The sequence below is a fragment of the Leucoraja erinacea genome, chromosome 38 (assembly GCF_028641065.1).
Source record: "Leucoraja erinacea ecotype New England chromosome 38, Leri_hhj_1, whole genome shotgun sequence".
NCBI classification, from domain to species: domain Eukaryota; kingdom Metazoa; phylum Chordata; class Chondrichthyes; order Rajiformes; family Rajidae; genus Leucoraja; species Leucoraja erinaceus.
In genome coordinates this window covers 11,961,248-12,033,336 of record NC_073414.1, presented here as the reverse complement: position 1 = coordinate 12,033,336, position 72,089 = coordinate 11,961,248, and the positions used below count along the sequence as shown (strand labels likewise).

The 72,089-nt window shown below is 45.7% G+C and overlaps 2 protein-coding genes across 2 annotated transcripts; both read right to left on the bottom strand.

Moving 5' to 3' along the window:
* Nucleotides 1-36,482: 36,482 nt before the first annotated feature.
* On the bottom strand, nt 36,483-47,187 carry LOC129714068 (venom metalloproteinase inhibitor DM43-like). The gene is made up of 3 exons (XM_055663526.1): nt 47,184-47,187; nt 44,698-45,033; nt 36,483-36,892 (listed from the first exon to the last, which is right to left on the bottom strand). Exons 1-3 carry the CDS (start codon nt 47,185-47,187, stop codon nt 36,483-36,485), a joined length of 750 nt encoding a protein of 249 aa, XP_055519501.1.
* A 791-nt stretch (nt 47,188-47,978) lies between these two features.
* LOC129714293 (uncharacterized) lies at nt 47,979-61,790 on the bottom strand. Its single transcript, XM_055663854.1, has 4 exons — nt 61,488-61,790; nt 56,523-56,813; nt 55,542-55,832; nt 47,979-48,337 (listed from the first exon to the last, which is right to left on the bottom strand). Exons 1-4 carry the CDS (start codon nt 61,600-61,602, stop codon nt 48,039-48,041), a joined length of 996 nt encoding a protein of 331 aa, XP_055519829.1. The 5' UTR covers nt 61,603-61,790; the 3' UTR covers nt 47,979-48,038.
* Between the last annotated feature and the right edge of the window lie 10,299 nt (nt 61,791-72,089).

The window sequence follows — 72,089 nt, the reverse complement described above, 5'->3', positions numbered from 1 at the left end:
GAGTAGCACCAGAGTCCCCGGCTTCTTCCTGTTGGAGGCCGCTCCTCGTTGCGGCCTCAACGACAACGGAAACCCGACGAGAAAAAGGTCGGGTCTCCAGTGCAGGGAGAGATTTCAAAAGTTTCCCCCCCCCCCCCCCCACCCCACCCCCCCCCCCCCCCCCCCCCACACACACACCCCAACAAAAAATAACAAAAACTACATTAAAACACAGACAGAAAATAATAAAAATGCGGACAGACTGCAGAGGCCGCTGCTGGCCAGAGCCGCGCCGCCTACTCTTAAAATTATCCCTCTTAATTGCAGAAGGGATGCCTCATCAGTATTCCATCTGCCTCCACAGCTGGAAAACATGTCAGTAGCTCCCCAACCTAAGCCACTGACATCAGCCTGTAAAATTATAGAAGGTGGATCAACCAATACCTTCCTTGAGCTGCTTACCACATTCATCATCCACCATAATATCTCAGAAATAGCTTCAGTGGGCAATTTCATAGGCCTATCAAAATGGCCTGCATGTGTTATCAATGCTTGTTGTTTAGCTTGTTGTAATTCTTGATAATGCAGAGGCCCATACTGCACAGCTGGAAAAGCAGCCATAAATTTGCCAATCAACTTGGATACTTGTCTAATTGAAGGTAGTTGTTTCTCCAGCAGCTTGACACACTCTTCAGTTAACTGCTGCATTTTATCACTTGCCAGAGTCACTAGCATCTGATCTGAGTTAATGGTGAACCCAAAGTAATCAATCACTTTAACTGGTGTTAATTTTGACTTCTCTGGGTGGATAACGAACCCCAATTGTTCAAGATTTATTTTAACAGCTGACACTGATGATTCAGCTGCCTCCCGAGTGTTTCCTACAATAAAAATAGCATCCAAATAGGCCATTGCCGCATGATCCTGAGTTCGGAGTAAGCCAAGAATTGGTTTTAACCATTTGGTGAACAATCTCTGAGCTGAGGTTAAATCAGTAGGCAAAGCTTTGAATTGCCACTATTGATCCCTCCAGCTAAACTTCAAAATTCTCCTATCATCCCAATGAACAGACACTAAGTAATAATCATCCTTGAGATCTATGCGTGTCATATAACACCATTTGGACACCAGCTGCTTTGCAGTGGAAATGTTTTCTATCTTAAAGTGTCTATTCTGCACAAAAGGGTTGAGACGTGTTAGGTCTAGAATGATTCTACATACCCCATCATGTTTAGCTCTTGGGAAGATAATTGACAAACACTGATGGGCTTGCTGAACCGCTTCCTCAATTACCCATTTTTCACACAATTTCTCAAGTTCAGCCTGTATTAGTATATTCGCTTCGTGTGAAAACACGAGTGTCCGATAGGGGACATGCTCAGTGGGTAGACACAGAGTAGGATATAATTCAATCCGAAACCCAGCACAATAGGGTCTGATGTTATCTCTTGCTAGTCTTTGAGAAACAAGTGTAACCTGCTCCCAACTTGAACATCTTCCCCACTTAATTTACTTCCTGGAAGAGATCCATCTCTTACCTGCACATTAGCTGGCTGCACTTGCTGCCATCCGCCCCTCGTAGGGAAAGTCATCTTAGCCGTAGCTGGAAACCAGGGTCGTGAGGTGGTAATTGAACGGCTCGTCCCCTCACCAGTCCCTGTGAATGCTCCCCGTCGATAAGGGAAAACCCTTTTCCCCATTCGAGCACTTGATGGCATTTTTATGAGACCGACTGTTTTAGCCTCCTCGTCCAGTTCCTTAACCCTCTCAGCAAGGTTCTCCCCGAACAACAAATTTGGCAACTGGAGATCATTCGGCTTGCGTAACGCCGTAAATTTCGGGTGAATAACCGGACTATGGCACTTTTCCTGAGGTCATTGATCGCAAATTGTGCACTACAGAACAGTCCAAGAGCATTCTGGTGTACTTCCGTCAAGTGCCCCTCATCCAATATTCTGGCAAATGCAGTTATTCCTGCTGCAAACAATGTTAGCACTCTCTGCACCTTCAGTTCCTGTGCTCTCGCTACAACCCCCATTCGGCCCCAAATCACATGGTTGACCATCGGCACTTTAAGCAACTCGCAGTTAACTGGGGCTCCATACTTTTTTGCAGTATCGTCCATAGTTAACTTCTCGAGCTGGTGAGAAAGCATGTAATTAATGGTGGTTGCCAGCTCATCCCTCAGTCCTGCTTCTTTGGGGACTGCAAACTTCCAGATTAGGCACCATGACGTCTTGTCCATCACCCTTCGGGAATACATAGCCATCACCCCGGCATCAGCATCTTCCTGACCCGGCTCACCCTCCTCCTCCATCAGTGGGTGATTATGCAGCCCTGCAACAGGCACTGCTGACACACGCTCTCCATCAGCCTGGCGAGGACAGCTCTCCTCCTCTCGGAGCACGTCCTTTGCAAGCAAACTCTCCAACAGGCGCTCGATCAGGGAGAGCCGTGAAGCAACTGTATCTCCTGGAGCTAAAACCTCCTGGCCCGACTCTGGGTCTATGGGCCTGACAGACTTAGATGTAGCCTTACGCCCTGCCGGCGCGGCTCCGCTGCTCTCAGGCAAAGAGTCTGCTCTCGCAAGTCCCCATGCTTGCGACAAAGGCGGTGAGCTAGGCAGGCACCCACTGACCGCATTCTCTCGGTCTTCCATCTCTTTGCAACGGGTCGCCTTGTCTTCAACTTGCTAGTTTTCTGCATTCTTCTCCGGAACACAGAAACCAGCCTCAAGAATAAGTCGATGCACTTACCTCGAGTTTTCAACTTACCCGCTTGGAGAAGCGCTGCTGCTCCAACCGGCCGTTTGCACCAATGCATCTGACATAATGCCGCACGTGCGGCTGAACGGGCCTTCTTCACGTAGTCATTCACGTGACTCCGAAGTAAAACCTTGAACAGTAATCGTTATGTGGAGAAGCAGGATATAGACAAGGTCCTCAATGAGTATTTGTCCACGGTGTTTAGCGTATAGGAGGACACGAAGACGGGATAAAGTGGGATAGTTAATAGAGATGACATGGATATTACGTTCGAGGAAGTGCTGAAAGTTCTAAGGAAATTAACTGCAGGTGTCACGGAACAGGGTTTATCTTTTGACCCGCGTGAGGTTCCGGAAGAATGGAGGGTGGCTTATGTTGTGCTTCTATTAATGAAAGGCTCCAATACACATTCTGGCAAATATATACCAGCGAGCCTAATATCTGTAAAATTACTGCAGAAGATGTTAAGAAACATGCATTTGGATAGATATGGGCTGTTTTGAGATAGTTCGCAAAGAAACATAGATACATATAAACATAGAAAATAGGTGCAGGAGTAGGCCATTCGGCCTTTCGAGCCTGCACCGCCATTCGATATGATCATGGCTGATCATCCAACTCAGTGTCCCACCCCTGCCTTCTCTCCATACCCCCTGATCCCTTTAGCCACAAGGGCCACATCTAACTCCCTCTTAAATATAGCAAATGAACTGGCCTCAACTACCTTCTGTGTCAGAGAATTCCACAGATTCGCCACTCTCTGTGTAAACAATGATTTTCTCATCTCGGTCCTAAAATATTTCCCTCTTATCCTTAAACTGTTACCCCTAGTTCTGGACTTCCCCAACATCGGGAATAATCTTCCTGCATCTAGGAATGTAGGCGAAACATCTTACAATATACTTGGTGCCACCCTTGAAGAATCCAAACAAACCAAGTATCTTGGCATCAAATTGCAGAATGATCTGCGTTGGAATGGTCACTCATGATGCAACGGTGAAAGCAACAGGTGTCCTAAACTTTCTGAGGCGCAACTTATCATTGTTCAACTTCTGTCAAGGAGAAGCTATACTTCACCCTCGTTAGACCGCATTTGGACTATGCAGTTGCAGCATGGGACCCATACACAAATAACCATATAACCATATAACCATATAACAATTACAGCACGGAAACAGGCCATGTCGGCCCTACAAGTCCATGCCGAACAATTGTTTTTTTCCCCTTAGTCCCACCTGCCTGCACTCATACCATAACCCTCCATTCCCTTCTCATCCATATGCCTATCCAATTTATTTTTAAATGATACCAATGAACCTGCCTCCACCACTTCCACTGGGAGCTCATTCCACACCGCCACCACTCTCTGCGTAAAGAAGTTCCCCCTCATATTACCCCTAAACTTCTGTCCCTTCATTCTTAATTTTTTTCTTTTTTTCTTTGTTTTCTTTTTTTTTTTCTTTTAATTCTTAAATAAAAACATTTCTTCCATCGAACGTGTCCAAAGACAGGCAGCTCGATTAGTTACTAACAACTATGAGAGAGAAGCGAATGTCACCATACTTCTGAATTCTCTGGGGTGGAACCCTCTCCAAGACAGACGTGAAGCTCACCGTTTGACCTGTTTTTACAAAATGTTAAATGGTCAGCGCGACATAGACTACAACACCTACACCAAACCCAAACCAATTAGGAGCAGACGAGGACATTCGATCCAATTTTGATCCCAGCTACAAAGACAGATGTATACAGCAATTCGTTCTCCCCCCGCACAATTCGAGCAAGGAATAATCTCCACTAAACTATAGTTACCCAACCAGATGCAACTAAATTTAAAGTAACTCTTTCTTCCCAATAACACTTTCTGGCTTAAGGCCTCCCTTCACCACCTCCAGTTTCAATTCCATTTAGAATATTTTGGAGGACCAAGAAACCAAGAACCAAGAAGAAGCCTGCCCAACCCCTTAAGCATTTTGTAAGGTTCTATAAGAACCCCCCTCAATCTTCTAAACTCCAGCATGTACAAGCCGAGTGTATCCAGTCTTCATATGAAAGTCCTGCCATCACAGGAATCAATCTGGTGAAACTTCTCTGTACTCCCTCTCTGGCAAGAATATCTTTCCTCAGATTAGGAGACCAAAACTTTACGCAATACTCCAGGTGTGGTCTCACCAAGACCCTGTACAACTGCAGTAGAACCTCCCTGCTCTTATTCTCAAATCCTTTTGCTATGAATGCTAACCATTTGCTCTCTTCACTGCCTGCTGCACCTGCATTCCTACTTTCAATGACTGGTGCACCATAACACCCAGGTCTCGTTGCATATCACCTTTTCCTAATCGGCCACCTTTCAGATAGCAGTTTACTTCCTGTGTTTGCCACCAAAGTGGATAACCTTACATTTATCCACATTATACTGCATCTGTCAAGCATTTGCCCACTCACCCAACCTATTCAAGTCACCTTTCAGCCTCCTAGCATCCTCCTCACAGCTAACACTGCCCCCCAGGTTCGTGTCATCCGCAAACTTGGAGATGTTGTATTCAATTCCCTCATCCATTTCATTAATATATATTGTAAATAGCTGGGGTCCCAGCACTGAGCCTTGCGGTACCCCACTAGTCACTGCCTGCCATTGTGAAAAGGGCCCGTTCACTCCTGCTCTTTGCTTCCTGTCTTCTTATGTTGGTTTCTTATGTTGCGGATCGAGTCTTACGATGTGGTTGTATATTTGAAACAGCCAACAATGTCGAAGAAGACAAAGACTTAAGGATAAGGGGGAAATCCTTTAAAACCGAGATGAGAAGAGCTTTTTTCACACAGAGTGGTGAATCTCTGGAACTCTCTGCCACAGAGGGTAGTTGAGGCCAGTTCATTTGGCTATATTTAAGAGGGAGTTAGATGTGGCCCTTGTGGCTAAGGGGATCAGTGGGTATGGAGAGAAGGCAGGTACGGGATACTGAGTTGGATGATCAGCCATGATCATATTGAATGGCGGTGCAGGCTCGAAGGGCCGAATGGCCTAATCATGCACCTAATTTCGATGTTTCTATGTTTCTAAGACGTGGACGTTGTCTATTGCAACCCGCAACGTATTTGACCATGGTTCACTATGGTAGGATGCTCTGGAAGGGTAAATCGCGTGAGATCCAGGGAGATACAGCATAGCCGACTGATAGAGAAACTCTTTCACGGAGAAAGGACAGGGTGATGGTGGAAGGTTTTTTTTTGGACTGGAGGTCAGTGTATAGCGTTATGCCGTAGCGATCGATGCTATGACCATTGGTGTTTGCAGTTTATATCAACGATTTTGTATTGTATTGTATTCAAATTTATTGTCATTGTCTCAATTTGAAAGTCCACGACACAACATAACATAAATGGCACCAAGGTGAGGACGGCACCATAGTTCAGCCAGTCTCCCCTCCGTGTTCATCCGTGGTCGGGGCCTTCCGAGCACCCGCAGTCGCCGCCCCGGATGGCCCGATGTTCAGGCCCTCACGACGGGCTGGTGGAACGCCGACGCCGAACCCCGACGGTGAGCATCCTCCTCCTCAGCGGCCCGGACCTCCTGATCAGCCGCCTCCCGCTGCCGGAGTCTGCAGCTCCTGAGTCCGCAAGCTGAGCCGGGCAGAGTCACGGACCCCGCGCTGTCCATCAGCGCCGCCCGCGTTGGGAGCTCCGCAAACCGCAGGCGCAGGATGTCGGTGCAGCAGGTCCAGCATTCCGGGCTCCAGACGGCGACCCCCGGTATAAGGCATCGCCAGCCCCGCGATGTTTCAGCGCTGTCCCGCCGCTGCTGGAGCTCCGGTCGATCCCGGCAGGAAAGGCCGCGCCAATCCAGGTAGGTAGGCCGCTGTGGGGGGAGGGGGGGGGGGGGGGGGGCGAGGACGTGACTCGAATAATAGTCGCGTCCTCACGAGGAAGCGGCTGAAGGACGGTATCCCCCGCAACGTGCCCTCTTCCCCCACATAAAAACACCAAAAAAACACAAAAAAAGCACACTTTTACATAACTAAATAAACAAAAAAAACAAAAAGATACCGGGCTGTGGGTGGAGGCTGCTGGCACCAGCGCCACCGGAAGTACAACACATGTGTATGTGAATGTGGAACGTATGATTAGTACGCTTGCAGGTGAAAATGAAGTTGGTAATATCGCAGATAGAGAAGATAGTTATCAAAAATTACAACAGAAACTTCAGCTGTTCGGCAGGGTTGAAGAGTTAATAGAGTTAATATAGACAAGTACGAGTTTTTGCATTATTGGAGGTGAAGCAGAGGCAGGACCTACACAGCCTTTGCCCGGATATTGGGGAGTTATGTAGAGTAGACACCCATAATGCAGTGGCATAGTTCCATGAGACCATAAGACAGAGGAGCCGAATTATTCGGCTATCGAGTCTGCTCCGCAATTCGACCATGTTAGCTCTAATTTTCCCTCTTATCTCAATGCTCCTGCCTTTGCGTTACTTGAAGATGGCGCCACTTGATGATAGCGCGGTCAATACGCTTTTCGGTAAATTGCCTACTGAGTGCTGAATTTGAGATGTAATCTTATAGCAAGAGCAGACATTGGCGGGGGGGGGGGGGGGGGGGGGGGGGGGGGGGGGGCATTTAGATTTAGAGTATTCTATCGAAGGTAGCATCTCTGGAGAGAAGGAATGGGTGATGTTTCCGGTCGAGTCCATTTTGGCTTTCAGTTGAGGGAACGAGACGGGTGCTTTGTGATGGATCCGGTTGTTAATAGGGAAGATTAACAAAGGAAAGGACACCCGGTAGCTCACACTTCCTAATTTCCATTCATATTACAACCGGTCACACATGGCACTCTCCATTCATTAATAGTTTCATTTTCTCCTGCCCATCACCAATATAACCGAAGACGTAGGTTTATTCTCTACCGGCCTTACAGCTCCAGTTCCATCTGTCCATCATCACTTCAGCCACTGTCCCCGCGATGTGTTTCTACCCCTGCACTTGGTCCTGATTACCCTCATTCCCGCCACCTCACCTGATCCCAGCTCTCACATAACATCCCCTTTTTCATCAGAAACCCTCCACTTATTTTTACTGGCTGGCTTTCCGCCACATTTTCAGGTCTAATACGGAGCTGCAAAGCGAACATCGACCATAGCGTTTCCGTCACCCGTGTTTCTCCAGCGATAAGTTTAAGAAATAACAACACCGTTATTTGCATTTAAATCGTTGATTGATTTAATAAATTATACTGTTTCATCGCCGAACCCTACTGCATCCAAGCTTCTAATTGGAACACAGTCCAGCAATGGAAAGGCTTGGGTCTGAACAAAGGAGGTTAAATGGTGGAAGAGTGCTTTCAGTTAATGACGCCATGTTGCCTATTGGTGTCATGCCTCACGGAAATAGATAGTTGCAGTCCTTTGACCACGTCGAAGTAGTAGCCTTCCTGAGTAGGTCTTCCATCCTCCGTAAGAGTCTGCAGGACCGCGCTTGCAGATCTGAATACAGTTCTTGTAGCGTTCCTCATTTTACTGAAGGATGGATGTCATTAGTTTCTGACATTTTTCCCTGGAGTATTGCAGTTTAGGGATACAGCGCCCAAACAGGCCCTTCGTCCCACCGAGTCTGCGCTGACCAGCGATCACCCGCACATAAACACCACATATTAGGTGCAATTTACCATTTTACCAAGTCAATTCATCTGAAGAAGGATCCGACCCAAAACATAACTTATTCATGTTCTCCTAAATGCTGCCTGAGCAATGAGGTACTCCAGCACGTTGTCTATTAGTATATTTTGCCTCTATTTTGTTTCGACCAGCACTTGAAGTTCCTTGTATGGATCTTTCCAACGCTGTGCATTATCAAAATTGACCGGTTCCGATGTAAAATCCCAACTGTATCACTAATTCAGATTTGCTCCGTGGCCTGTTGAGTATTACCAGCATTCTCCTTTACCCGAGAATGTCAGCGAATTGTGTGTGTCATGCAATCATACTGCATGGAATCGGGGCCTTGGTCCCAATTCATGCATGTCGTCCAAAATGCCCCATCTAAACGAATCTCAATTTTCCACACTTGCTCCATATCCGTCTGATGTACCTGTCCAAGTGCGGTTTTCGATGCTGTTATACGACCAGCCTCAGCTATCTCTCCAGCTAGTCTTTCCAAATACCCACCACCAACTGAGTGAAACATTGCTCTGCAGGTTCCAATACACTCTCAACTTGAACGGATATACTCTGGTTCTTGTTTTCCCACACTGGGTAAAACCCTCTGGCCATCAATCGTATAAAATCATTCCTCAGCCTCCGGCGCTCCACAGAATAAAGCCGAACCTGCCCAAACTCTGCGTATCTCTCAAACTCTAAAACTTCGTCGACCTTTTGGAGTAGGTAGAGAACGGCAGTGCTTAAAGGTAAGCGGATCTTGTCCTTAACCTGTCACTTTAAAACAGTGCGGGAGAGTTGTGGGTGCATTAGTAATAATCTTTCAAAACTCTTTAGATTCTGGAGTAGTTCCAGAGGATTGGCGGGTAACAAACGTAACCCCACTATTTAAGAAGGGAGAGAGAGAGAGAAAACAGGGAATTACAGACCAGTTAGTCTAACATCGGTAGTGGAGAAACTGCTAGAGTCAGTTATTAAATATGGGATAGCAGCACGTTTGGAAAGTGATGAAATCATTGGACAAAGTCAGCATGGATTTATGAAAGGTAAATCATGTCTGACGAATCTTATCGAATTTTTCGAGGATGTAACTAGTAGAGTGGATAAGAGAGAACCAGTGGATGTGGTTCTGGACTTTCCGAAGGCTTTCGACAAGGTCCCACATAAGAGATCACTACACAAACTTAAAGCTCACGGCATTGTGGGTTCAGTATTGATGTGGCTAGAGAACTGGCTGGCAGACAGGAAGCAAAGAGTAGGAGTTAACGTGTTCTTTTCAGCATGGCAGGCAGTGACTAGTGGGGTACCGCAAGGCGCAGTGATGGGACCCCAGCTATTTATAATATATATTAATTAGGAAAAGAGGAGATGCAAAGTGATCTGGCTGTTATGATGCACCAGTCATTGAAAGTAGGCATGCAGGTGCGCAGGCAGTGAAGAAAGCGAATGGTATGTTAGCATTCATAGCAAAAGGATTTGAGTCTAGGAGCAGGGAGGTTCTACTGCAGTTGTGCAGGGTGTTGGTGAGACCACACCTGGAGTACTGCGTACAGTTTTGTCTCCTAATCTGAGGAAGGTCATTCTTGGCATAGAGGGAGTACAGAGAAGGTTCACCAAACTGATTCCTGGGATATGAAGAAAGATTGGATAGACTCGGCTTATTCTCGCTAGAATTTAGAAGATTGAGGGGGGTTCTTATAGAAACTTACAACATTGTTAAGGGGTTGGACAGGCTAGATGCAGGAAGATTGTTCCCGATGTTGAGGAATTCCAGAACAAGGAGTCACAATTTAAGGATAACCATATAACCATATAACCATATAACCATATAACAATTACAGCACGGAAACAGGCCATCTCGGCCCTACAAGTCCGTGCCGAACAACTTTTTTTCCCTTAGTCCCACCTGCCTGCACTCATACCATAACCTTCCATTGCCTTCTCATCCATTTGCTTATCCAATTTATTTTTAAATGATGCCAAAGAACCTGCCTCCACCACTTCCACTGGAAGCTCATTCCACACCGCTACCACTCTCTGAGTAAAGAAGTCCCCCCTCATGTTACCCATAAACTTCTGTCCCTTAATTCTGAAGTCATGTCCCCTTGTTTGAATCTTCCCTATTCTCAAAGGGAAAAGCTGATCCAATGGGAAATCTTTAAGACTTAGATGAGAAAAACATTTTTACACAGTGGTGAATCTCTGGAATTATCTACCACAGAAGGTAGTTGAGGTCAGTTAATTGGCTATATTTAAGGGGGAGTTAGATGTGGCCCTTATGGCTAAAGGGATCAGGGGGTATTGAGAGGAAACAGGTACAGGATACTGAGTTGGATGATCAGCCATGATCATATTGAATGGCGGTGCAGGCTCGAAGGGCCGAATGACCTACTCCTGCACCTATTTTCTATGTTTCTATGTTTCTAATTCTTTGGTTCAATAGTCTTCGGCGAAGCGGCTGAGGTAAGGCCACTACGTTTACATCAGCTCTGTGTGTGTGTTCCGATATTTAGCTTAAAAAGTGACTTATTGCAGTGATGGCAGGAATGTTTTTGCAGTGTATTTCTTGCGGGATGTGGAAAGTTAGGGACACTGCTGCTGCTGCCATTGACCACAACACTTGTTGCAGCAGCTGGATTACATGCGGACCAGCTGGTTAAACGAAAGCTTCTTGCCCAGAACGTCACAGTCAGGTCCGCACACTGGGAGTACAGAAGGAGCGATGGTTAGCGAGAGCAAGGAAGGGGATTAAACGAATGTAGGATAAGTCAGTGGATGTACTTCTTGAAAACAGGTACACTTTGTTGGGAGATGGCGTGGACAAATTACACTTCCAGTATGCGCTGCGGACAGGCCTGTGACTCGAAATTCTGGCGCGAAGACTCAACTAGAGAGACCGACGTGACGCAGAGCCAAAGTGGTGGGTGACTCCATAGTCAGAGGTACGGACTGGAGATTCTGAGGCAACAGGCAAGACTCGAGGATGGTGTGTTAACTCCCTTGTGATAGGTCCCAGGGTGTCTCAGAACGATTGCAGAGAGGGCGGTAAGAAGAGGACTTCGTTTGTGCATAATTGGGTAGAAGGCTTAAAAGCAGGACCTCCTTGGTACTTATCCCTGGTTTGCTTCCAGTACGTCGTGCTAGTGAGGGTAGGAACGGAGAGATGGGGGAGCTGAATGTGTGGCTGAGGAGTTGGTGCAGGGGTCGGGGATTTAGTTTGCTCGACCATTGAGCTCTCTTCTGTGGCAGAGGTGACCTGTTCAAGAGGAACGGCTGCACCTTAACTGGCAGGGAACGATATTCTGGCAGGCGGGTTTACTAGTGCTACATGGGTGGGTTTAACCTAAATAGTGTTGAGGGGTTGGGGGATTGGGTTCAACAACGTGGAAGCGTATGCGTCGAGTTAACGGGAAAGAGAGTGCAGGAAATGTCACGGAAGTTTCCACAAATAACAGGACAGAGCGTTTAAAAAAATGGAGAAAAGTGTAAGCGGGTAAAATCGGTATCGTTGTCAGAGGAGGGGCGGCCAACACCGAATTGAAGTTATTATATCTGAATGTACGTGGCATAAGGAACACGTGTTGAGCTTTTAGCGCAATTGGAAATTGGCAGGTGTGATGCTGCAGGCATTACAGAAACGTGGCTGCGGGAGGATCGAAACTGTAAGACGAATATTCAGGGCTTTACATCCCTTCGGAAAGATAGAAAGGTGGGCAGAAGCGGTTCGGTAGTTCAGTTGGTTAGGATTGAAATTCAGTCTTTAACGAGGAGTGTCAGAGGATCAGACGATGTTGAGTCATAGTGGATAGAGCTGAGCAATTAGTATATTAGAAAAGGTATAAATACTCTAATGGGAGTTAATTACAGCCCCCCGAACAATAGCCAGTATATAGGTTAATAAGATCATCAGAAGATAAAATTTGCATGTAAAAAATGCAATAATGCGGTGGTCATCCGTGATTTCAATATTCGGGTTGACTGGCAAAATCTAGTTTGTACTGGACCATAACAAAGGGAATTTGTAGATCACCTTTATTTATTAGAGCAGTTAATAGTGGAGTCTGCCAGGAAATAAACAATTCTGGATTTAGTGTTATGTAATGAACATGAGTTGATAAGAGAACTCGAGGTAAAGGAACCATTAATAGATAGCGACCACAATATGATCAGTTTGTATCTGCAATTTGAGAGGGCGTAGGTGCAATCGGACATGTTCGCATTGCAGCTGAGCAAAAGAGCAAAAGAGCAAAAGAGCAAAAGAGACCATATAGTCATCAGGGAGGAGTTTGCCAAAGTTGACTGGAAAAGGACCCAAGCAGGGATGAGGGTGGAACAGCAAGTTGGAACAGGATATTTTCATTCCAGAGAGGAAGAAAGAATCTCGTAGGAGAAAGCCGCCCGTCGTTGACAAGGGAATCAAGGACAGTATAAAACTCAAAGAGAAAGCGTATAACACAACAAAGATGAGTGGGCAGTCAGAGGATTGGGAGGCTTGCAAAGAACAACAGAAGGCAATAAGAATAGAAAGATGAAATACGAAGATAGGCGATCCAATAATATAAAATGGTTTCTTCAGTTTTATAAAGTGAGAACGAGGCGAGAGTGGAAGTTGAAAGCTGGAGAATAATGCAGGAGACGTGATGAGGGCAATGATGCCATTGCAACTGAGTTGAATGTCTTTCTGTCATCAGTCACGGTGGAAGACACCAGCAACGTGCCTGAAATTCAAGAGAGTTGGGGTGGCAGTTGGTGGAATGGCTATTAATTGGGAGAATGTGCTTGGGAAGCTCGAAGGGCTGAAGGTGGATAAGTCACCTGGACCTGGTGGGCTGTACCCCAGTGTTCGGAAACTGTGGCTTTAGAGATTATGTAGCCATTGACAGTGATACCTCAATAAGCAATAGAGGCAGGAGTGGTCTCAGATTATTGGAAATTTGCCAACATTATAAGAATGCACAAGAAGGGAGCAAAGCAGAATAATCGGAACTATAGGCCGGTTCGTCTGACTTTGCTGGTTGGCAAGATGTTAGTATCCATTGCAAAGGATTGTAGATTGAAGATCCATTGCAGAGTCAGTAGATTGTGTTTACTACCAATTTAGAAAGCCTTTGATAATGCGTGCCACAAGTGAGGCTACTAAGGAAGATGAGAGCCCACGGTATCAAAGGGCAGATACTAGCAAGATTGGCTGGATGGCAGAAGACAAAATGGCTCCAAAAGGGTTTTTTCTGGTTAGCCCGTTGTTGTGGAGTTCCGCTGGGGTCGCTGCTGGGGCCGTTACTCTTCACGTGCATTGGAAGAATGGAAGAATGGCTTTGTGGCCAAATGTGCGGATGATACGAAAATGGATTGAAGGACATGTAGTGTAGAGAAAGCGGGGTCTCTGCCGAAGGACTTGTACAGGTTGGGGGAGAAGTGGTAGATGGAATATAGTGTGGAGTCGTGTATTTTGGTTGCAGGAATAAAGGCGTAGACTCATTTCTTAATGGGGAGATAATCCAGAAAACAGATGTGCAAATGGACCTGGGACTGCTGGTGCAAGATGCACAACAAGTTCATCTGAAGTCGAATCGGTAGTAAGGAAGGCTTCCTGACGGCCCGCGCCAGGGGCGGAAATCGCTATCAAATCATGGGGGGAAAACACTTCCATGGTGGCCCCGCGCACGCGCATGCGTGCAAGCACACACACACACAAACACATAAGCGCGAGCGAGTGCGCATGCGCACAAATGCAAGTTTTTGGGTTCTTCAGCCGTGGGCCCTGTGGACGGTAACACCGGGAGTGAAATGTTTAAGAAAGAACTGCAGATGCTGGAAGGTAGTGAAAAATGCTGGAGAAACTCAGCGGGTCAGGCAGCATTTGACAGGAAGCATCAGGTAGCATCTACGGCGCGTAGGAGACGCTTCCTCAGACCAGATCTGAGGAAGGGTCTCGACCCGAAACGTCACCTATTCCTTCCCCAATAGATGATGCCTCACCCGCTGAGTTTTTCAAGTATTTTGTCTACCTTCGGGAGCTGAACTAGTCGGTGACCGAATCCAGACTCAAGCAACGGCAGCTTCCTCTGCCCCGAATCGTGGGGCTTGAAACAGCCCGTTCGCGGGGCCGTTTATCCACCGGCGCGGCTTAAAATCGGCCGGCGGGTGTTTCAACATCGGGAGCCTCGATCGCCTCGACAGAGCAGTTTGATCTTAAGCCGCGCCGGACGATGAAAGGCCCCGCGAACGGGCCGATTCAGTTCATAGAAAGCGTCTCATACCGACTTGAATCTTTCGAAAGCAACAATGAGATAAATAACATTTTAACAAATAAAACGGAATTAAATAAAGGCAAACAGAAGACCTAACCTTGGAGGGGGGAGATGGAGAGATAGAGAGATATGGGAAAACAATGCTAAATAACTTGAGTGACCTGAATGAGGGACTTACCTGCATGCGAGCCAGGAAACCGGTTCGACCGGAGCCTAATGACTTGACCCGTTTAATTCCGATACCCGTTTAAATATTTACATCCGCGAATACACCCAATTATTTCAAATGGTAATTTTACCCGCATCAGTGAGCTTTAAGAAATTATCCGTGAATATCTTCAGTAATACATGAAGGTCAAAATACAATTGGTGACACATCGGATTAATACGATGTTATTGGAGTCATTTAACCAGCGCTTAACAGTGACAACCCCATTGCCTCGCGGAATGCGGAGATTTTAATGGATTTTTTTTACCGAATTTCAAAATCCGGATTACAAAACATGGGGGAGATTGACCCCCCGCCTCTCAAAACATGGAGGGGACGCCCCCCCCCCCCCCCCCCCCCCCCCCCCTCAAGTCCCGTCCCGAAGGATTCCCGACTGGCCACGGCCGTGAACTGGGAACGCGGCCGATGGCCTTTATTGATGTGCCGTGCGGTTCATGCGTCCCGGATCGCCCGATTCTGGGCAGAGTAGGCGCAACGCGGGTCGGTTGGTGGAGCCGCTCCTCGCAGGTCGTTGTCCGGGTCGGCGGTGCTGTCAAAAGAGCCCGCGGCTGGGGCACGGGTCGGCACTACTGAGACGTGAAGTGGGTCGTCGACTGCGCGAGCCCTCGGCGGCGGTAACGATGATGCCTCAGGCCGATGGGGCCGTGGAGAAGCCTCGCGTCGGCGGCGATACCTCGATGGTCAACAGACGATGAGAGCGTGGAGGGTCCACCGGGAGGGGGAGGGGAAGAACAAACTGGGCCGCCGTGAGTGGGATGGCGGAGAACAATTGAAAATTGGGGAGGTGGGGGGGATGGGAGAACAAAGGCCAATGGAACAGCTGTGTGTGTGGGGGGGCTCAAAGACGAGCCGGCGTGCTTTGTAACTTTGTTGCGCCGTAGGTGGCTGCCATTTGTATACTTTGGCTATGCAAGCAAATAACTTTACTGTGACAATAAAGTATTCCATTCCAAACTCAGTGCCAGCATTTATGTCAAGAGAGATTGTGTGCAAAAACGGGGATGTATTGCGCAGGCTCTTATAAGGCGCTGGTACGGATTGGAGGTCATCGCCTCAGAATTCGAGGGCGTTCTTTTAGGAAGGAGATGTGGGGCAATGTATTTATTCAGAGGATGGTGAATCTGTGAAATTATTTACCACAGAAAGCTGTGGAGGCCGTCTGTGGATATTTTAGACTCGTGATTAGTGCAGGTTTCAGATGTAATGGGGAGAATACGGGAGATTGAGGTTCGGTGGGAGAGATAGATCAGGCATGATTGAATGGCGGTTTAGACTTCATGGGCCTAATGGCATAATTTTACTCCTATCATATTACGTTATGACAGTATGCGCCCTGTCATCATACTCATCAATCTTCCCAGCACTCTTTCCAGCGTCATAGCATTCTTCTGATAGCAGGGTGATGAAAGCTGAACACAGCACTCCAAATGTGGCCTCGCTAACACATTGTACATATGTATCATAGCGATCCATCTTCTATACTCAATGAGATAGGCGCAAAATGCTGGAGTAACTCAGCGGTTCGGACAGCATCTCTGGAGAAAATAAATAGATGACGTTTCGGGTCGAGACTCTTCTTCAGACTGAGAGTCAGGGGAAAGGAAAACGAGAGATGTAGACGGTGATATAGGATGATGTAGAACAAATGAATGTCGGAGAGCACGGTGAATCGCAGGGGGAGCAACGAGAGAGGATGTTGCAGACCTCTGCTCCTAGTGAAGAGGAGAACTTCTTCAAAGAAGTCATACCTTGAGGAGATTTTGCAGTGAAGAAGATGAAATGTGTAGGAGGGAACTGCATATGCCGTTGTATACCGAATATACACAAGAAACGCCGTAGTAACTCAGCGGATCAGACCATAAAAAGCTAGAGTAAATCAACCGCTGAGTTGTCTGTGTCTATGTTCAGTTTCAACCAGCACCTGCCGTTCTTTCTTACATATTTTTATACGCAGTATAGGGACTGATGAAGGTCAATGCACCAAATACTGTCCATACAACCCATTATACTTGTGACGTCATTTCCAAGGAAACCTAGACCACTCTGCACTGTAACAATCACTCAATGTATAGGCCCTGACCTGGCTTGACTTCCTAAAATGCAGCAACTCCCGCTATTCTGCATTAAAGTGTAAGTAAGTAAGTACATTTTATTTATATAGCACGTTTTAAGTCAACTCACATTCACACCAAAGTGCTTTACATAAAATAGATAATAAGTTTCCATACAAACCATAGAAAAAGGTTAAAAAAATAAAGAAAATGGACACAACACATTATAGAGTTCAACACAAACATCCCCCACAGCAGAATCAAAAATTTCCACTATGGGGAAAGGCACCAGAAAGTCAAGTCCTCTTCCTCTGTGAAACACCCGAGGTCGGGGCCCATTTGTGGCCTTTCAGCCAGTCCGATAATGTTCAGGCTCTCTTGCCGAGAAGAAGGAACTCCGGCGTCGGGTGAAACATTCCTCAGCGGCTTAGAAAGTCTGGACCGGCTGCCTTCTCCCTGGAGACCGGGGCACTCGTAGTCCTCAGGCCGCGCCGGTTGGAGCTCCGACCCCGGCGAACTCGATCCCAGGCTCCGCGGCACTCCAAATCCAGCGCCGATGTTGGGACGCGGCGGTCACAGCGCTCCGGAGCTTAACGCACGGCGGCCCGGTAAGGCATCACCCGCTCCGTGTTGGTATCCCAGCGCTGCGCCATCGCGGAAGCTGTAGTCCCGGCCTGTCCCGACAGGAAACGACGCTCCATTATCGATGGTAGGCCGCGAGGATGGGGCGAAGAAGCAGCTCGGAGGGATGCTGCCTCTCCGACCAAGTAGGAGACTAAGAAATAAAGTTTCCCCCTTCCCCACCCCCACCCACCACATAAAAGACCGCCACTAACATTTTGGACAGGACTTAAAATTAAAAAAAGGTGAAGAGGCGGACTGCGGGCAGGCTGCCATACACAGACGGCGCCCATTCCTCATCTCATCCGCCATCTCATGTGTATTAGCTACTCTTCGGACCAGGGGATTAGCTACAGAGAGGTTGGACAGACGAGGATTGTTTTGTTCGGAACGCAGGAGCCTGCGGGAAGATGAGTCGATTGTAAGAACGATGGGCATAGATATGCTAATGCATCTGAAACTTTTCCTCGGGATGGGAATATAAAATACAAGAGGCATAGCTTTGTTTCAGAAGGGCAACGTTAAACGGAGTATTGTCATAGTGCTAGGACCGCGCCGTCCCGATTGGCGGTATAGGTAAGTGTGACGGTGACATTTTTGAGACTTTTGGATAGGCATATGAATAGGCAGGGTGTGGAAGGACATTGATTACGAGACGGTCTAGTCATCATGTGCGACACAAAGTTTGTGGGACGATTGGCCTATCCTTGTGCTGTATTATTATGTTCTGTGTTCGATGTCGTGAGGCACGATCTGTCTCGTACATTAACATACTGCCTATCACTAACCAGCCCGTTATCAAAAGGCATTTACAATATGGACAATAGACAATAGACAATAGGACCGCCATTCAATGCGATCACGGCTGACCACCCCCAATCAGTACCGCGTTCCTACCTTCTCCCTATGTCCCCTGACTGCGCTGTATTTAACAACTGAGTTGCATGATCAGCCATGATCATATTGAATGGCGGTGCAGGCTCGGAGGGCCGAATGGCCTACTTCTGCACCTAGTTTCTAAGTTTCTATGTTTCTATGTAACCCTATTTAGCTCTATCTTGAAAGTATCCAGAGAACCGGCCTCAACAGCTCTCCGAGGCAGATAATGCCACACTCACAACTCCATATCACTCAGATTCCTCTCCCTAACTTGCGTACCACATTGTTCCGTTGTTTCCAAACAATTTCAATGCAACTACTCTAAACTAAAAGGACGAGCGGCAGAGTCGCTGCCTCACAGCGCGAGAGACGCTAGTTCCACCATGACGGGGTTTGTACTTTTCCCCCGTGACCTACGTAGATTTATTCCGGGTGCTCCGGTTTCCTCCAACGTCGTAAAGACGTACAGGTTTGTCGATTAATTGGCTTCAGTAAAAATTGTAAATGGTCTCTGAACTATCAATATCACAATTTGAAAGCATCACACTTTCCGAACGCTTTTCCGCCAAGAAGGTAGGCCAGACAATTCCACTAAGTTCGTGCCTAATGTCCTCAATGTCGTACTTGGTGCAATTCAGAACTTTACTTATGAGATCGCGCTTTACTGTTTTTAGAGTTCCGCACGTGTTCCTTCCTTTCGTCGGGTTACTTCTTTATGTCTTTCTTTTCTTCTCTTGCTCTAATACGACTCATGCTATTTACTCATTGCAGACATTTATTCCGCTCTCAGAACAAATAGCATTGTAATTATAATTCGACGGCAGATAACTAAGGATAAAACACGCCTGTGCGTGTATCTGTGTTCGTGTTCGTATTTTGTCGAGACATATATACGCGAGCGTGTGGGGTTGTAATTGCGTCAGCATACATCTTTGCAGCTCTGTTTGCATCTGATCTTGCTTGTACTCCATCAGTCCCGCATCGAAAATAAAACGTACGGCATTACCTACGTGTTGTTTATTGTTAATGTTTATATCAAGGTATTATTGTGATAGAATAGGATGACATGCCCAAAAGTGCAGTTATAGAGTTATGCAGTGGGAGACCGGTTCTTTGGTACATGCCGGCAAATTGCCGAACATAATTACTATATTCATAGTCTGAAGAAGGGTTTCGGCCCGAAACTTCGCCTATTTCCTTCGCTCCATAGATCCTGCTGCACCGCTGAGTTTCTCCAGCATTTTTGTGTACCTGCTATATTCATAGGTCCTTCTTCAGTTGTACAGAGCCCTAGTGAGACCACAACTGGAGTATTGTGTGCAGTTTTCGTCCCCTAATTTGGTGAAGGGCATTCCTGCTATTGAGGGAGTGCCAATCGTGAGGTTACCGGGTTGATTCTTGGGGTGGCGGACTGTCATATGCTGAGAGAATGGAGCGGCTGGACTTGTAGGTCAGTAGGAGGTCAGACTCCTACTGAAGGCTCGCGATGCCGCTTTCAGATCTGGCGACGCTGAGGGATACAGCTCATCCAGGGCCAATCTGAAAATGGGAATTAGGATTGCTAAACTCAATCATAAACGGCGGATTGAGGAGCATTTCCATAACAACTCTACCCCAGGCGCATGTGGCAAGGAATCAAATCCCTTGCCGATTACCAGAAAGTTAACACCCCTCCCCCAGACAACGCCACCCTCCCTGACGAGCTAAACCACTTCTATGCTCGCTTTGACCGGGACAACAAAACCACAGCCATTAAAGTTGCTCCACCCCCGAATGAACAACCTCTCAGCCTCTCCACCTCTTCTGTTCAAGATGCATTGAGCAAGGTAAATGGGCGCAAAGCTGCCGGCCCCGATGGCATCCCTGGCCGGGTGCTTAGGGCAAGTGCTGGACAACTATCCCCAGTCCTCGCCGACATTTTCAATCTCTCACTGGCCCAGGGTGATGTTCCCACTTGCCTCAAGACATCAACCATCGTGCCAGTGCCCAAACAGTCAGCTACAGGGAGTCTCAACGATTTCCGCCCAGTGGCACTCACCCCTGTCATTGTTAAGTGCTTTGAGCGGCTGATCTTGGCTCACCTCAAAGCCTGCCTCCCCCCCACACTGGACCTCCATCAGTTTGTCTACCGGACCAACAGGTCTACAGAGGACGCCAAATCGGCGGCCCTACACTCTGCCCTGACCCACCTGGACTACAACAAATCCTACATCAGGCTGCTGTTCATTGATTTCAGCTCTGCCTTTAACACCATCATCCCCACCAGCTTGATCACCAAACTCAGCGGACTTGGCATCTCCACCTCCCTCTGCAACTGGACACTGGACTTCCTTACTAACAGACCACAGTCTGTTAGGGTCAATAACCTCACCTCCTCCACTATAACACTGAACACCGGCGTGCCACAGGGCTGTGTGCTCAGTCATCTCCGCTATTCCCTCTTCACCCACGACTGCATCCCAAAGTACGGATCCAACGCCATTATTCCGTTTGCTGACGATACCACGGTAGTAGGACTGATCAGTGACAACGATGAGTCAGCCTACAGGGAGGAGATCCAGCACCTGACAGCCTGGTGTGCCAACAATAACCTCGTCCTCAACTACAAGAAGACGAAGGAGATTATTGTTGACGTCAGGCAGACCAGAGGAGGCAGTCATACCCCCATTCATATAAACGGAACTGAGGTGGAGCGCGTCTCCAGCTATAAATTCCTCGGAGTGCATATCTCGGAGAATTTGTCCTAGTCCCTCAACACCTCCAAGCTGATCAAAAAGGCACAGCAGCGCCTTTACTTCCTGAGGAGGCTCACGAAAGCCTACCTGTCCCCCCGGATCCTGACCAACTTTTACCGCTGGACCATAGAGAGCATCCTGACCACCTGCTTCACGGTATGGTACAGCAGCTGCACTGTTGCGGACAGGAAGGCACTACAACGGGTGGTGAAAACCGCGCAGCACATCATCGGTGCTCCGCTCCCTGCCATGGATGCCCTCCACCGAAAACGGTGTCTGAGACGGGCTGGGAAGATCATCAAAGACCTCTCACACCCCAACCATGGACTGTTTGCCCTCCTCCCATCAGGGAGGCGGTACAGGAGCCTCAGGTCACGTACTAGTAGGATGAGGAACAGCTTCTACAATAATACAATCACATTGCTGAACTCGGAGTCCCGCCGATAGATTTATCCGGTCCCTCCGTCCCCATTGTTTAATTATACTGTATTTTTTGATTATTCTGTATCTTCTCTCTTTCTATTTTTTTAAATTTCTTTATGCACAACTACTACGGACTGACGCAAAACTGCATTTCGTTGTACTCATACTTGTATTTGTGCGATGACATTAAAGTTGAATTGAATTGAATTGAATTGTACCCACTGGAGTTTAGAAGGATGATAGCAGATCTCATTGAAACGCATAAGCTTTTTAAGGGTTTGGATACGCACGAGGCAGGAAACATGTTCCCGATGTTGGAGGAGTCGAGAACCAGGGGCCGCAGTTTAAGAATACGGAGTAAGCCATTTAAAACGGAGACGAGGAAACACTTTTTTCTCACAGAGAGTGGGGAGTCTGTGGAATTCTCTGCCACAGAGGGCGGTGGAAGCAGGTTGTCTGGATGCTTTCAAGAGAGAGCTAGATAGGACTCTTAAAATAGCGGGACATGGGGAGAAGGCATGAACGGGGTACTGATTGGGGATGATCTGCCATGATCACAATAAATGGCGGTGCTGGCTCGAAGGGCCGAATGGCATACTCCTGCACATATTGTCTATTGTCTATTGTCTATTGATACGAGTTACTTTTTTGAAACTCACTTTAGACTTTAAGTCTTTAGAAATACCGTGTGGAAACAGGTCTTTCGGTCCTCCGACTCCACGCCGATCACAGACCTGTACACACTAGGTGTAATTTTACAATTTGCCAAAGCCAATTAGCCCACAAATGTGTACGGCTCTGCAGGTCTGTACAGAGAGAACGTAGACACTCCATACAGGCGGCCCACGTGTTCAGGATCAAATCCGGGTCTCCGCGCTGTAAAGCAGCAACTCTACTGTTGCGCCAATATGCTGCCCTGTGGCGCCAATGAACTCAAAGTCTACCAGCCACATTCATAAAACATGAATCTTTTATTCCGTAAATCAGTGTTATTAGCGTAGATGTTACCGAGGTTCTCCAGTTCACATTTGCATATCCAGTAAGAGCTTCGAAATAACTAAATATGTTTTTTTTAAGGATCAGTAGCACGAGAAGGACGTGGTAACAATATCTAAATCCGTAGTCTTCTTTGACGGAAAATATTAATTTCCGATTCCGGCTTAAATGTGGAACAGCATCAAGCTGAAACTTCACCTTGGTCAAAAAGGCCACAGGACCTGACTTGAGGAGGACGCCAATTCACAAAATGCTATCGATCTACAAAACAAAACATGTTGCAGGTTCGTGCCGCGATGGACAGCTACAAATAAAGAATAAACAAAGCAGTCCTAAGTGACAACTTAGATTTACTAGTATGTTGCCTGGGTTTCAGCAACTAAGTTACAGAGAAAGGTTGAACAAGTTAGGGCTTTATTCTTTGGAGCGCAGAAGGTTAAGGGGGGACTTGATAGAGGTTTTTAAAATGATGAGAGGGGTAGACAGAGTTGACGTGGAAAAGCTTTTCCCACTGAGAGTAGGGAAGATTCAAACAAGGGGACATGACATGAGAATTAAGGGACTGAAGTTTAGGGGTAACATGAGGGGGTACTTCTTTACTCAGAGAGTGGTAGCTGTGTGGAATGAGCTTCCAGTGAAGGTGGTGGAGGCAGGTTCGTTTTTTATCATTTAAAAATAAATTGGATAGTTATATGGATGGGAAGGGAATGGAGGGTTATGGTCTGAGCGCAGGTATATGGGACTAGGGGAGATTGTGTGTTCGGCACGGACTAGAAGGGTCGAGATGGCCTGTTTCCGTGCTGTAATTGTTATATGGTTATATATGGTTATATGGTTAGAATTACACATCCTGGAGTTAATGGATTATAAAATCGCAGCAGCGTGATGAAAGCAAGATTTACTTTGTTGTTTAATTCCTACGGCAACAACGCCAATACATAATTAGGTGAACACCACCAATCCTTGTATTCAATCCGCGCCATCGCATTCACAGCAGCACGATAACAGGCCCTTATAGCTAACTCCTCATCCGCGGCTATTACTACCCAGAGTCGCGTCTTTGCCCCATGCACCACGATACATTTTGTGTCTGCGTATCTGCTTAAATATTGAAACGTCATTACTGTTCGCTTCCCCTCCAATTCTTTCGCACCGTGTTCTATTATCCACAAAATAATGTCCTTCCAGATCCCCATTGAATATTTCCGTCCTTGACTTAACTGTACATCGTTCATGACTAGTCTCTCCTACGCTGGGGAACAATCCGTGACAATTCATGTTCCCTACACATTTCATGAATGGAAAGACACGTATAAGGTTGCTAAGCTATTTATGCACAAGCATTTTTACACCGTCACAAGTCTCTTCTTATCAAACTTGCCTCTGGATTCCAGCTAACAAGTTTGCGAATTAATTCCGCAGCCATTCCAGCGTAAGCACATACTCCCTTTCACTCGGCGACTAAAACTGCGCACGATTCCAAAAGTAATTTATATTTTACATTTGTATCACGACTTCTCAAATATTTTACAGCGTGACCTAACCGATGTAGAGGAGCGTGCCGAACTGTTCTTCCGCACCCTGTCTCCTTGTGTCGCCGCGTTCAGGGAGTAATGTACATAACCCACTTGGTCTCTAATTTAAAATGTTTTCCTGTTCCTGCCTTTCACTGGGTAGGTCCTTCCAAAATGCAACACTTCGCAATAGTGCAGATTAATTTCCATCTGACATGCATTGGTTCATTTCGTAATTGTTCTAGTTCCTAGTGTGCTCTCACATAACATTGTCCCCAGTCTCATCAGCACCACCTCTTGCATCATCAGCAAGCTTACACACCACTGCATTATCATCAACATTGTTAAACTAGATGATGAGGCAGCGTAAACCTAACACCGATCGCTGTGGCTCATCGTTAGTTACAGGCCTCCAATCTGAAATAAATTGGCAGGGGTGCTGAGAAAGAGGATTTCTTGGAATGTACGCGGGATAGTTTTCTAAACCAACATGTAGAGAGCAGGCTATTCTAGACTGGGTATTGAATAATGAGGAAGGGTTAGTTTACAGTCTTGTTGTGCGTGGCCCTTTGGGCAAGAGTGGCCATAATATGGTTGAGTTCTTCATTAGGATGTAGAGTTAAATATTTAATTCAGAAACAAAGTTTGTGAACTTAAAGAAAGGTAACTTCGAGGGTATGAGACGTGATTTGGCCAATATAGACTGGCAATTGATTCTTAAAGAGTTGTTCGGTGGATATGCAATGGAAGGCATTTGAAGACTGCATGGATGAACTACAACCGTTGTTCACCGCAGTTTAGCAAAATAATACATCAGGGAAGGTAGAGCATCAGTAGATAACAAGGGGAATCAGGGATATTATCAAAACAAAACATGAAGCATACAAATTAGCCAGAAAAAGCAGCCAATCAGCGGACTGGAATAAATTCAGATTCCAGCAGAAGAGGACAAAGGGCTTAATTAGGAAAGGAAAAATAGATTATGACAGAAAACTTGCATGGAACAAAAAACTGACTGCAACATTCTTTATGGGTATGTGAAGAGAAAAAGATTTGTTAAAACAAATGTAGGTCCCTTGCAGTCAGAAACAGGTGAATTGATCATGGGGAACAAGGACATGGAAAGACATAAATAATCTGAAGGAAATAGCAGGGGATCGGGGATCAAAAGAGATGGAGGAACTGAGTGAAATCCAGGTTAGTCGGGAAATTGTGTTAGGTAAATTGAATGGATTAAAGGCCGATAAATCCCCAGGGGCAGATATGCTGCATCCCAGGGTACGGAAGGAAGTAGCCCCAGAAATAGTGGATGCATTAGTGATAGTTTTTCAAAACTCTTGATATTTTGGAGTAGTTCCTGAGGATTGGAGGGTAGCTAATGTAACCACACTTTTTAAAAGAGGGATAAGAAAGCAAACGGGGAATTACAGACCAGTTAGTCTAACATCGGTAGTGGGGGGAATGCTAGAGTCAGTTATTAAAGATGGGATAGCAGCACATTTGGAAAGTGGTAAATCATTGGACAAAGTCAGCATGGATTTATGAAAGGTAAATCATGTCTGATGAATCCTATATAATTTGTCGTGAATGTAACTAGTAGAGTGGATAAGGGAGAACCAGTGGATGTGTTATATCTGGACTTTCAGAAAGCTTTCGACAAGGTCCCACATAGGTGATTAGTATGAAAACAAAGCACAAGGAATTGGGGGTTCAGTATTGATGCGGATAGAAAACTGGCTGGCAGACAGGAAGCAAAGAGTAGGAGTAAACGAGTCATTTTCAGAAAGGCAGACAGTGACTAGTGTAGTACCGCAAGGCTCAGTGCTGGGACCACAGCTATTTAGAATATATATGAATGATTTGGACGAGGGAATTGAATGCAACATCGCCATGTTTCGGATGACACGTAGCTGGGGGACAGTGTTAGCTGTGAGGAGGATGCTAGGATGCTGCAAGGTGGCTTTGATAGGTTGGGCGAGTGGGAAAATGCATGGCAGAAGCAGTATAACGTGGATAAATGTGAGATACAATTTGGTGGCAAGAACAGGAAAGTAGACGATTATCTGAATGGTGGCCGATTAGGAAAAGGGGCGACGCAACGAGACCTGAGTGTCATGGTACACCAGTCGTTGTAAGTAGGCATGCAGGTGCAGCAGGCAGTGAATAAAGCTTTCATGAATGTTAGCTTACAAAGCAAAACGATTTGAGTATGGGAGCAGGGAGGTTCCACTGCAGTTGTACAGGGCCTTGGTGAGATCACACCTGGAGTATTGCGTACAGTTTTGTTCTCCTAATCTGAATAAAGATATTCTTGCCTTAGAGGGAATACAGAGAAGGTTCACCAGTGTGATTCCTTGGATGACACGACTTTCATATGAAGAAAGACTGGATAGACTCGGCTTGTACTCGCTAGAATTTGGAAGATTGAGGTGAGAGATCTTGTGGAAACTTACAAAATTCTTAAGGGGATGGACAGGCTAGATGCGGAAAGGTTGTTACCGATGTTGGGGAAGTCCAGAATAAGGTGTCACAGTTTAAGGATAAGGGGGAAATATTTTAGGACCGAGATGAGAAACACATTTTTCACACAGTGGTGAATCTGTGGAATTCGATGCCGCAGAAGGTAGCTGAGGCCAGTTAATTGGCTATATTTAAGTGGCCCTTGTGGCTAAAAGGATCAGGCGGTATGGAGAGAAGACATGTTGAGAATACTGAGTTGGATGATCAGCCATGATCATATTGAAATGCGGTGCATTCCTGCACCTGATTTCTATGTTTCTATGTTTCTAAATCATTCTATGATGCATTCAGAGAACGTAATTCCAACGGTTCCACGGCGCATCTGTGTAGGTCGATGCACGGCAGCCGGGAACATGCCAAACTTCCTAAGACTTCCAAGGAATTATTTCATCTAAGGCGAGAGTTCAGCACTATATATGTCATGTTACATTTTTTAAGACATTGATGAGGCCACTTTTAGAATATTGTGTTCAGTTTGTGGCATTGAGTTGAAGGAAAAATATTGTCAATAGAGGATTTACGAGCGTGTATTTATGACTCGAGGTCCGGAGCTATAGGGGGAGGTTGAGCAGAGGGAGAGGTTAATTTTATTCCTTGGAGATCAGGAGGATACATGGTGATATTGTAGAGGTATACAAAACAAAGGGAGGAATATATCCGGTAAATGCACAGAGTCGTTTTCCCAGTGTAGGGCAATCGAGAAGCAGAGGACATGGATTCATGGTAAGAGGAGAACAAAAATAGCAGCCTGAGGGGTAATTTGTCTTCCCAAAGTGTGTTTGGTGTATGGAACGAGCTGCGGGAAGAGATTGTTGAGGCAGCACATTCTAACACAATGGATAAGAAACATTTGGTTAGGAACTTGGGTGGAATATGTTTAGAGGGATATGGGTCAAATGCAACCTGGTGGAACTAATGTAAATGGGACATGTTGGTCGACACGAAATAGGCCGAAGCTAGACCGAAATTCATGTTTCGATTCTGTGTGATTTTATAATCTCCAAACATTGCAGGAGGAAAATATTAAATTGGTAGATTGTAGAGAGAATGGACAAGAGCGGGAGGGTATCGACAATTTCCTGACGGGGTTTGCATTGCGCAACCTACCTCCAATGCAGACGCACACAGCCAATACGGATACGAGTACCATCAGAAGAAATGCGAACCCAACACCAGCTGCCAGAACATTGAATTTCCCTGGATAACACAAAGATAAAATTATAGAATCCAAGTCAATGAGTTGTTTACACAAGAGATAAGTAATGACTTTGCAAAGGAAAAATAATCTGATACCGCGCCGAATTGAAGCAGCTGGAAACCCGTTGATCTCTTTGTGGATTGGGCGTGATGGGTTGTGACACTGGCCAACTAACTTTTGTGACCTCATGCAACTTGCCCTGAAATTAATTTCTATGATGTCTACGATTTCCTGAGCTTCGAGTGCTTCGAAGAAAAAAAATAATTCAGCATGCAGAAATTGCAAATGAAGGCAAAACACTGTGTTTTGAGACCCAAGTAATATTTGCTTGCATGCGTCTGAGAAGTATTAACCTTGTGCCTCGTGAGCAACAAAGATTCTAAGGGGAGTAAGAGGCAACCGTGGCAGACAAGGGAAGTTAGGGATGATATAAACTAAAAGGAAAGGCGTATAACATAGCAAATAATAGCGGGACGCCAGAGGATTGGGTCACTTTGAAAGGACATCAGAAGGACATAACAAAAAGGGCAATACGGGTTGAAAAGTTGGAAGTACGAAGGTAAGTTCGCCAAGAATATAAAGAACGATATTAAGATATGTTTCTCTGTTAAGAGAAAAACGATTAGTAAAGACAATAATGGGTCCCTTGAAGGCAGAAACAGATGCACCTATTATGGGGAACAAGGAAATGGCAGAAAAGTTGGAAGGTACTTTGGTGTGTCCTCCTTAGTGAAGAGCGAACCAATCTCCCAGATGTGCCAGAGGACAGAGGATCTAGGGACACTGAGGAACTGAAAGAAACTTGCATTAGGCGATAAATAGTATCGGGTAGACTGATGAGACTGAAGCACACTGGCACACTACTGCGTGCCAGCGTGCCTGAAAACCACCACTACCATCCCGGTGCCCAAGCAGAAATCATCAACTCCCTCAATGACTACAGGCCCGTTGCTCTTACATCTGTAGTCTCCAAGTGCTTTGAAAGGCTGGTCCTAGGTCACCTTAAATTATCTCTCCCCCCTCATTCGACCCAGTATGCATATAGGGCTAATAGATCTACAGAGGATGCCATAAACACTGTCCTCCATGCTGCACTACAACACCTAGAGGAGAAGGGGTCGTATGTCAGGATGCTTTTTGTTGATTACAGCTCAGCTTTTAATACAATCATACCCAGCAAGCTGATCACAAAAATGCTAGACCTTGGCCTCAGCAGTCAACTGTGTCGGTGGATATTGGACTTTCTCAGTGAACGCCCACAGACGGTGAGACTTGAACCCTACACCTCGACATCCCTGACCCTCAGCAGAGGAGCACCGCAGGGCCGTGTGCTCAGTCCGTTCCTCTACGCCCTATACACACATGACTGCTTGCCCCATCACCCCGCAAATAGGATCATAAAATTTGCGGACGATACAACCGTGGTGGGGCTCATCTCAAATGGGAACGAGGTCGCCTATAGAGAGGAGGTGCACAGATTTGCTGAGTGGTGTGCTCACAACAATCTCTCTCTGAACACTAAAAAGACAAAGGAGATCATCACTGATTTCAGGCGACATAGAGCGGAGCTCAGGCCACTGGAGATAGGGGGCGAGGAGGTGGAGAGGGTGCCTAGTTTTTAATTTCTGGGGATCAACATCAGTGATGATCTTAAATGGTCTGTGAACTCTGCTGTAGTTGTAAAAAAAGGCGCAACAGAGACTTTACTTCCTCAGAACACTGAGGAAGGCCCATCTGTCTGCTAAACTGCTGGAGTCTTTCTACCGCTGTTCGGTAGAAAGCATACTGACTTACTGCATAACTGCCTGGTTTGGGAACTGTTCAGCAGCTGACAGAGCAGCTCTCCAGAGGGTGATAAAAAACTGCCCAGGGTATCGTTGAACTCCCCCTGCCCCCTCTGGAGGACATTTACCACTCCAGATGCCGCAACAGGACCTGTAATATCGTGAAAGACATTACACATCAGTGTCACCACCTTTTCACACTGCTGCCCTCAGGAAAAAGGTACAGGTCGCCAAAGTCACGCACTGCCAGACTCAAGAACAGCTTTTACCCATCAGCAATCTTGCAACTGAACTCTGTCTCGGGAGCGGGTTATGGGGAAGGAGAGGGGTGGGAGACAGTGTTAATTTATGTAAATGTGAATCCATGGGTGGGTTTGTGGAGGGAGGTAGTGTAAAAAGTATGAGTATGTAAAAGTTTGAAGTTCTTTTAAATGGAGAGACACAGTAATCTCGTTGTATGTGAAACATGCAATGACAATAAAGCATTCTGAAAGCTAATAAATCTCCAACGCCTGATGGTCTCCAAGAGTACTCAAGGATGTGGCTCGAGAAATCGTGAACGCATTGGTGATCACTTTCCAATGTTCTATAGATTCAGAATCAGTTCCTGTGGATTGTAGGGTAGCTAATGTTATCCCTTTTTTCAAGAAACGAGCAAGAGAGACAACGGGATAGAAGCCTGGCATCGGTGGCGGGGTAGATGTTGCACTCAATTATTAAAGCTATAATAACGGCGCATTCGTATAGCAGTAAAAGGATTGGTCCAAGTAAGCACGGGTTTATGAAGTCGAAATGCTGCAGGACTAATCTTCTGGATTTTCTGAGGATGTTACAAGTAAAACGGATGAAGGAGAACCAGTGGATGGAGTGTAACTGGACTTTTAGAAAGCCTTTGACAAGGTCCAACACAGTAGATTAGTGGGCAAAATTAAGCACATGGTATTGGGGATAGGGTATTGACAGAGATGGAGAATTGGTTGGCAGACAGGAGACAAAGTGTAGGAATTAACAGAATGACAGGCAGTGGCGAGTGGAGTACCGGAAGGCTCGGTGCTGGGGCCGCAACTATTTACAACATATATTAATGATTTAGATGATGGAATTAAAAGTAACACTGTCAAATTTGCAGATGCCACAATGCTGCGTGGCAGTGTGAACTGCGAAGAAGATGAAGGAGGTTGCAGAATGACTTGGACAAGTTGGGGAAGTGGCAGTTGCATGGGAGATGCAGTATACTGTAGATAAATGTGAGGCTATCCAATTTGGCGGCAAGAACAAGGAGGCAGTTTATTATCTCAATGGTGTCAGATTAGGAAAAAGGGAAGTGCAACGATACCTAGGTGTCCGTGTACACCAGTCACTGGAAGTAACCATGCATGTCCAGCAGGCAGTGAAGAAACGAGACGATTTGATTATAGGGGTAAAGAGGTCCAAAAGCAGTTGTACAGGGCCCTGAAGAGACCACATCTGGAGTATCGTGTGCAGTTTTGTTCTCCTAATTTGAGGAAGGACATCTTTGCTATTGAGGGAATGCAGCGTAGTTTCACGAGGTTAATCCCCGGGGTGGCGGGACTGTCATACGAGGAAAGACTGGACTTGTATTCACTGAAATTTAGAAGGAAGCTAGGTGATCTTATAAAGACATATACAATTATAAAAGGACTGGACACGCTAGATGTAGGAAAAATGTTACCAACGTCCAGGGAGTGTTGAACCAGGGGGTCACAGTGTAAGAATAAACGGGAGGCTATTGAAAACTGAGATGCCGAAAAACCATTTCACCCAGAGTTGTGAATTTGTTGATTTCTCTGCGCAGAAGGCAGTGGAGGCCAATCACTGGATGAATTTAAAGAAGAGTTACTGTGGACAGAACTCTTTGGGCTAGCGGAATCAAGGGGTATGGGGAGAAGGCAGGCACGGGTTACTGATTGTGGATGAACAGCCATGATCACAATGAATGGCGTTGAAGGCTCGAAGGGCCGAATGGCCTCCTCTTGCACATGCTTCTATATTTGTATGAAGATTTCTGTTCCCAGACGAAAATCAGTTCACTGCATGTATGTAACTGTCCCGTTGCATTGGTGCATTTATAGCAATGTTCACTCTGTTGTAGTTTTAATTTACACGAACAAAAGTTAGCACGGATCTTAGCTCTGATGTATTGTTCTCTTAGACACAAGTCTGCACTCTTCAAAATTCCTGAAGAGTCGAAGCGTACAATGAGAGAAACATTAAAATATATTTGGACTGGTTCGCAGATAGGAACGGTTTGGGACTTAGGGCAAATAAGGGAAAGTGGACTAACATAGATGGGCATTTTGATTCGCGTAAACGAATTGGTCCGAATGGTCTGGTTCCGAGCTCCAGGACACCATTGCACTGTGAATCAAATAATACAACATTTATGTTAACAACTGCAGGGCAAATACGGGGACGAACAGACCCTGTGACATGTTGAGACCGAGAAGACACTGGCGTGCAGGTCCACCGATTCCTGAAGATGTTTGAGGTATATCCGATGGTGAAGGCGCCATACAGGATACTTGCCTTTATGGGCCACTACACGAATGCCAGAACTGGAAGATTATGGGACAAATTCCTAAAACATTAAACAGGCCATCGTAATACTTAGTTCTGGTGGATACACAAAGGCAACTAGTTGTTTCCAGCATGGGTGGTATTGAGGAAATTATCTTGGAAAAATCTGGAAGTCCTTCACTATGATGGGTGACTGGATAGTCTGCATTTGCTTTTCTGCGTGGAAGGCAGTAAATGAGGAATCAGGTTAAAAAAAGTTATTGGAGACATAGATTGTGTAGACAATAGCAGCCTTTTACCCACAGTGCATTTCTGTCGGACTAAAGACTGTGACAACATGTTAAGGAACAAGGCCGGTAGGACAGGTGGGGAACCGGGCTCTAACCGGCCGCACACTGAACGTCGTTGGGAATGAAGGTGCATGGGCGAGTAGAGGACAGTCGGTTTGCTGGTCTATCCACAGTGGATCCACAGCTGGTCGATTTGCTGATCAATAAACACGATGGCTGGAGGCCCGCAGCAGCCTGGGCAATCCTGGCACCGCGCATAACAACAAAAGCGCCAAGGGGGACGATTAAAATAGTGCCAAAACATGGCGCCCTTTGCTGGCTGGATCAGTCGAAGTTCCCTATACAATTTTCTAATCCGGGCTGTGCTCGGTTACGGCATTCCTCTAATTAGTTGATTTAGTGGGCAGATGAATGGATAATGGCGATTAATGTATCATCGAAAAGATTTACGAGGATGTTGCCAGGACTAGAGATATAGGGAGAGGTTGAGTGGGCTGGGTATCTATTCCATGGAGCGTATGAGGATGAGGGGAGATCTTATAGAGTAGATTACCCAGAGCAGGGGAATCGAAGAGCAGATGCCATAGGTTCAAGGTGAAGGGGAAAATATCCGACGGTTTACTTTTTCACACAGGGTGTATGGGACAAGCTGCCACAGGCGGTAGTTGAGGCTGGGACTATAGCATCGTTCAAGAAACAACTGGACAGGTACACAGATAGGACATGGAAAGGTACTGGATAGAACGCAACAAAATTAGTTGCGAGACACTAGTAAACTAAACGATACAAAATTAATATAAATGGATAGGACGGTGGAAGCCTCTGATTGGTCGAACGGACCAGAGGAAGCAGCTGTTTGGCTTGTATCCCGGCTAAGGCTTTATTGTGTTTGGATAAGGGGGAGAATGAGGGCCAGGGCAGTTTACTGTTCTGGATGTCAGATGTGGGAGGTCATGGAGTCGGAGTGCCCTCCAGACGTCCACATTTGCGCAAGGTGCGTCGAGATGGGGCTCCTAAGGGACCGTGTCAGGAACCTGGAACAGCAACTCGATGACCTCTGTCTGCTCAGGGAGAGCGAGGAGGTCATAGAAAGGGGTTACAGGGAGGTGGTCACTCCAAGACCACGGGAGACAGAAAACTGGGTCGCAGTTAGGAAGGGCAACGGGCAGAGGCAGGGACTGGTGAGTACCCCGGTGGCTGTACACCTTGAAAATAAGTACTCATGCTTGAGTAAGGGTGGGGGAGACAGCCTACCTGGGGGCAGCGACAGTGGCCGGGCCTCTGGCACAAAATCCAGTCCTGTTGCTCAGAAGGGTAAGGAAAAGAAGGGGAGGGCAATTGTAATAGGGGACTCTATAGTCAGGGGGTCGGATCGGCGATTCTGTGGACGCAGACAGGAGTCCCGGATGGTAGTTTGCCTCCCTGGTGCCAGGGTCAGGGATGTGTCTGAACGTGTCCAAGAAATCCTGAAATGGGAGGGAGGGGAGCCTGAGGTTGTGGTGCATATAGGTACCAACGACATAGGTAAAAAAAGAGAAGAGGTCTTGAAAGAAGAATTTAGGGAGTTAGGTAGAGAGTTAAGGAGAAGGACTGGAAAGGTAACAATCTGAGGATTACTGCCTGTGCCACGCGACAGTGAGAGTAGGAATGGAGCGAGGTGGAGGATAAATGCGTGGATGAAGGACTGGTGCAGTGGGTATGGATTCAAGTTTCTGGATCATTGGGACCTCTTTTGGGGAAGGTACGACCTGTACAGAAAGGACGGGTTGCACTTGATCTCAAGGGGGACCGATATCCTGGCGGGGAGATTTGCAAAGGCTACTGGTGAGAATTTAAACTAGTATGGTTGGGGGGAGGGACTCAAATTGGGAAAGCTAGCAGTCAGTGTGTGAAGCAGGGGGCAGAGAATGGTAGCACTCTGACCCAAAATGTAGGGGAGAGCGAAGAAAAAGAAAATAATCAGAGAATAGGAGAGGGTGGGTTTCTTAAATGTGTATATTTTAATGCTAGGAGCATTGTAAGACAGGTGGATGAACTTAGAGCCTGGATTGACACCTGGAAATATTATGTTGTGGCAATCAGTGAAACATGGCTGCAGGAGGGCTGTGATTGGAAACTAAATATTCCAGGATTTCGTTGTTTCAGGTGTGATAGAATTGGAGGGGCAAGAGGTGGAGGTGCTGCATTGCTTATCAGGGAAGATATTACAGCAGTGCTTTGGCAGGATAGATTAGAGGGCTCGTCTAGGGAGGATATTTGGGTGGAACTGAGAAATGGGAAAGGGGTAGCAACACTTATAGGGGTGTATTATAGACCGCCAAATAGGGAGCGAGAATTGGAAGAGAAAATATGTAAGGAGATAGCAGATATTAGTAGTAAGCACAAGGTAGTGATTGTGGGAGATTTCAAATTTCCACACATAGACTGGGAAACACATTCTGTAAATGGGCTGGATGGGTTGGAGTTTGTAAAATGTGTGCAGGATAGTAATGGTGGATGGTTGTTTCTCAGGTTGGAGGCCAGTGACGAGTGGGGTGCCACGGGGATCTGTGTTGGGTCCACTGTTGTTTGTCATGTACATCAATGATCTGGATGATGGTGTGGTGAATTGGATTAGTAAGTATGCAGATGATAATAAGATAGGTGGGGTTGCGGGTAATGAAGTAGAGTTTCAAAGTCTACAGAGAGATTTATACCAGTTGGAAGAGTGGGCTGAAAGGTGGCAGATGGAGTTTAATGCTGATAAGTGTGAGGTGCTACATCTTGGCAGGACAAATCAAAATAGGACGTACATGGTAAATGGTAGGGAATTGAAGAATGTAGGTGAACAGAGGGATCTGGGAATAACTGTGCACAGTTCCCTGAAAGTGGAATCTCATGTAGATAGGGTGGTAAAGAAAGCTTTTGGTGTGCTGACCTTTATAAATCAGAGCATTGAGTATAGAAGTTGGGATGTAATGTTAAAATTGTACAAGGCATTGGTGAGGCCAATTCTGGAGTATGGTGTACAGTTTTGGTCGCCTAATTATAGGAAGGATGTCAACAAAATAGAGAGAGTACAGAGGAGATTTACTAGAATGTTGCCTGGGTTTCAGCAACTAAGTTACAGAGAAAGGTTGAACAAGTTAGGGCTTTATTCTTTGGAGCGCAGAAGGTTAAGGGGGGACTTGATAGAGGTTTTTAAAATGATGAGAGGGATAGACAGAGTTGACGTGGAAAAGCTTTTCCCACTGAGAGTAGGGAAGATTCAAACAAGGGGACATGACATGAGAATTAAGGGACTGAAGTTTAGGGGTAACATGAGGGGGAACTTCTTTACTCAGAGAGTGGTAGCTGTGTGGAATGAGCTTCCAGTGAAGGTGGTGGAGGCAGGTTCGTTTTTTTATCATTTAAAAATAAATTGGATAGTTATATGGATGGGAAGGGAATGGAGGGTTATGGTCTGAGCGCAGGTATATGGGACTAGGGGAGATTATGTGTTCGGCACGGACTAGAAGGGTCGAGATGGCCTGTTTCCGTGCTGTAATTGTTATATGGTTATATGGTTATATGGATAGCGGGGCAGACTCAAGGCAGCGAATGATATCCCTCCAAAAGGCACTACGGGCTGATGTAATCCAACAGGTCAGGCAGCATCTCTGGATAACATGCATTGGAGATGTTTCGAGTCGAGGTCTTACCCACTGCGTTAAAATGTATATATATATATATGACGATCCCAAACATTCCCTGTGGTTCGATATATATATATGTATTTATTTGCACAAGTTTACGTATATATGTTATACGAAATGTTATATATGTGTGTGTGTGTGTGTGTGCGTGTGTGTGTGTGTGTGTGTGTGTGTGTGTGTGTGTGTGTGTGTGTGTGTGTGTGTGTGTGTGTGTGTGTGTGTGTGTGTGTGTGTGTGTGTGTGTGTGTGTGTGTGTGTGTGTGTGTGTGTGTGTGTGTGTGTGTGTGTGTGTGTGTGTGTGTGTGTGTGTGTGTGTGTGTGTGTGTGTATGCATACATATGTCGTTAATCGAATTCATGAAAACCCCGGGATATAAAACTATATTTCATTTCTTCTCTGCAAAATCAGTTCTAATCGTTACGTGCACCTGGCAAAACAACAAGCGATATTTACTGTCTCCAAACTCTGATCTACTTTCTGACTGTGCTTCACACTTGCCTCGAACAGCAACATGTACTGTGTCACTGAGGGCAGAGGTCAGCGGCTTTGTGTCATCCTTTGCTTCATACAGACAGGTATAATTTCCTTCATCGTCGTCGCCCACGTTCGCGATGGTGAAAATCACAGAATTCCCCCACGCATCTGCAACCTTGGCATCCGAGTAGTTCGATTCCCCGTGTCTATATAAGTAAAATATTAAGCCTGGATGACCGCGGGGACTTGTGCAGTTGAAGATGACTTTTCCGCCTCTCACAGCAAGACTTTGATCCACAAATAACGCTGGCGTCGGCGAATCTGCAATTCAATTAAAACATATAACAGGTTGTACGATGGAAGCCGGTTAACATATCCGAAATCATCTTAATCATTCGTATCAATGGCACTCATGTGAAAACCATCACTCCACTTCTTTCTCCAAAGGCATATCTACACCAGCCTGCATAAATCCATACTCAAGCAACAAGGATTGCAATATCATCCAGTGCAAGTCGACGATTTAAATATCGCTGTCATTTATTGATACATGTGCGCATGTTGGTTGCAGCCTTTGCCCGTAAGCCATCGCACTCTAACTGCTCTCTCACAATAAATCCGAAAACGCGACCTGAACCTGAGAGAGATATGGGCTTTGGGCCCGGTGGATCACCGCCACCTTTATGTTGCACATGTCCAACAAGACGGACATAGATTCCCTGAGACTGTGCAGAGGCGATTCACCAAGTTTGCCGTGTTCAGTGTGAGACCATTGAGGAAAAATCAAGGTTTCTCCTTGAGGACACAGATGTAGCATCACACGGTGCGTTTCTCCAATAGTCACTTTGCCTCAAGGTTCCATTTTCTGCAAGTGCCTGTGCAGCGCGTAGAGGGATACTGGCCAAACGTAGGATAATGAGTCCACTCAGGAACGCATTTAGCTGGTGTGGACATATTGGGCCGCAGCGTATGTTTCTGCTGCATAGCTCCATAGTTCCCAAATAAAATTGAAATGACATAATTGTATCCGCTTCCATTGCTTCTTTTCAAGCTCATTCCGGATTCACACTACCCTTTTCGCGAAAGGAATTGCCCTGCCGGTCAAAATTAATCTCCTCCTCTCACGTTGCGCCGATGGCCTCCAGTTTTCGCTGTGCTCGATTCTGGTAAGAGTGTGAGCGTTCACTTAATCCATGCTATACACGACTTTGTGCACGTCAATGAGGTAACCCTTGAAACCGCGCTCAAAATAAACATGTCACAGCCTACCCAGCCTTTCCGTATCACACATGCCCGCAGGTCCCGAAAACATCCCGGTGAATATTTTTGCTCCCTGTCTAACTTAATGTCAACCTCCGTACTGCGGTAATCGAAATGTTTTTTACTAACAACTTGTACAGTTATTTCACGATGTCGTTACTATACTCTATACCTTTCTCATTGAAGGCCAGCGTTCCAAATACATCTTCATCCTGTCCACCTGACTCAAGTCAAGAAGTGCCCTAATTTAGCTTTGGACGCACCGGCCCTATGCATCGAAGATTGACACAACACGCTGGAGTAACACACTGGAGGGTGAACGCTACATATGATACAAAAGTGGGTGGTTTTGTAGATGGTCAAGATGGTTGTAACACATTGCAGCAGGATCTTGATCGATTGGCCAGGTAGACTGATGAATGTTTGATGGGATATAATATAGAAAATGTGTTGAATTTTGGTATGTCTAACCAGAACAGGCTTTACACAATAAATAGAGACACAGAAGCATAGAAAATAGCTGCAGGAGTAGGTCATTCGGCCCTTCGAGCCTGCACCGCCATTCAATATGATCATCGCTGATCATCCAACTCAGTATCCCGTACCTGCCTTCTCTCCATACCTCCTGATCCCCTTAGCCACAAGGGCCACATCTAATTCCCTCTTAAATATAGCAATGCACTGGCCTCAACAAGTTTCCGTGGCAGACAATTCCAGATATTTACCGCTCTCTGTGTGAACAATGTTTTTCTCATCTCGGTCCTAAAAAAAATTCACCCTTTTCCTTAAACTGTAACCTCTTGTCCTGGACTTCCCCAACATCGGGAACAATCTTTCTGCATCTAGCCAGTCCAAAACCTTAAGGATTTTGTTAGTTTCTATAAGATCCCTCCTCAATCTTCTAAATTCCAGCGTGTGCAAGGCGAGTCTATCCAGTTTATCTTCATATGAGTCCTGACATGCCAGGAATCAGTCTGGTGAACCTGCTCTGTATTCCCTCTATGGCAAGAATGTATTTCCACATATTAGGAGACCAAAACTGTACACAATACTCCAGGTGTGGTCTCAACAAGACCCTGCACAACTGCAGTAGAACCACCCTGCTCCTATACTCAAATCCTTTTGCGATGAATGCTAACATACCATTCGCTTTCTTCACTGCCTGCTGCACCTACATGCCTATGTACCATGACACCCAGGTCTCGTTGCATCTCCCCTTTTCCTAAACGGCCAGATAATAGTCTACGCTCCTGTTCTTGCCTCCAAAGTGGATAAACTCACATTTATCCACATGATACTGCATCTGCCATGCATTTTCCCACTCACCCAATCTATCCAAGTCACCTTGCAGCCTCCTAGCATCCTCCTCACAGCGCACACTGCCCCCCCCAGCTTCCTGTCATCCGCAAACTTGGAGATGTTGCATTCAATTCCCTCGTCCAAATCATTAATATATATTGTAAATTGCTGAGGTCCCAGCACCGAGCCTTGCGGTACCCCACTAGTCACGGCCTGCCATTCTGAAAATGCCCCGTTTACTGCTACTCTTTGCTTCCTGTCTGCCAGCCAGTTCTCGATCCACATAAATATTGAACCCCCAATACCGCGTGCTTTAATAAATGATAGGGCTCTGGGGCTGGTTGTAAAGCATAGGCATCTAGAGGTGCAAGTACGTTGATCCTTGAACTTGGAGTCGCAGGTAGATCGAGTGGTCAAAAAGGCTTTTGGCACATTTGCCTTCATCAGTCAGAAGATTGATCATAGATGTTGAGAGATCATATTGCAGTTGTATAATACGTTAGTGAGGCAGCATTTAGAATATCGTGTGCAGTTGTGACCACCATGTTATAGACAAAATGTTGTGGAACTGCCTACTGTACAGAGAAGATTAACGACGATTTTGCAGGACATAGGGGGAGGTCAAGTAGGCTGGGACATATTCCATGGAGCGCAGAAGGATGGGAAGTGATCTTGTGTAAAATCATGAGAGGAATAGATCGGGTAGATGCAGTGTCCCTGGGCCAGAGGAGGTGGATTGTGGATCAGAGGACATAGTATTAAAGTGAAGGTGGAAAGAAATTAATAGGAATTTGAAGGGTAACCTTTTGGGCCAAACAGTGGTGGGAATGAATGTCATATGGTCATGCGGAGGAGTAGAATTTTCCATTGGCCCATTACGTCTTCTCCGCCATTCAATCGTGGCTGAAATCTACCTTCTCCTCATAAGCTCTGACATCTGTACTAATCAACAATTTATCCAGCTCTGCCTTAAAAATATCGACTATTTGGCCACCACAGCCTCCTGTGGCAAAGAATTTTGCAGAGTCACCATAATCTGACTAAACAAATTTCTCTTTAACTCCTTGCTAAAATAACGTCCTTTAATTCTGAGGCTAGTTCTATACTCTCCCACTAGTTGAAACATCCTCTCCACATCCACGCAATCCAAGCATTTCACTATTCTATGTGTTTCAATGCCACAAGTCATCAATCCCCTCCGACATTCTTCTAAACTCCAGCGAGTACAGGCCCAGTGCCGATAAAAGCTCATCATCGGTTAACTTACTAATTAATGGGATAATTCTTGCAAACCTCTTCTGGACCTTCTCAAGAGCAAGCACTCTCTTCCACAAATGTCGTGCCCAAAATTGTTCACAATATTCCAAATTCGGCCTTACTACTCCATAAGGAGCCTCGACATTACATCCCTGTTTTCGTCTCTCAGCCCACATGAAATAAATGCAAGCATTGACTTTGCTTTCTTTACTACCGATTCGACTTGGTGATTAACTGTTTGGGAATCCTGCACCAGCATTACCAAGTTCCTTTGCACTCCCGATTTCTGGATTCTCACCGCATTTAGAAAATAGTCTACGATTTTATTCCCACAATCAAAATGCATGACTCCACACTTCGCTACATAATATTCAATCTGTCAGTTATCTGTCAACTCTCTCAACCTGTCCAAGACTTTCTGCAGAGTCCCTACTTTCTCTACACTACCTGCCCTTCTACTTTTGTTCGTATAATTCGCAAATTTGCCACAAAGTCATCAATCCCCTCGTCCAAATTATTAATATACAACGTGAAAACTAGCGTCCCCAGAACCGACCCTCGCGGAACTCCACTAGTCACTGGAGGCCAACCAGCAAAATACCCCTTAATGCCATTCTTTATCTTCTGTCATCCAGCCAACCTGTTATCCATGCCAGCATCTGCTCTTTGATACCGTGAGCTCACATCCTACTTAGCAGCTTAACGTGTGGCACTATATCAAAAGTGTTCTGAAAATCTAAGCAAACAACATCTACTGAATTTCCTTTGTCTATCGTGCTATTTACATCTTCAGGTGAGGATGTGTTATTATGGAACATCTCTTCTTGAGCTCAGATGCAGCGGAGACGGAGGAGTTGGGATTCGGGGATAGAGTATTTGCAGGAGGCGTGGTTGGAAGACGTGCAATGTAGATAGTTGTTGGAATTAGTAGCTTTTTAGACGACGTGAGTGTATAGTCGATCATGTGAGATAGAGACGGTGATATCAAGAAAGAGGAGGAATATGCCGGCGATGTCCAACTGAATTTTGGAGCAGGATGGAAATTGGGAGTGAAGTTAATGAAGTCCACGAGTTTAGCATGGGTGCAGGAGGTAGCTGCAATGCAATTGCCAATGTAGCATAGATAGAGTCTATGATTAGGGCCAGTGTACTCCTAAAACTGGGAGTGTTTGACGTACCTTACAAAAAGGCACGCACAGCTGTGGCCCATTCGAGTGCCCATGGCGACGTTTTTTTCTTTATTTGTAGGAAGTGGGAAGACCCGATGGAAAAGCTGTTGAGCTGAGGATCTGCTCCGCTAGACGGAGGAGATTGATCGTAAAGGGTACAACTTCGTGAATCCTATCTTCTTATTCCAACACGGTAACCAGCACACGGCACTGAGAGTAATCTAGAGATGCTTCCCCTTGAGTCATATTTTGTTTTGTTTAGTTTAGAATAGTTTAATTTAGAGATCGGTGTAACAGGCCATTCATGCCACCGAGTCCACGACAACCAGCGATCCCCGCGCTCCCGCACTAACCTACACACTGGGAATAATTTACATTAAATACCAAGGATTACATTAAATACCAAGCATTGCATTAAATACCAAGCCAATTAACCTGCAAACCTCTACATCTTTGAAATGTGGAAGAGTGGGAGGAAACCAAAGATATTGGAGAAATCTCACGCGGTCACGGGGAGAACGTATAAACTCGGTACAGACAGCACCCATATTCGGAATCGAACCAGGGTCTCTGACGCCCAAGTAAGTAAGGTAGCAACTCCACCACAGCGCCACAGTGCTGCTTGTGAACGTGTTCCCTATTTCCCCGCATTCAGACCGCAGGATCTCTTCCCATTTCCAACTAATGTCATTGGGGCAAACGTGAAGTGGGAATTCTGACTGCTCATCTTCGCACCGTGGAATGAACTGCAGCCGCTTCAAGACATTATGGAGCCTGGGACTAGGGAGGCAACGGCATGTCTGAGCCACAGACGCGCACAGAATGTAGTGCCTAGTTTCATAACGAATGACACCATAATTGCTCTGTCTGACTTCACTCGTGTCGGCTGTGCCGGTATGCCTCAGACCCAGGCCTGCTATCGTACAACCTGACTGCAGTCGCTGTTCTCCGCTGTGTAACCACGCACTTGAACCGAGAGCATCGGACATAACATATTGGTTTTCGAGTGGAATGGCATGATCGATCTTCATTCTCTGCCCGCGGCCTGTTCTTCTTCTGTGGTCTACCAACTACTGTCTGCCAATTCACTATACTTCCTATTCGGAACGGTCTCGTGATTCGCCATGATGAAGCTAAGATCGGTACCGCCAATTAACGTAGGCAGTCGAATATGACCTGCAGCGAAACGGAACTCCCAAGTCCACAGCGGCTCTTCCAATAGTATGGGCAGCATATTTCTATAGTACTGACATGATTGTTTGGGACTAACGGACCTTGATTGTTTTAATATTACGCTTTCCGAGGTGGTGCCCGAGTCGGTCAACTAATAATTTCTATAAAAAATAGATGTTTGCGCGAAATTTCCGATCCATGGCACATACATATCAGAATATGATCGTATGGAATATACGGGAGGGGGCCATAGGGGAATCCTTATCCGTCACTTCACCCAGAAGGTGGTCAGTGCGAGAATGAATTGGCTGAGTCACTGGCAGCATTGGAGAAATTTACAGGTGAGCACTTTAGTCGTCCACGTTCGAAGGCTAAGTCTTGAGAATTGGATTAATAGAGCATATACACAATATTATCACCATGGTTCATAGTTCGATGCAATGAGTTTGCAACATTGCAGCTGTATAGGAGGTCTTGGGTATGAAACCATCATTCAACGATAACAACTAGGAATTGGTAATAAATGTTTTTAGTCATTGAGCCTTACAACATGGCTAAACAGCACTTCTGCACTAGTTCCAATTGACGGTATTTGGCCCTAGTCCGCTGAACTGTACCGCTCCACATATCTTTCCAAAATCTCTATGCCTATAAAAGGCTCATGTTTTACGTATGTGTATGTGCGTGTATGCGTGTGTATGTGTCTTTCCACCTTCGTCAAAACGCCACGCGCTGGCGCAGAAGAAACTGCTTCATTTCACATGGAATGCTACATTTCACGTTATAGCGTTTTGAAAATAGCGAAAACCAACTTGTTAAACGGCAAACCTCCCTCAACCCACTTCCAGTTAGCCCACAGAGGGGGAGTGGGCGGCCACTAGCTTCCAGTGACGTATGGGGGAAGGCCGCATTTAAATTAACGATCCGCTTTTTCCGACCCAGCCTTCTACCCGCGACACCCTGGCACAACGAGGCATCGAGACCGCGGTGCAGGAGACATCGAGAACGCAGTGGTGAGCCCACGCAACGATGGGGCCATGGCGGCGGTAAGGTATCGCGATGGCGGGTCGTTGCGGCGGCGGTGAGGCCTCGTGGAGATGGCGGAGGTAGGGGAAAGGAAAGGAAAAGAGAGGTGAAGGTGTGATTGGGGTAGGGGAGGCGGAGAGGGGAAAGATCCCGGGGAGGTGAGGAGAGAGATGGGTGGATTGAGGGAGATGAGGGGGTAGGGAGGATAGTTTTCAAATCTACACTCCCTCTCTCATCTGCCCCTCTCTACCCTCCCTGCCCCTCACTACACCCTCATTATCTACCCTCACTTCTACCCTTTCCCTCTCCCTCGCTCGCCCTCGCACACTGTACCCTCCCTGCCCCCATTCTACCACCCTCTCTCTTCCTCTACCCCCCTCCCTCTCTCCCTCTAACCTCTCCGTCTCTGCCGCTCTCCCTCCCTACCCCCCCGCCCCCTACCTCTACCATCCCTATCCACTCCCCTACCCTCACTCTCCCGCTTTACACCATCCGCCTCTCACTCTACTCCCTCCCCTCCATCTCTACTCACCTCTTTCTCTACCCCACTCCCTCTACTTCCATCCCGCATTCCCCCCCTTCTTCCCTACCCCCTCCCTCTCGACACCACCTCCCTCTCTACCTCCCTCTCTATTCCACCTCCCTCTCTAGGGATTGAAGAGGGAGGGTGAAGATGAGGAGGAGGGAGCGCTGAGAGAAATGCGACGCTCTTGTGCTGTTGGGGGCTATGCGCGAGTGGTCCAGTGTTACGTTGGCGGAACAGGTTGCGTTGGAGGAACGGGTGAGTGGTGGAATAAGACTTTGGGTGGGCAGACCCAACGTCTCTGCACTTGGTCCAGTGTGGAATAAAAGTATTGTCGGTATCCACTTCCACAGTTGTTCGTGACGCCAAGTATTCGCACCAAATGTGCAAAATATGTTTTACAGCCTCAGTAGACTTACTTGCTATCGTGACCCTCACAGGTTCGCTGAGGTGGGAGCGAATTGGCCTTCCGGACAAATTCGTGCTGTATCTGCATCGGTACCGTCCTCCTTGATTTGCTCTTGAAACAGTAAACGTTGCAATGTTATCCTCAATGGTGAGTTGCCGAGAGGTAAGCAGATGGTTTTCTTTGTAGAATTCTACGTCGTGGTAGGATTGGTTTGTTATATTGCAGGTAAGTGTAGCCGTTTCTTTCCGCAAATACACCCCAATCGATTTATCAAGAAAAATCTTTGGTGAGGTTGGTGGATCTATAACGGAAACAATGGGAAGTAGAGAAGAACATGAAGCATAATCTCCGGAGATGGACACAAAATGCGGGATTTACACAGCTGGACAGGCAGCATCTCCGGAGAAATGAAATTGGTGACGATTCGGGTCGAGACCCTGCCTCAGACTCTGAAGAAGCGTCTCAACCCGAAATGTCACCCATTCCTTCTCTCCAGAGATGCTGCGATTTACTCCAGCATTTTGGGTCTATCTTCGGTTTAAACGCGGATTTGCAGAGAAACATTGAAACATAGAAATAGAAACATAGAAAATAAGTGCAAGAGTAGGTCATTCGACCGAGCATCGCCATTCAATATGATCATCCAAAATCAGTCACCCGTTACGGCGTCCTCCCCATATCCCTTGATTCCGTTAGCCCTTTAATACATCCAACTCTCTCTTGAATGCATCCAGAGAATTGGGCTCCACTGCCTTCATTGGCAGAGAATCCCACAGATTCACAACTCTCTGTGTGAAAAGGTGTTTCATCATCTCAGTCCAAAATCCCCTTCCCCTTACTGTTGAACTGTGACAACTGGTTCTGGATACCCTCAACATCGGGAAGAAGTATTCTGAATCTAGGCTGTCCAATAATTTTTATGTTTCTATAAGATACCCTCTTATCCTAAATTCCAGTGAATATAAGTCATTTCCACCATTCTTTCATCATATGTTTATTCTTTCGACAAGGTCCCACATAAGAGATTAGTATACAAACTTAAAGCACACGGCATTGGGAGTTCAGTATTGATGTGAATAGAGAACTGGCTGGCAGACAGGAAGCAAAGAGTAGGAGTAAACGCGTCCTTTTCACAATGGCAGGCAGTGACTAGTGGGGTACCGCAAGGCTCAGTTCTGGAACCCCAGCTATTTACGATATATATTAATGATTTGGACGAGGGAATTGAATGCAACATCAAGTTTGCGGATGACACGAAGCTGGGGGGGAGTGTTAGCTGTGAGGAGGATGCTAGGAGGCTGCAAGGTGACTTGGATATGCTGGGTGAGTGGGCAAATGCATGGCATATACAGTATAATGTGCATAAATGTGAGGTTATCCACTTTGGTGACAAAAACAGGAAAGTAGATTATTATCTGAATGGTGGCCGATTAGGAAAGGGGGAGATGCAACGAGACCTGGGTGTCATGGTAAACCAGTCATTAAAAGTAGGTATGCAGGTGCAGCAGGCAGTGAAGAAGGCGAATGGTTTGTTAGCATCCATAGCAAAAGGATTTGAGTATAGGAGCAGAGAGTACCTGGAGTATGAAGAAAGACTGGATAGACTCGGTTTGTACTCGCTAGAATTTAGAAGATTGAGCAGGGATCTTATAGAAACTTACAAAATTCTTAAGGGGTTGGACAGGCTAGATGCAGGAAGATTGTTCCCGATGTTGGGGAGGTCCAGGACAAGGGGTCGCAGTTTAAGGATAAGGGGGGAAATCTTTTAGGAGCGAGATGAGGAAAACCTTTTCACACAGAGAGTGGTGAATCTCTGGAATTCTCTCCCGCAGAAGGTAGTCGAGGCCAGTTCATTGGCGATATTTAAGAGGGAGTTAGATGTGGCCCTTGTGGCTAATGGGATCATGGGGTATGGAGAGAAGGCAGGTACGGGATACTGAGTTGGATGATCAGCCATGATCATATTGAATGGCGGTGCAGGCTCGAAGGGCCGAATGGCCCCCTTGTGCACCTTTTTTTCTATGTTTCTATGCTTCTATATTAACATCTACAGTTGTAATGTTACTAGAGAGTATTCTGAGGGATCGGATATACGGGCAATGAGACGGACAAGGGCTGACTTGGGATAGTCAGCATGGTTTTGTACGTGGGAGGTCTCACAAATCTGATTGTGTTTTTTGAAGACATGATCAGAAAACTTGATTCGGGCAGAGGTGTAGATTGTACGGACCAGCAAAACATTCGACAAGGTTCCACAGGGCAGGCTGCTCTGGAAGGTTAGATCGCACGGGATCCGAGCAAAGATACTGTAACTGAATGGATAGATAATTGGCTTATTGTAAGGAAGCAGTGGTGATGTTGTAAGGTCTTCTCGGACTGGAGGCCTGGAGGACATGGAGTGGTTTGCCTCAAGGTTTGGTGCTGAGGCCGTTACTGTTTGTCCTCTACATCAGTGATTTGGAACAGACATGGCAATATTAGGTTAGATGTACAAACGCATGGTTGATACCGAGCAAAGATACTGTAACTGAGGAATGTTTGAATTTAAGACAGGAATATAATTGGCTGTGATGAGTTGTAACAAGATCAGTGGTGATGTGGTAAGGTCTTCTCGGACAGGTGGAGGCTGGAGTGACATGTATATAGGCATGGTCAAAAAGTATCGGTTTGCCCATTCAATTGGGTATTTGGTGTTGAGGGGGTAAATTTGGAGCGCAGAAGGTTGAGGGGTAATCTTATAGGGCTGTATAGAATTATGAGAGAAATACATCCGATGGATGTACAGCTTCTTGCACAGGGTAGGTGAATCGAGGACCAGATGACGTAGGTTTATGGTGAAGGAGAAAAGATTTGAGTCTGTCTGTCTGTCTGTCTGTCTGTCTGTCTGTCTGTCTGCCTGTCTGTCTGTCTGTCTGTCTGTCTGTCTGTCTGTCTGTCTGTCTGTCTGTCTGTCTGTCTGTCTGTCTGTCTGTCTGTCTGTCTGTCTGTCTGTCTGTCTGTCTGTCTGTCTGTCTGTCTGTCTGTCTGTCTGTCTGTCTGTTTGTCTGTCTGTCTCCCTCTTAGCCAAATTCGCAGCCCTCCCACCCACAACTCCCCCACCCTCTCTCTCTTTCTCCCTCTCTCTCTCTCTCTCTCTCTCTGTGCCATTTAGCACTATTGCATTTCACTTTCACATAGTTATCAAACAATCTTTGAACTGCATAGATTGCTTGCTATCACTCTCAGGAGTGGTAGCATCTCCTATGGAGTGTTTTTTTTTTACGCTTTCTCCTTTTATTTTGCGTATTGCCAACTATATTTGTATTATTGTCTTCCTGTTTGAAGCTTTATGTTAATAATTTCTGGACCTCGTCACTTACCCACAATGGTCACATTCACAGCCTCACTGAGCCGCGATTCCAACCATCTTTCCTTAATACGGGTTCCATATTTGCACTGGTAGCTTCCTGCTTCAGTAAGGCCGATGGATGTAAATGTTTTCATATGGTACTTGGCGAAGAGGTGACGGGAAGCGATTATCTGATTATCTCTGAAAAAGTAGACTTTTCCACGGTATTTCCTTGCTGTAGTACAGGTTAATTTTAGAGTATCGCCTCGTAAGTATACCGCAGTCGGTTGATTAATAGATATTTCGGGTTGTAGTAACTGATCTGCAATAAATGTAATGAGTAAAACAATTAGAAATCGACGCCAGCAGTGTCATGTGCTTTAATGATCAATAACTCCCGATGACTTCAGTCAACGTCAAATCGTTACTGCAGGCATAGAAAAACAAATACTCGAAACAGAGAGAAGAGATTCAGTGTCTGCATACAGGGTGCACTCTCGTTGGTTCTCCACTCAGCTTTGGACCAGATATGTTGTTCATAGATTGCAGCTCGGCGTTCAGCGTCATCAGCCCGTCCAAAACATCAAGAAATAGGTATCTGCGCATCCCCGTTGAACCTGGATCATCGATTTCCTCAACAACATAACATAATCGGTACGAATTAGCAACAATTCCTCCTCGATAACCTTCAGCACACGGACAGCTCCTGGCTGTGTGTTCACCCCCTGCTCAACTCACTCAATACCCATGAGTGTATCGCTAGTGGTACAACGTTTTAACTCAATTCGCCGATGATTCCACAATGTTCGGATTAATATGGATAATGTTAAGTCAGAGTAAAGGAGGGAGATCGATCGTCTGACCGTATGGTACAAGAATAAAAACGTTGCTCTTAAATTAAAATCAAATAACTGATTGGTCGGTGGTGGCGTTGTTTACCAGCTTCCAGTTACTGGTCCTGCATATCTCTGAAGATATGGCGTGGACACAGCAAATTGATGTAGTCATAAGGGAGCCCAATAACGCCTCTACTTCTTTAGAAGATTATGGAAATTTGGCATGTGCACGAATAACCCTAGAAGGTCTACATGGTTACGGCCGGAAACATATTGGCTGGTTGCAGCACGACCTGGTTTGGCAACTCGAACGTCCAGGAACGTCCAGGATGATATGCCATGATCACATTGAATGGCGGTGGTGGCTCGAAGGACCGACTGCCCTACTCCTTCACCTATTTTCTATTATCTATTTTATTTTGTCTGTTGGACGAAGGAGATTACAAAAAGTGGTGAACGTTGCCCTGTCCATCACGGGTAATGATCTCACCATCATCCAATGCATGTATCAGAGACGCAGCCTCAACAAGGCAGCCAGCATCATTAAGGATCCCCACAACCCAGGCCACACTTTCAATTCACTGCTGCCTTCAAGAAGATGGTATAGGAAACTGAAATCTCTAACGTCCAGGCTCAGGAACAGCTTTTACCAAGCAATGTCAGACTATTGAACACTGCAAACTACAAGTAAACTCTTTGGAGCTTTATTTTTGTTTTTGCAATACATTCCTTCCATGTTCTTACTGAATATTTTGTTGTTAATTAAGGTGTGCATTGAGTTATATATTTGCACAATTGCTGTGCTGCGGAATTAAGAATGTCATTGTTCCGACAATAAAATCATCTGGACGACTACTTTCAGGTCCAAGAGACATCATTAGAGCTAGGAAAGGGCGGAAAATGTTACGCTTTAGTAACAGGAAAGGTTGGGGGAAGGGTAAGCACAACAGGCAACTTCGCTGTTGCGGCATCACTGGATTCTGAACCCTGTTTCCGATCTCCTTTCGACATGCACATTGTACTCTTGCACGCTTTTACTGTACTCATGCAAAATCAGATTAACCCAGACAGCAAGTAAAACAAAGTTCATCTCTGTACCAATTCGGCATACGTGACAATAATAACAGGTCAGTTCAGTCTAGTTTAGTTTATTATCACGTGCATCGGGGTGCAGAGAAATGTCAATTGTATTGCCTGCTAACTAGTCAGCGGAAAGAAATAACATGTGTACAATCGATCCATTTCCAGTGTATCGATACATGATTATTAGAAAATAATGTTTAGTGCAAGGTAAAGCCAGCAAAGTCCGATCAAGGGTAGTTCTAAGGATACCAACAGGTAGTTGGTACTTCATATTGCTCTCGAGTTGAGGTAGGGTGATTCAGTTGCCTGATAACATCTGGGAGGAAACTATCCCTGAAACTGGAGGTGCGCGTTTTCAGACTTCTATATATTTTGTCTGATGATAGAGTTGAGAAGACAGTGGTCAGGGTGCAACTCGTTCTTGATTATGTTGCTGGTCTTGCCGAGGCAGTGTGAGGTACAAATTGTGTCAATAGAAGGAAGGTTGTTTTTGGTGTTGGTCTGGGCTGAGACACAATTCGCTGCAATTTCTCGGGCCCTCGAGCTGTTCCCAAACCAAACTGTGACGTATTCTGATAAATTGTTGTATATGGTGCATCTGTAGAAGAACAAACCGAAACGAAAAGGTAATTATCTGTGATAGGATGAGACCAGGTGGGTCCACTTGGCAAACAGAAGGACATTATGAATGCTTGTTTTATTCGGTGTTGCTAATAAAGTAGCCAACACATGTGTGCAGAAGAATCATGGAAAGCACCCAATTAAATTGTATCCATGTATGAAAGTTCAGTGAACCTATGACGACGTTGCTTAAAGTTCTTATGGGATGAATCCAGTTTCCAACGCAGATACTGCTGACCTATCCAAGCAGCCTATATCTGAAGTTTATGGCCCCTTAAATTGTTCTGGTAAGGGCTTTCGCACATAACGAACATTCTGCTGACAGTGATCCGCTCACGTTTTGATAAAAAGTCGCATTTCACCTTACAGCAAAACACTCGTAGTTTCAATAAACATAAGAGGGAAAGTCAGCATTTCTGTAGAAAATGAATAGGTGACGTTTCCAGTCGAAATCCTTCTTTATACGAGAGGGAAAAGGGAAACGGGAGCTACAGACAGATATAGAACAAATAAATGAAATAAATGTAAAAAAGTAACAATGGTAATGGAAAGAAGCCATTGTTAGCTGTTTGCTATGTGAGAACGGGAACCAGGTGCGACTTGGGGGGGGGGGGGGGGGGGGGGGGCAGATGGAGAGGGGAGGGAGTGCAGAGGTTTTTTCCGTTTTTTCCAAAAAACTCTAATTCCTCTTCCTATTCCCACACTGACCTTTCTGTCCGAGGCTTCCTCCTTTGTCAGAGTGAGACTAATTACTAATTGGAGGAACAGCATCTTATATTTCGCTTGTGTAGCTTTCAACCTACTGGCATGAATATTGCTTTATCTAACTTCAAGTAACCCCTGCAATCCTTTGCAGGTAGTGGAAGGTCTTGCCTTACCTTCCACTACCTGCAACCTCCGGCAAACACCTGCAACCTCCGGCAACCACCTGCAACCTCCGGCAACCACCTTCAACTAGCATCGCAACCGGCTTCGACTAAAAAAATGCCGATTTTTAAACGGCAACCTATCTTTAGGCGCGGCCTGTTTTGAATCTTTTGAAATAATCGCCGGAACATAGGAGAAGCCGAAACCACTTTCGACCATTAGGGAGACTGACAAAAACCACCGGGAACCGCACGGAAACCTTGGGTGGGGCGCAAAGTCTCCAGAGGTTTCCGTTCAAGTTTCCTAAAGGGGACAGGGGCATAACTAACGTGTGGTGTCTGGCATATCTGGTTGGTCTGGCATCAACGTGTGGTACCACGGCGACTGAAGCGCTCGCCCAGATATGGAACGGCTACTTCCAACAGACCTCCACGCAGCGCATTCCCGATAGCAACTATTATCTGCGTGATAGATAAAAGCTTCTACAAATAAACCCGATCCTCCAAAATACCTTATTTTAGACCCAGCTTTGTTTTTAAATCTATACTTTCTTTGTAACTGCAACGCCACTGTACTGAATTATCACGTTCCGAGTTGTCTGTGCTTGAACCCCTCTGTCAGTGGATCACCAACTTCCTGGCAGACACGAAGCAGCATGCGAGGCTTGGAAAGCACATCTCCGACCCGCAAACACTCAGCATAGAAGCACCGCAAGGCTGAATACTCTCTCCTCTCCTCTATTCTCTCTACGCCAACGACTGCACCTCCACAGCCACCTCTGTCAAGCTTCTCAAGTTTGCGGACGACACAACCCTGATTGGACTTATCCAGGATGGGGAGGAATCTGGAATTTTGTTGGTTCACATGCCTGATCAATGGCGTTTTATCATTAATGTTTTATTATTATGAATGATTTGTGTTTTCTGAGTCATTCGTAACTGTCACTGTATGTCATGTTGTTACTTGTGTGCGGAGCACCAAGGCAAATTCCTAGTACGTGAATACTTCGCCAATAAACGTACTTACTTACTTACTTACTTACTTACTTACTTACTTACTTACTTACTTACTTACTTACTTACTTACTTACTTACTTACTTACTTACTTACTTACTTACTTAATTACTTAATTACTTACTTACTTAATTACTTACTTACTTACTTACTTACTTACTTACTTACTTACTTACTTACTTACTTACTTACTTACTTACTTACTTACTTACTTACTTACTTACTTACTTACTTACTTACTTACTTACTTACTTACTTACTTACTTACCATAGATTATCCTTGATAATGCAGTTTATTGTTTAAAACAATGTTAATATTTGCTCAAACTTGCTAATTAAATTAAAATGCAAACTGGTAAAGATAAAAGGCATCGATACGGGCAGTTCAATTCAGATGCCTGAGGATATCTCCCGCACTGAGGCTGGGAGATTGAGGATTCCCTCAACAATGGATAATATCTTTCTGCTCACCAGTAAAAAAGAGCTGTCAGTATTCGGGAACAAAATTTACCATTCCCTATGGGATATGTGAACCAGTTGAGGCAGAACTGACAAGTAGCATTATACACTTGACTTCACACAAGCTGAATAAGGTGAACAATGTTTAAAAAAAAGTATGTTAATCCTGTTAACTGCAAGCGCCCGATGTACCGAACATCACCATGTGGGACATTCGGATTGGCGAAAGTAAATTTTAAGATTAAAAACTCCAACAAGTTCGGAAAACTCTCACAAGAGGGATTCCGTTGATTTGCGAGGTCGGTGGATGGAACACAAATTCTGAAGTGCATCAAGGCGCCTTAGCACTCGTGTGCAAGGATATCATTCCTAAAATGTTAGTGGCTGAAACCGCTATGCTGCAGCGGGTTCTATACATACACAACAGTTATATGCCTACTCAACTTTCCACATGCGGAAAGGTTGAATATATGAGTAAAGTTTGAAAAGACTGGGCTTGTATTCACTGGAGTTTAGAAGGATGAGGGGTGATGTTATAGAAACGTATACAATTATAAAATGCCTGGCAAGCTAGATGCAGGAAAAATGATCCAAATGTTGGGCGAGTCCAGAACCAGGGGCCACAGTCTTAGAATAAAGGGGAGGCCATTTAAGACTGAGGTGAGAAAAAACGTTTTCAACCAGAGAGTTGTGAATTTGTGGCATTCCTTGCCACAGAGGGCAGTGCAGGCCAAATCACTGGTTGGATTTAAGAGAGAGTTAGAGAGAGCTCGATTGACACTCAGTCTCCCACCCCCCCCCCCCCCCCCCCCCCCCCCCCCCCCCCCCCCCCCCCCCCCCCCCCGGCCCCCCCCCCAGAGCCAGAGGGAACAAACAAAATAGGATCGAACAAAATTTAGTGTCAGCAGATGCTCTCAATCAACCACCTAATCTCGTGGCGATAGGTGAGTATTATTCCTTCAGCTGCATGAAAGGTACCGCGAATATTCAAGTCTGAGATATATTGAGGCTGTTCAAAAGCATCTTCGCGCCGTCTTTTCAAAACATAAAGATCAAACTTCAAACGGTAAGTTATCGTTTAATCTTTCTATTTAAACGTGCTTTAAATGGCAATAAAACATAATCGGTCGCTTCTCATTAGCAAGCTTATTCTAGGTACAATTGTCAAGTTGACAAGAATCCTAGGGCGCAGTCTGTCTAATATTTTAGTATAACTAAACGTGTTGTCTGGAACACCTCTTCCGAAATCTATTCAGTGAACGAGTGTTTGACGAATAGCACTGCAAAGAACTTGATCATCCTGCCTCGAATAGAGGGCTTAAGTTACAAGAGGTTGGATACATTCGTATTGTTCCTTCTGAGACGTAGGGGTGAAAGGAGCCTTGATGTATGTTAAACAATTTAAAAAAAAAACATAGATAGGGCTGGCAGTCAAAACCTTTCTCTCGGGTGAAAATGTCCAACACTAGAGTGAATCGCTATAAGATGAGTGGGGAAAATTATATTAAAGATGAGCTAGGAAGGAGTGGTAAAGTCCTGGAACACTTTGCCGGGGTGGTTGTGGAGGCAGATATGATAGTAGTGTTAAATAGGTTTTTAGGTAGAAGTGCAAATAATTCTATGTGGGTTGCGGATCGTATTTAGGCCGATGAAATCAGATAATATGTCATCCATATATTAATTTCTACGGAAAGAATAGGTTTGGAAGGTTTTGGACCGAAAACGAGGTCAACCAACATGACAATATAGTCGGAATGGACCCGGGGACCGTGGATCGTAATCCGTGCTATTCAACTCTCTGGCCGATAGACCACGAACCTCCGCCGTCCCTTCGATGTTGGCAAATTGCTTGGGTCTGAAGAGTCACGTCAAGGGTGCTTAATTGTCAGAAACAGGGCGACCAAAAGGACGGATGACACCAAGAGGATTGCTGCCCCGAAAGATGATTCGTACCACACCCGCTGCTCTGTCTTTAGGAATATAAGATATGAAAGGGTTACGAGCATAATGCAACTCAACCAAAACCATTGCTGTGAAAGCTTGTTTCTGTTCATGCACTCGCCGGTATGCTGTGGCTGTTTTTATTTTTCCGAGGTCATAGGTTCCTAAGATCATAAGATTATAAGTGATTATAAGCATAATTAAGCCATTCGACCCATCGCGTCTATAATATAGCTGATCTATCTCCACTCTTGACCCATTCCCATGCCTTCTCCCTATAATCCATGACACCCATACAAATCAAGAATCTATCTATATATGCCATAAATTATCCATTGACGGCCTCCACATTGTTCCGTGGCAAAGAATTTTACAGATTCAGTACCCCTCTAACAGCATAAATTCCTCCTCATCTCCTTCGTGAATGAACGTCTTTTCATTCTGAGGCTAAGACTTCTAATCCTAGACTCCCCACCAGTAGAAACATCTTCTCCACATCCAATATATCCCATTAATGCTTCTAAACTCCAGCGAGTACAGGCCCAGTGCCGTCAAAGGCTCATCACATGTTAACCCACTAATTTCTGGGGGTCATTCCATTCATTACTGATTTCAGAGGCATCGATGTTATATTTTAAATGTTTCAATTTAACGGAATCCGGTCTGCGTTGAAAACTCCAAAAACCTTCACTCCATTTGAATCACCTGCTATCGTGACCGATACAGCCTTGCTGAATTTCGATTCCAACCTCCGTTTTTTAGTATGGATCCCGTATTTACATTTGTACCATCCTCCCTGACTTGAATGATTAACTAGGAAAGTGCCAGTGTTGCGCACTGTAGATATTTGGCGAGAGGTCAAAAGTGCATTATTTCTGTAAAAGTAGACGTCGTCGGGATACATCCTGTTCACGTTGCAGGCAATAGAGACTGTTTCTCCCCCTGTATACACCCCGGTCGTTTCCGTAAGCGATATCCTTGGTCGAGGTAGCGGATCTGTGGGAACAATGATGGTTGAAGGAATGATAGAAAACTAAACTTCTGCTGTATTACAATTGAAGCTCACAAGTCAAGCAACTTGATGGCAGAATATATGTTCATCGAAGATGATGGACATTATAAAGCACGTCAAAATGTCATGAGTGCAGTCAGTAAGGACAGCAAAGTGAGGAACATCGTTTTGAATTGAACATATTATTTTCGGATTAAGGTCACAAATACGAATCCACGTCATGGGCGGATCACGCAATATGAATTCCAACATCTTATGCCGAATAATGTGGGAATGAAAAAGTAAGGAGCGATCGATTTGTGATTCCTACTTTTGAAAAGCCATGGAATTTACAGCGTGGCTATAGAAAAGTAAAGGGAATCACGGGTTTGCTTCATGGCTGCCAGCATGTCAGCAGCGCGGGCCCCACACTAAGAACATCGGTGTGATTACTGATGTCAGAGGCATCGATGTTATATTTGACTGAGTGACAGAATTGACTGAGTGACAGGTTCGTGTGCACTGCCTGCTAATGACAAATATAAGTACTAGAAACATAGAAACATAGAAAATAGGTGCCATTCGGCCCTTTGAGCACATTGATCACATGTATTGTGATCATGGCTGATCGTCCCCAATCAATAACCCGTGCCTGCCTTCCCCCCATATCCATTGATTCCCCTACCGTCACTCACCGATGACAGTTAAGTTCACGTTTTGGCTTTGCCTGGACAACAAGCGTCTTTTCCCGACGACAGCCTGATACTGACAATGGTACTGCCCTTGTTGGTGTCTGCTGGCTAAAGCGATCATGGCAGTGCTGCCCCTTGTCACAACTTGAGTGGTGGCCAACAGCTCGTTTTCTCGGTAAAATTTCACGGAATGATCGTAGTCACTGTTCACCGTACAGATGATGGTTATCGGTTCCCCTTCTATATAGACGCCGCTTGCTTGATCAAATGAGGCCGTTGGTGTTTGTAGCGTATCTATACAAAATAAATGGATAGATTATTAGAATGCTGTGCGCGCTTTCATAAAGAGGCATAGTCACTCAGCAAGGCTACACGCTATTTGCGCGAATTCTATACAGAACAGGTTCTCGTGTGAAGCAGGCCCATTTGTCCACGTTAAGCATCTTCAACCTTTCCTATCCTGTGCTAATGTATTTTAAATGTTGCTATTGAAACTACCTTAGCTACCTCTTCTGGCAACTGGTTCCAATGCTCTCTATGTGAAGAGGTTGCCTCTGTGTTCAATACACACTTTGCACTATGCAATCTCCCTCCTCACTTTAAATCTATTCCCTCTACGTATTGATTACCTTCACAGAGAGTGGTGAATCTCTGGAATTCTCTCCCGCAGAAGGTAGTTGAGGCCAGTTCATTGGCTATATTTAAGAGGGAGTTAGATGTGGCCCTTGTGTCTAAAGGGATCAAGGGGTATGGAGAGAAGGCAGGTACGGGATACTGAGTTGGATGATCAGCCATGATCATATTGAATGGCGGTGCAGGCTCGAAGGACCGAATGGCCTACTCCTGCAGCTATTTTCTACGTCTATCTATGTATTCCCTATGCAAAAATCTGAATATTCACCCTATGAATTCCCCTCAAGATTTTACACATATCTGTAAGTTCCTCCCTCATCTTCTGGCGCTCCATGTAATAAAAACATACTCTGTCCAACATCTCCTTGTAAGGCAGACTTTCAAATTCTCCCAGCATCCTCGTAAATCGTCCGTGCCCTCTTCCCAGTCAATGGCATATTTCATGTAGGAAGGTGAGCAAAACTGAATAGAGTATTAATGCGCGGCCTCACGAGCGAGTGAACGTAGTGTGCAAGAGGGATAACGTTTGTTTAGTGGAAGCAGCCAAGAATATCATTCCACGGGGTTTCCTGAATAAATTAATGAGTTTGAATTGAAAAAGAAAATGAAGGAACAGAGACTTTAGTCCCGAAGTCAAATTCCATTACCCACGTTCAAGAAGGAACTGCAGATGCTGGGAAATCGAAGGAAGACAAAAGTGCTGGAGAAACTCAACGGGTACAGCAGCATCATTACCCACGTTGCCCCTGCGAGGCGATGGTAATGTTGGTTAGGGGATAACGTGGGCCCACGGAGACATTCAGAATTTCAGTTTCCACAAGACGTTGCCAGACCAGCGGACATTGTTGTCTGCTCCAGTGTCCAACATCCTGTGCCTGAATAACTTCAGCCCTTCGCTTACGGGAATATCCAACAGTCAAAGATATATACCGCAATTGTCTATTCACACGGTAGACTAGTGCACGCTGAAGATCTGAAAGTTCTCGTTTTTAGATTAAAGCAGCTGATAAGTGACATCAGCTGGAAGAAGGGGTGGTGACGGAAATAGTAACAATGTTTTAAACCCACCCGAACAAAACCAGCAACGGATGGATACGGAAATAATGTAGACTTGTCTGATTGCCATCAATGTTCGAAATAAAGATTATGGTCGGCAGATAAGCCTTCGCCTTGGTATCAAGGGCGGCGTATGCATTGTGTGCTGCAGTGCCTGGTTTTACGTTTTGCTGTACATGTCAGTCGAGACACGCCCTTCAAGAGATGACAAGCGCTGTGGAGGTGAATGCACCAAAGATTGGATTAAAGAGCAGCTGCCAGAAGACTAAGACCATGCAGTCGGGAGACCAGCAGCCAATAGACCGACTGATAATTAGTGGGGAAATTGTGGAAAACGCTACGAGATTCACCTATCTTGGCAGCATGTTCGCAGTAGATGGAGATGTAGATGTAGATATCCAGAATTTGTAAAGCTGCATCAGTCTTCAGACGAATGCAGCCAATGTGGTCTAGTGGCGCGATATCCAAGATGCTAAAAGTCAAGCTCTACAATTGCTTACTCCTTCCTACAGCCCTCTATGCCAGTGAGACATGGAGCATTTGAAAACGAAAAATAAATTGGATGCATTCCAATAACGCTACTTGAGGAAGATCCTGAAGACTAGCTACAGAGACCACATCACAAATGAGGATATCTACCGTGAATCTGTAACAAAGCAGGACCTAGAGGTACGCAGGATGAAATTTGCAGGACGTACTCAGAATGTCACCAGATCGTGCACCTGAAATCGCAATGACATGGCAACCTGACGGAATAAGGAAAATAAGCCGATTAAAACTCACATGGAGGCAAACATTACAGAAGTATCTCGAAGCCCGGGACGCACGCCTAACGAGGGTGGAAGACGTCGCATATAATCGAACAGAATGGCGAAAGCTTACTACCCAATGCACTTAACAGTGTGCGAGGCACTAAGTCTAAGTAATTAAGTACTGTTATATGTTCTAAGTTCTATGTTCTAATAGTCAGTAGGCCGAAGGGTCGCTTTCTGCGTTGTGCAAACCATAACACTATGGAATGCAAGCGAGACCTGTGGAACATAGCGCAACATGGACCGCCTTCCCCTCGGTATTAAAATACTAAGTCCATGAAACATGCAGCAAGTCAAACAGCAACTGCGCAAAAAGAAACCACGTCGACGAATCTAGTCAAACACACTACATCGGAAACATGTAAATGTAAAATAAACACGTTGGTTCAAAATTGCAGAGCGGGTTGAGTGGATGGATAAGACAAAACGAATCGTTGCGATATAGAAGTCCATTTTTTCACGTGGCTACTTGGTATAGGGAGGTTTCACGGCAGTCGGGTCATGGCCCGTACTGTTGCCACACTACTCCAAATGGATTACACGCGATGAACTGCAGGTAGGCACTTACCATTGTTTCCAGCGTAGCGGGCCCGTTAAAACCGGCTGAAATTGTTAATTTTTGCGCTGAAAATAATTATGGATATCGGGATAAGCGTGTGAGACATTTAGCATATTTCAGAATTCCAAAAGTGAGGAGAAATGACGGTAATTAGAAGTGAGAGCTGGAGGGACAACAACAGCCAGAGTCCTGGCGAACATTAGCCGTTTGCTCACTGCATTTCATCAACAGTAAGGCATTATTTGTGTTTTTTCTTGATTCCTTTGGCATCTAAAAGTTTCAGAAGTGATAAATCTGGTTGTAATTTTTAAGTCGCCCATGGTTCTCGTGGGTTTTGACATACAAAATAAAAACGCATCTGAAGAAAACTTTACAGCCAGATTTATCATTTCTGAGAATTTTTAGATACTAAAAGGATAAAGAAAAAACACAAATAATGCCTTACTTGATGAAATGCAGTGAGCAAACGCGATAATTCCCAATATTTTCAATGTTTACCAAGCACTTTAGCTGCTGTAGCCCCTTCAGTTCTCGCTTCTCTATACCTTCATTTCGCTCACGTTTGGAATTATAAAGTTGGGTACATGTCTCTCACACTTACCCCGACTCCCACAATTTTTTTCAGCGCAGAAATTCAACATTTTCACGGTTTGTAACAGGTAGGAAAGTACAAGTTTCTAGCAGTAATAACACATACCGGAAGTGACGGATGCCTTCCAGTTGGATTTAGCGGCTCCGTGCCTCGAGCCCTATGACCCAGTGACCTTACGTGCACCCCCTGTAGGTCGTCACGTGAAAAAGGGGTAACTTTTGCTGTTGGGAGTTTAGTTTAATTGAATTTATTATGGTCACGTGTACCGAGATACAGTGAAAACGTTTTTGTTTGTGTGCTATCCACTCACTGAAAATATTATACATTTGGTACATTCAAGCCCCCCCTCCCGATAGTGCACAGATGCAGGATAAATGCCACAACATTTAGTGCAAATATAAGATATTGAAGTCCGATAAATTGCAATTAAAGAACATTCAATGGTCTCCGATGAGATTGATGGGAGGTAAGGGTCATTATCTAGCTGATGAGAGGGAGATCCGGTTGCCTGATAACAGCTGGGAAGAAACTGTTCTTGAATCTCATGGTATATGTTTCAGATTTCTGTACCTTTTGTTTGATGCGAGAGGGGAAAAGAGGGATATAGTAGTTCAGCAAAGAGGTAGATAGTTGTTCAGCGCTGCTCTCTGGTTGTGGTAGGATGATTTGGTTGCCTGATAACAGCTGGTAAGACACCGTCGCTGAATCTGATGGTATGGATGAAATGTAGATGGAGTCAACGGAACGGAGGCTGTTTTGTGTGATAAATTGGGTTACGCCCACAACTCGCTGCAATTTATCGCCGTCTTGGATGCTGCCGTTTCCGAACCAGGCTGTGAAACATCACAATCAAATGCTTTCTGCGGCATATCTTTGGACTTTGGTGATGGTTGTTGGGGACAAGTCGAACTTCCTCGGCCTTCGAAGGAGGTAGATGCTTTGATATGTTTTCTTGGCCATAGCGTGGGTGTGGCTGGTCCTGGACATGTTGCTAGCGCCATTTATTCCAGAGAACTTGGCATTTGCTGTTTAACCACTTCCGTATATCCACGCGTTTCTGCCTTTGCAATTGCAGTGTTTGTAGTTTTTCATGCTATTTGGTGACGACTAGAAAACTGGAATCTGGCGGATGCACCAGAGACCTTAACTCAGTTCTGAAAGTACATTTTGCTACCATAGCCTCCACCGTCACTCCAACGTTAAAAAGCGTTGCGCGTGTCCCCCCCCCATCACCCCCCCCCCCCCCCCCCCCCGCCCCCACCTCCCCCAATCAATCAATAACCTATTTTCAAAGATGTATGCAAATTGAAACTTACCTACTACCGTTATTTTTACGTAATCACTTGGCTCTGAGATTATCTCTCGTCCTGAAATAGTGACTTTATAAATGCACCAGAAATCTTCAATCCCAATCTCCTGTTGATCTGTCATATCGAAGGTGACCCAGTGTTGGGTTGCGTTGGCAGTGGCTGTTTGGACAGGCGACAGTTGGCCTCCTCGGTACAAGTAGAAATGGATGTTGAGATACGGAGAAGGTGATTCGCATGTTATTGTAATCGACTCTCCAGCCACAAAGACTTGATCCGGGCGGGTCAGTGTGAGTGACGGTCGATAAGGGTAGGCTGAAAATGTCCAAAGGTGGTACGTTAATATTGGGACACAAGCCGAGCTAACATAAACCGATCTTAGAACCCATTCAAGAAAAGAGGCTAAAAGCTGGAGTTACACAGCGTGTCAGGCAGCGTCACCAAATAACATGGACAGTTGACGTTTCGGGTCGGGATCCTTTCTCGACCGGATGGGGTGATTTACTTAGGCCCTTTCCCTATCTTATGTGGGATTGTTTAGAGAGAGTAAAATTCGATTGGCTTCAGAAAACGTCTTTCAGTATCAGGACGAATGAATACGCCAAGCAAGTCTTACGAGGGTTCGATTGCAGGCGGCATTGTTTGGCACCTCGGGCACCAACTGCTTTATGGCCCACAGAGTTTCTATGAATGGCCACACTGACGCAATAATAATCAGACCTCATTTCCTGAAGTGCCCAGCCAGGGTACATAGTATAGGCAGGAAAAATTGGGGGAGGAAGAATAGAGTCATAGAGTGGTATAGTGTGGAAACAGGCCCTTCGGCCCAACATGCCCATACCGTGTCCTAGCTACGTTCGTCCCACCTAACCGCATTTGGTCCATATCCCTCCAAACATGTCATATCCATGTACCTGTCTAACTGATTCTTAAATGACTTGAACTTAAAGTAACCATGCACCGGCACTCCTAGATCACTTTGCGCTTCAACGCTCCACAGAGGCCATTCACTGTGTAGATCCTGCCCTTGTTAGACACCCCAAGTGCAACACCTCACACTTCACCTCCCAAAAACCCTGCAGTCTTGAAAAGAGGCACAACATTTGACACCTTCCAGTCTTCTGTCACACCTCCTATATTTAAGAACGACTCGTATATTTAAACCAGTTTCCTCTCTGGTTTCCCACAATGGCCTCGGATATATGTGATCAGGCCCTGCAGATTTGTTTACCTTCATTCACGAGAGTACCTTCAGTACATTTTCGACGGTAACACTGACTGCTCTATAAACAAAGCCATTGACTGTCCCAAGTTCCTTCTTCCTACTGTTTTTCTGCTCGATATATACAGAGGCGAAATACTCATTGAGGACATTGCCCATCTCCGGTGGCTCCACATAGAGGTGACCGTTTTGATTACTGAGAGGTCCCACTCTCTCTCTCTCTCTAGTTACTGTTTTCCACCTTATGTATGTATACACTATTTATGGGTTGTCCTTAATGCTATACGCCAGAGCTACCTCTTGGCCTCTTTTTTGCCCATCGGTTCCCCTTTTTTAGTTTACTCCTTATTTCAAGAAACTCCTCCTGGGATGCACTTGATCCCAGCTGCCTATACGTCACACACATCATTCTGGTTTTTGACCAATGCCTCAATGACCCTCATCAGCCAAGCTTCTTAACGTTTGCCTGTTTTGTCATTCATTCCAACGGGGACGTACTCTACTATCCTGAGCTTTTGCCAGCACACAAACATCCCACTTGGCCGATGTCCCTGTCCCCTCAAATAATCTGCTCCAGTCAACTTGAGCGAGACCTTCTCTCATACCCTCCAAGTTGTCATCCATTTCTTCTCCCTAAGCTCCACCCAAATAGCCTCACTAGATGTCCCGACGGTAATGTCTCTGCCCACTGCTGTGACATCCTCCTTCACCAATAATGCAACCTCCTCCTCCTTCCCTTCCATCACCCCTGTCTCCCCTGAAGCTCTTTTAGAAACATAGAAAATAGGTGCAGGAATAGGCCATTCGGTCCTTCGAGCCTGCACCGCCATTCAATATGATCATGGCTGATCATCCAACTCAGTATCCTGTACCTGCCTTCTTTCCATACCCCCTGATCCATTTAGCCACAAGGGCCACATCTAACTCCCTCTTAAATATAGCAAATTAACTGGCCTCGACTACCTTCTGTGGCAGAGAATTCCAGAGATTCACCACTTTCTGTGTGCAAAATGGTTTATTCATCTTGGTCCTAAAAGATTTGCCCCTTATCCTTAAAGTGTGACCCCTTGTTCTGGACTTCCCCAACATCGGGAACAATCTTCCTGCATCTAGCCTGTCCAACCCCTTAAGAATTAATAATTTTCTATAAGATTCCCCCTCAATCTTCTAAATTCTAGCGAGTCTAATCAGTCTTTCTTCATATGAATTCCTGACATCCCAGGAATCAGTCTGGTGAACCTTCCCTGCACTCCCTCTATGGCAAAACATGTATTTCCTCAGATCAGGAGACCAAAACTGTACGCAATAATCCAGGTGTGGTCTCACAAAGACCAAGTACAACAGCAGTAGAACCTCCCTGCTCCTAAAACTCAAATCAATTTGCTATGAAAGCTAACATACCATTCGCTTTCTTCGCTGCCCGATGCACCTGCATGCCTACTTTCAATGACTGGTGTACCATGACACCCAGATCCCGTTGCGTCTCCCCTTTTCCTAATCGGCCACCATACAGATAACAGTCTACGTTCCTGTTTTTAACACCAAAGTGGATAACCTCACATTTATCTTCATTATACTGCATCTGCCATGCAGTTGCCCACTCACCCAGCCTATCCAAGTCACCTTGCAGCCTCCTAGCATCCTACTCACAGCTAACACTGCCCCCAGCTTCGTGTCATCCGCAAACATGGAGATGTTGCATTCAATTCCCTCGTCCAAATCATTAATATATATTGTAAATAGCTGGGACCCAGCACTGAGCCATGCGGTACCCCACTTTCTGCCTGCCATTCTGAAAAGGTTCCGTTTACCCCTACTCTTTGCTTCCTTTGTGCCAGCCAGTTCTCTATCCACAACAATACTGAACCGCCAATAACGTGTGCTTTAAGTTTGTATACTAATCTCTTATGTGGGACCTTTTCGAAAGCCTTCTGAAAGTCCAGATATAACACATTCACCGGTTATCCACTATGCTAGTTGCATCCTCGAAAAATTCTATAAGATTCGTCAAGCATGATTTTCCTTTCGTATATCCATGCTGACTTTGTCCAATTATTTAACCACTTTCCAAATGTGCTGCTATTGCATCTTTAATAATTGACTCTAGCAGTTTCCCCACTACCGACGTTAGACTAACTGGTCTGTAATTCCCGGTGTTCTCTCTCCCTCCTTTTTAAAACGTGGGGTTACATTAGCTACACTCCAATCCTCAGGATCAACTCCAGAATCTAAAGAGTTTTGAAAAATTATCCCTAATACATCCACTATTTCCGGGGCTACTTCCTTAAGTACTCTGGGATGCAGCCTATCTGACCCTGGGGATTTATCGGCCTTTAATCCATTCAATTTACCTAACACCACTTCCCGGGTAACCTGGTTTTCACTCAGTTCCTCCATATCATTTGACCCGCGGTCCCCTGATATTTCCGGCAGATTATTCATGTCTTCCTTAGTGAAGACAGAACCAAAGTAGTTATTCAATTGGTCTGCCATGTCCTATTTCTGCGTATTTCTGACTGCAAGCGACCTACAATTGTTTTAACTAATCTTTTGTTCTTCACATATCTATAAAAACGTTTGCAGTTAGTTTTTATGTTCCCTGCCAGTTTTCTTTCATAATCTATATTCCCGTTCCTAATTAAGCCCTTTGCCTCCACTGCTGGAATCTGAATTTTCCCAGCCCTCTGGTAGGCTGCTTTTTCTGGCTGATTTGTACGCTTCATCATTTGTTTTGATACTATCACTGATTTCCTTTGTTATCCACGGATGCACTACATTCCCTGATTTATTCGTTTGCCAAACAGGGATGAACAATTGTTATAGTTCATTCATGCATTATTTAAATGCCTTCCATTGCATATCCACCGTCAACCCTTTAAGAATCAACTGCCAGTCTATCTTGGCCAATTCACGTCTCATACCCTCAAAGTTACATTTCTTTAAGTTCAGGACCCTTGTATCTGAATTAACAATGCCACTCTCCATCCAAAAGAAGAACTCAACCATATTATGGCCACCCTTGCCCAAGGGGCCACGCTCAACGAGACTGCTAACTAACTCTTCCTCGTTACTCAATAACCAGTCTAGAATAGTCTGTTCTCTCGTTGGTTCCTCTACATGTTGGTTTAGAAAGCTATCCCGCATACATTCCTAGAATTCCTCTTCCTCAGCACCTCCGCCAAACTGATTCACCCAATCTATATTTAGAAAGCTATCCCGCATACATTCCAAGAATTCCTCTTCCTCAGCACCTCCGCCAAACTGATTCACCCAATCTATATGTAGATTGAAGTCACTCATTATAACTGTTTTACCTTTGTTGCACGCATTTCTAATTTCCTGGTTGATGCCATCCCCAACTCCACTACTACTGTTGGTGGCCTGTACACAACTCCCACCAGCGTTTTCTGCCCCTTAGTGTTTCGCAGCTCTACCCATTTCGATTCCACATCCTCCAAGCTAATGTCCTTCCTTTCTATTGCGTTAATCTCCTCTCTAACCAGCAACATCACCCCACCTCATTTTCCTTTATGTCTATCCCTCCTGAATATTGAATATCGCTGGATGTTCAGCTCCCAGCCTTGGTCATCCTGGAGCCATGTCTCCGTTATCCCAACTATAGCATAACCATTAATAGCTATCTGCACATTCAACTCATCCACTTTATTACGAATGCTGCTTGCATTGATACACAAAGCCTTCAGGCTTGTTTTACAACGTTCTTACCCCTTATACAATTATGTTGAAAAGTGGCCCTTTTTGATTTTTGCCCTGGATTTGTCCGTCCGCCACTTTTACTTTTCATCTTGCTACCTATTGCTTCTACACTCATTTTACAGCCCTCTCTCTCTGCTCACACATTTAAGAAACCCACCACCTCTTTCGGGTTCAAGTGCAACCCATCTTTTTTGTACAGGTCACACCTTCCCCAAAAGAGGTCCCAATGATCCAGAAACTTTAATCCCTGCCCTCTGCACCAGTCCTTAAACAACGCATTTATCCTCCATCTCGCTCCATTCCTACTCTCACTGTCGCGTGACACAGGCAGTAATCCTGAGATTGTTACCTTTGCGGTCCTTCTCCTTAACACGCCTCCTAACTCCCTAAATTCTCCTTTCAGGAACTCTTCTCTATTTCTACCTATGTCATTGGTACCTAGATGTACCACGACCTCGGGCTCCTCTCCCTCCCATTTCAGGATATCTTGGACACGTTCAGACACCTCCCAGACCTTGGCACCAGGGAGGCAAACTACCAACTGGCTCTCCTGACTGTGTCCATAGAATCGCCTATCTGACCCCCTAATTATAGAGTCCCTTATTACTACTGCCCTCCTCTTCTTTTCCTTACCCTTCTGAGCAACAAGGCCGGTCTCGGTACCGGAGTCTCGGCCGCTGTTGCTACCCCCAGCTAGGATGTCCCCCCCCCCCCCCAACAGTAGTCAAACAGGAGTACGTATTGCCATGGTGTACAGCCACCGGGGAACTATCTAGCCCCTGCCTCTGCCCCTTGCCCCTCCTAACCGTGACCCACTTGTCTGCCTCCTGTGATCCTGGTGTGACCACTTCCCTGTAACTCCTCTCTACGATCTCCTCGCTCTCCCTGACCAGACGGAGGTCATCGAGCTGCTGCTCCAGGTTCCTAATACGGTCCTAACATTGAGTTGCCTATCCTGCACTCTCTTAACCAGGTTTCGCTAATGGCTACAACGTCCCAGTCACTCGTATCAATCCATGCCCTAAGCTCATCTGCCTTACCCGTCAGGCCCCTTGCATTAAAATACATGCAGTGTAAAACAACCATCTTTCCTCGCTCTCCGCCATTCACCTGTCTATTCTGTTTACTAACCTTTCCCTCACCTCCCTCCATACCAACATCTAACCTCTCATCTGCGTCTGTCCTGTATGACATCCTACCACCTGACAATCTAGTTTAACCCCTTCTATGTAGCATTAGCAAACCTGCCCGACATGATGTTGGTCCCCCCTCCAATTAAGGTGCAATCCGTCACATGTGTACTGGCCACCGCAACCCTCGAAGAGATCTCAATGATCCAAAAATCCAAATCCCTGCCCCTGCACTAACTCCTCAGCCGCAATTTCATGTGTTACAATGCGAGAAAAAAAAATGTATCAAATTATTGGATAACATTTGGATGAGACAATTCTCTCACTTCTTTACCTGCTACAGTTACCAACAGCGCCTCGCTCAGCTGCGACCACAACCAGCGACCACTGACAGAGATTCCGTAGCGGCATTGGTGCTGCCCCCCTTGGTTTTTATCGATAACCTTGAACGCTACAATATTTCGCTTGCGATTTATCTCACTGGAGGAAAGCATCCGACCATCTCTGTAGAAGTAGACGTAGAGGGGTTCGCCGGAAAATTCTTCAGTGACAGTGCAGGTAAAGATGGCCGTCTCCCCTTCTAAATACACGGCAGTGGGTTGGTCGAAGGATATAACCGGAATGGTCAAAGGATCTGCGAAGGCAAACGTGCAAAAACAATGGCTCATAGGTTTATGAATTTAAATATAGGCTTATATGGCTCCAGGGTGACCAAGGCCGGGAGCTAAACATCCAATGATATTCAATATTCAGGAGGCTTACACAGAAAGGAAAAGGAGGTGGGTTAGCGTTGCTGGTTAGAGAGGAGATTAACGCAATAGAAAGGAAGGCCATTAGCTTTGAGGATGTGGAATCGATATGGGTAGAGCTACGAAACACAAAGGGGCAGGAAACGCTAGTGGGAGGTGTGTACAGGCCACCTAACAGTAGTAGTGGAGTTGGGGATGGCATCAAAGAGGAAAATAGAAATGCGTGCAACAAAGGTAAAATAGTTATAATGGGTGAATTCAATCCAGCTCTGCCAGTCAATATGATCAAGGCTGATCATCCAGAATCATAGGTACTCCACCATTTTGTCTTGGTTTGCCTATCAAAAAGCCTCTTTGTCGCCAATGGCATATCTGCATTCACCACCACCTGACAGTGCGTTCCAAGCACCCACTACCCTCTGTTCAAGAACTGCCTCGCACATGTGCTTTAAACTTGCCCTCTCTGACCTTCAACATCTGCCCTCTATTATTTAACATTTCTATCCTGGGGAACAAATTTCCCATTGTTTAACATATCGATGCCTCACATCATTTAATGTACCTAAATCGTTGCCCTCATCTGCCACCACTTCAGTGAAATCAATCGAATTTGAGCGACCTATGCAGTACATCTATAACTACTTCCTAACATTTACCCGTTACGATGATATCAACGACCTTGCTGTGGTCAGATTGCACTTTCGTCCCTGCGGCGATTTTCCAGTCTCGGCAAGTGTACGACCCACTGTCTCTCTTAGAGATATTATCAATGCGGAGCATTGCCCAGAGTCGCCCTCCGTCAGTGACCGACAACGATTCTCCATGTCTGTAGAACATGAACGGGGCGCCACTGTCGCTGCTGACACTGATGCACGTTAGACTAGCTGACTCGCCTTCCACATATAATCCGGTATACTGGTCCAAAGCAATTCTGGGGATCACTGGAGGATCTGTAATGAAATTGCAGTGACTTAAATATCACACTTTATGTCGATTTACGCGACTGAATGGGCGAACACCATTAATTAGGACGATACACTGTTATGACATAGGAGATGATCTGACACAGAACGTAGATAAATTATTAACGAAAGATAAACCGTGAAAGGTGCAACTACCTGGAATAAATAGTAAAATATAAAAGAGGGAAACAATGATTGCCTTCATATTTTCACAGTATGTTGTGAAACGATCAGGGTGGGATTCTTACATTGTTTGAAAATGGATTAGCAGAGAGGAACAATATGAAAACAATAAGAATAAGAATTAATTTCGTTGTCTAGCTAAAGGCGTTGATTAGGGTTAATTCAGACCTCCAGGTTTGGGTCGCAGAAATTAATAACATACATCAATGGTTTGCAATAGAGAGCGTTGTATCGGATTGTGCATTTGTTGGAGACACGAAACTTGGTGGAATTGTGAAGAGCATGCAGAGCCTTTATTGAAACTTAGGCAGAGTAGAACAAACTGACTCGTCTTCCCCATATAATCCGGTACACCGATCCATAGCAATTCTGGGCAAACACATGTCAGGCACAATGGATTCTGAATGAATCTGAATTTAAACACCTTGGTACTAATTGCTGAAAGGCAGTCTGTCATTTCCGACCGCGCTCGATCGACAAGGGATCCTGGCTATCCTTATAACAAATACAGAGATTTGTACAGAAGTATGGGAGGGAAAGGTAAGGAGAACCCATGGATGGGAGCGGGCAAATGGGACCTGCTTAAATTGCGCATCTTGAGCACGAGGACAAAAAGGGGCCCAAAGAGTCTATATCTGTGTTGTGTGACTCTGTGATTATAATGAGAGCGCCTTTGAGAACGTTAGACGAAGAACCCTGATCATCCGCCCGTTACGCTAGGAGAAAACCACGTCCAAAAACAGCACTTCCGACTAAGATGAAGCGTGGGGTCTGAAGCTGGGACGCGCCTGCGTAAACTTCCCCATGTACACAATATCCAATAACAACTGCGTAGAATAAAACACTCGTGTGAACGTTGAATAAAATGGCGATGCGTGATTCACTGCAAGCGGCGGAATAAGTGGCGAGGAAGGCACTGGTTGAAAGTGACAGGGGAAAGATTTAATAGGATTCTGGGGAGCAAGGTGTTCACTCAGAGGGTGGTGGCCACGTGGACCGAGCTGCCAGAGATGGTAGTTGAGCCATGTACATTTAAAAGACATTTGCATAGTCACATTGATAAAAAAAAGGTTTAGAGGGATATCGTCCAAAAGGGGGAAAGTGTCGCTAATGTGGATGGGGCATTTTGGTCGGCATCAGCAAGTTGGGCCGATAAGCCCGTTTCCATACTGTATGACTCTATGACTAAGACTTATGGCAAGCTTGCCTTAGTTGGGGAGATTACGAAGTATGGCCGAAGAAATGCCACAAGGAGGACCGCTGGACAATCCAAGAGAAAGCCCCACACTGTGTACATGAACGCTCACCGATTGTCGCAAGGCTGGCGTGCTGTCGCAGGCTAGAACACAATGATGGGCAAAATCATTTCCAACATCGCGTCCATTGCCGTTGAGCTCACTTCGGTGTATGTTCGCTTGGTGTGGCAGGTCGACAGAAAGACGGTACGCGTGGTGACAACCTCAGAGAAACCTGGACACACAGTCACTGATGCACACGACAGATCATCCTTGGTAAGGCTGTGTGGGCGGAAGGCAACTGGCTCAGGTAGGGGTCACACCCTTGTCTTCAGAGCCTCCGTGTGCAAGCTGTAAAACTACTCAAATACATCTCTGTTCTCCTACTGCACAATCTCAGGCTCCCGCCTGCTTTACGAAGACAACAATACCCGTGCCAACGAAAAGGAACGCCGCGTGGCCTATTGACTACCGTCCAATGAGCTCTGACATCCACCATAATTTACTGCATCGAGCGGATTGCCATGCGGCAATGAAGCGTTATCGTCGCAGTGGCCTTGAATCAAATGAAGAGCGCCTACCGCCGGGCCAGTTCCAATGCAGACGCCATCTGCCTGCCCTATACTCATCATTGGAATATTTGTGTAACACGGCCATGTATCTATTATCTCTAGCTCTGCCTGCAACATGTACTTCAGACCAAACATCTGTAAATCCTTGCAGGCACCCCGGGTCCTCACCTTTAGTTGTAGCTGGAACTGCGACTTCCTGTCTCACAATTAGTACGGGAAGTCGGTAACATCTCCCTCATGATAATTCACAACACCGATGCCATTAGGGGTGTTGGGCTAAGGGGTATGGTATCTCCTTTCAATCCGAAGCTCTCGAATGAGTAGCCAAATTCTGCGCTTACGTCCCTGATAGGTTTGAGCTGAATCTGGAACAATGGCGAGGGGCGACAGGAAGGAGACAGCGTGCTAACAAACTGGTGTCAAGATAACAACCTTTCCCGCACAACCAGCAAAACGGAGGAGCTAGGCGTCAACTTCAAGAAGCAGGAGAGTGTACACGCCCATGTTTTATCAATGGTGCTGGAGTGGAGTTGGTCGAGCACTTCAAGTCTCTCAGGGTGAATATCACCAACGATTTGACCAGGTCTAATTGTATTGACTTGATGGGCCGAAGGGCTTGTTTCCACACTGCGTCTACAAACTAAACTAAGGTAAACTAAACGAAATTCCTGCAAATACGTCGTTTTAGGCATCCAATCTGGGTGCATCATAGCTTGTTTTGCAAATGCTTTGCCCAAGGCCGCAACAAATCTATTCCATCAAGAAAGCCAGCCTTGACTCGTCCAATCGACTCGATACTTCGGGCTACCTCGAGAAAGCATCCGGCATCATCAAGGACCGC

Excerpts from the sequence above, each read along its gene's own strand:
- LOC129714293 (XM_055663854.1), bottom strand. The coding sequence starts at position 61,602 with ATGACAGATCAACAGGAGATTGGGATTGAAGATTTCTGGTGCATTTAT. Across the intron at positions 56,814-61,487 it reads CGTAAAAATAACGGTAGTAG|ATACGCTACAAACACCAACG; the intron begins GTAAGTTTCAAT and ends TATTTTGTATAG. Across the intron at positions 55,833-56,522 it reads CGTGAACTTAACTGTCATCG|ATCCGCTACCTCGACCAAGG; the intron begins GTGAGTGACGGT and ends TTGTTCCCACAG.
- LOC129714068 (XM_055663526.1), bottom strand. Across the intron at positions 36,893-44,697 it reads TGTGAGGGTCACGATAGCAA|ATTCGCCGACGCCAGCGTTA; the intron begins GTAAGTCTACTG and ends ATTGAATTGCAG.